At 45.9% G+C, this 71,610-nt stretch overlaps 4 protein-coding genes across 10 annotated transcripts; 2 read left to right on the top strand and 2 right to left on the bottom strand.

Moving 5' to 3' along the window:
• Positions 1-13,997: 13,997 nt before the first annotated feature.
• Positions 13,998-35,010, bottom strand: CFAP57 (cilia and flagella associated protein 57). Of its 4 annotated transcripts, none has more exons than XM_077278112.1 (23): positions 34,872-35,010; positions 31,937-32,117; positions 30,239-30,555; positions 29,793-30,082; positions 29,159-29,318; positions 28,917-29,069; positions 28,444-28,583; positions 26,972-27,137; positions 24,893-25,006; positions 24,610-24,822; positions 23,901-24,074; positions 23,497-23,658; positions 22,787-22,942; positions 22,613-22,706; positions 21,580-21,770; positions 20,329-20,502; positions 19,915-20,073; positions 19,600-19,743; positions 18,485-18,601; positions 18,072-18,206; positions 16,841-16,984; positions 16,449-16,584; positions 13,998-14,245 (listed from the first exon to the last, which is right to left on the bottom strand). In XM_077278112.1, exons 2-23 carry the CDS (start codon positions 32,091-32,093, stop codon positions 14,061-14,063), a joined length of 3,681 nt encoding a protein of 1,226 aa, XP_077134227.1. In that variant the 5' UTR covers positions 32,094-32,117; positions 34,872-35,010; the 3' UTR covers positions 13,998-14,060. The 4 variants fall into 4 exon arrangements, with proteins under 4 accessions (XP_077134227.1, XP_077134228.1, XP_077134229.1 ...); XM_077278113.1 differs by lacking the exon at positions 34,872-35,010 and adding an exon at positions 34,720-34,855; XM_077278114.1 differs by lacking the exon at positions 34,872-35,010 and adding an exon at positions 32,282-32,398.
• Positions 34,935-43,924, top strand: EBNA1BP2 (EBNA1 binding protein 2). 4 transcript variants are annotated; one of them, XM_077278116.1, is made up of 10 exons: positions 34,935-35,064; positions 35,494-35,581; positions 35,825-35,908; positions 37,585-37,748; positions 39,062-39,185; positions 40,130-40,219; positions 40,329-40,404; positions 41,384-41,465; positions 43,071-43,242; positions 43,707-43,924. In XM_077278116.1, exons 2-10 carry the CDS (start codon positions 35,507-35,509, stop codon positions 43,755-43,757), a joined length of 918 nt encoding a protein of 305 aa, XP_077134231.1. In that variant the 5' UTR covers positions 34,935-35,064; positions 35,494-35,506; the 3' UTR covers positions 43,758-43,924. The 4 variants fall into 4 exon arrangements, with proteins under 4 accessions (XP_077134231.1, XP_077134235.1, XP_077134234.1 ...); XM_077278120.1 differs by having other exon boundaries at positions 35,044-35,105; XM_077278119.1 differs by lacking the exon at positions 34,935-35,064 and adding an exon at positions 35,068-35,122.
• Positions 43,925-44,619: 695 nt separating this feature from the next.
• Positions 44,620-47,398, bottom strand: CFAP144 (cilia and flagella associated protein 144). Its single transcript, XM_077278122.1, has 4 exons — positions 47,128-47,398; positions 46,029-46,088; positions 45,551-45,654; positions 44,620-44,939 (listed from the first exon to the last, which is right to left on the bottom strand). Exons 1-4 carry the CDS (start codon positions 47,267-47,269, stop codon positions 44,826-44,828), a joined length of 420 nt encoding a protein of 139 aa, XP_077134237.1. The 5' UTR covers positions 47,270-47,398; the 3' UTR covers positions 44,620-44,825.
• Positions 47,399-50,681: 3,283 nt separating this feature from the next.
• PIF1 (PIF1 5'-to-3' DNA helicase) lies at positions 50,682-63,560 on the top strand. The gene is made up of 13 exons (XM_077278681.1): positions 50,682-50,882; positions 51,757-52,327; positions 53,106-53,235; positions 53,442-53,567; positions 54,455-54,608; positions 54,690-54,804; positions 54,993-55,099; positions 56,232-56,371; positions 56,665-56,771; positions 61,676-61,763; positions 62,141-62,286; positions 62,362-62,553; positions 63,432-63,560. The coding sequence occupies exons 2-13, from the start codon at positions 51,761-51,763 to the stop codon at positions 63,468-63,470; spliced, it is 1,911 nt and encodes a 636-aa protein (XP_077134796.1). The 5' UTR covers positions 50,682-50,882; positions 51,757-51,760; the 3' UTR covers positions 63,471-63,560.
• The last annotated feature ends 8,050 nt before the right edge of the window (positions 63,561-71,610 follow it).

Below are 71,610 nucleotides of genomic sequence, written 5' to 3'. Positions count from 1 at the left end.
TGCTCTCTGTGCTTCAAAGAGAACCCTGAGACTATCCCAGAGCAGGGGCATTTATACGGAGACTTGGTCACACACAGGTGGATTCTATTTATCATCATTAGGCATTTAGGACAACACTGGATCATTCAGAGATCCACAATGAACTTCTGGAGTGAGTTTGCTGCACTGAAAGTAAAGGGGCCGAATAATATTGCACACCCCACTTTTCAGTTTTTGATTTTGCACAAAAATTTAAAATAACCAATAACTTTCGTTCAACTTCACAATTGTGTTCCACTTGTTGTTGATTCTTCACCAAAAATGTATATTTGGTATCTTTATGTTTGAAGCATGATATGTGGGAAAAGGTTGAAAAGTTCCAGGGGGCCGAATACTTTCGCAAGGCACTGTACTGCACCTGCCCAGTGGTGTATACTGCGGGGGGGAAAACCCCACCATCGCCATCAGCAGAATTACAGTGTATAGCCGCAGTCTACAATGTACTGAACGTCCGGCATTCCTCGCTCAGGGCGCAGCTCGCTGTTTGCGTGGATCGGGTTTGGTTTGCAGATAAGATCAGAACCTCAGTCCCCAGGTACAATGGACTCAGTGATAAACAGAGGTGCGCAGTGAGCGGCCCTGGTCAGGACTTAGGACTGCTCCTTGTTCCTATCTGGAATGACTGTAAGAAGGATCCAGTGACGCATTTTCCCCGGGATTTACAGCTTTCCCTGTGCAGAACAATAATACCGATACTAGAAGAATGCCGTAAACCATTACATTCTCCACTTTCCTGATTGGCAGGAATTAATATGACTATTCAGTTAGATTTTCTTATTTCCTCCGTCGATTTTCAACAAGTTGTCCCAGAAACAGGTATAATATGTAGAATTTGTGGCATGGCCGTCTTTCTTTATGGCCTTTTGGACCTCTTTATGCACTGGGTCCCAGTTGTAACTGCCCCCTCCATCTATTGTCCTAGCAGTCCATTCCCTTATATTACAGGTGTGTGCCCACATGCTCATCGTCTGCGGGGGCCCATATGTTATAATTACCCATTAGTCGTTGCCTGCCTCAGGAAGGGCCCTATGTGGGTTAAACCTCTGCTGACATGTGCAGCGCAGAACTTCATACCCACCTCACCATCCACACTGCTCCTGGGACATGTGCGGGGGGGACAGTGAGCCCCTTTCTTCTCCCCGCCGTCTTGATCTTGTCCCCGTCTTACAGGATTCTCCGCTTTTGTTTATTATTCACAGGTGGAAATTCTATCTCTTCCTCCTCGGCAGAGTCCTGGACGGGGATTGGCTGCGGCTGCAGTGACGGGAAGGGCAGGAACATTCCAGGTGAGGAGTCTGCTCCACCTGCTGCTCTGGGCACCGGCCAAGGCCTTTATGCATTATACATTTTTACTCTTCTTTCACTTGGACTTGTTTTTACTCCTTCTAAACATCCTGGATAGAACTCGTCTCATTCTATTTAATACACTTTGTGTTTCAATTCTTCATCATGTTCAAGATCTCTGGTTATCGTTTACATCTAGAGGCAGAAAACATTCCCAGAACTCAAACATAAGCGATTATTAGGGCTCGTCACACTTGCGAATAAATCGGACTAATGTAATCTGATAAAAAATGGGATTGCATTCGGACCAATGTTATTCTATGATTGTGTACTCAGACTGAAAAAAATACAAAATGCAGCATGCAAAATTCGGGTCACTCGCACCCATGCATGCCTGTGAAACATCGCACTGCTGCACTCGGATGTCACCTGAATGCAGTGCACTGTTTTATCGCATAGCACTTGGACGTTTTATACGGCAGTGTGACGCCGGCCTGACAATTACACTTAGCGCTCTAGTTTTGTGCAGTTTTTTTGTCTATGGACCTAAACAAGAATGTTTCTACCACCGACCAAAAGCAAAATCTTAACACAGAGTGAGGATCTGCAGCACAAAGAATATAGAGAAGTTGTGGAACTTTCTATGAAAGCTGAACCCTATTTACATGAAACCAGAAAGTCTTCAGCACAGAGCAGCCAGGATATGTGAGGACTCGGTATAAGTCACAGGTCCCATCCTGTGGTCTGGGCATGCTGAAAGTTGTAGTGGTTGGCCTCTGCTATGGCACACAAGGACAGAAGAGAGAACAGACATAGTATTACACTATACAGGGTGATAATCAAGGTGCTGAACCATTATGGAATGTAAAAGAGCAGAACTGATAGATAAAGCACCTCCTGGATAATGGGGTAAAGCCGGGGTCACATGGCTGTCAATTCTATCATTGGAGAGAACCTCGCTGATTATGCACTGTATGGGGCACACTATGACAGGCACTGTATGGGGCACACTATGACTGGCACTGTATGGGGCACACTATGGCTGGCACTGTATGGGGCACATTATGACAGGCACTGTATGGGGCACACTATGGCTGGCACTGTATGGGGCACACTATGACTAGCACTGTATGGGGCACACTATGACTGGCACTGTATGGGGCACACTATGACAGGCACTGTATGGGGCACACTATGGCTGGCACTGTATGGGGCACACTATGACAGGCACTGTATGGGGCACACTATGACAGGCACTGTATGGGGCACACTATGGCTGGCACTGTATGGGGCACACTATGACAGGCACTGTATGGGGCACACTATGACAGGCACTGTATGGGGCACACTATGACAGGCACTGTATGGGGCACACTATGACAGGCACTGTATGGGGCACACTATGACTGGCACTGTATGGGGCACACTATGACTGGCACTGTATGGGGCACACTATGACAGGCACTGTATGGGGCACACTATGACTGGCACTGTATGGGGCACACTATGACAGGCACTGTATGGGGCACACTATGACAGGCACTGTATGGGGCACACTATGGCTGGCACTGTATGGGGCACACTATGACAGGCACTGTATGGGGCACACTATGACAGGCACTGTATGGGGCACACTATGACAGGCACTGTATGGGGCACACTATGACTGGCACTGTATGGGGCACACTATGACAGGCACTGTATGGGGCACACTATGGCTGGCACTGTATGGGGCACATTATGACAGGCACTGTATGGGGCACACTATGGCTGGCACTGTATGGGGCACACTATGACTGGCACTGTATGGGGCACACTATGACTAGCACTGTATGGGGCACACTATGACTGGCACTGTATGGGGCACACTATGACAGGCACTGTATGGGGCACACTATGGCTGGCACTGTATGGGGCACACTATGACTGGCACTGTATGGGGCACACTATGACAGGCACTGTATGGGGCACACTATGACTGGCACTGTATGGGGCACACTATGACTGGCACTGTATGGGGCACACTATGACAGGCACTGTATGGGGCACACTATGACAGGCACTGTATGGGGCACACTATGACAGGCACTGTATGGGGCACACTATGACTGGCACTGTATGGGGCACACTATGACTGGCACTGTATGGGGCACACTATGACAGGCACTGTATGGGGCACACTATGACTGGCATTGTATGGGGCACACTATGACAGGCACTGTATGGGGCACACTATGACTGGCACTGTATGGGGCACACTATGGCTGGCACTGTATGGGGGCACACTATGACAGGCACTGTATGGGGGCACACTATGACAGGCACTGTATGTGGGCACACTATGACAGGCACTGTATGGGGCACACTGTGACAGGCACTGTATGGGGCACACTATGACTGGCAATGTGTGGGGCACACTATGACTGGCACTGTATGGGGCACACTATGACTGGCAATGTATGGGGCACACTATGACAGGCACTGTATGGGGCACACTATGGCTGGCACTGTATGGGGCACACTATGACAGGCACTGTATGGGGCACACTATGACAGGCACTGTATGGGGCACACTATGGCTGGCACTGTATGGGGCACACTATGACAGGCACTGTATGGGGCACACTATGACAGGCACTGTATGGGGCACACTATGACAGGCACTGTATGGGGCACACTATGACAGGCACTGTATGGGGCACACTATGACTGGCACTGTATGGGGCACACTATGACTGGCACTGTATGGGGCACACTATGACAGGCACTGTATGGGGCACACTATGACTGGCACTGTATGGGGCACACTATGACAGGCACTGTATGGGGCACACTATGACAGGCACTGTATGGGGCACACTATGGCTGGCACTGTATGGGGCACACTATGACAGGCACTGTGTGGGGCACACTATGACAGGCACTGTGTGCAGCACACAATGACAGGTACTGTATGGGGCACACTATGACAGGCACTGTATGGGGCACACTATGACAGGTACTGTATGGGACACACTATGACAGGCACTGTGTGGGGCACACTATGACTGGCACTGTATGGGGCACACTATGGGTTACACTTTGTGCAGGACACACTATAGCTGGCACTGAGTAGGAGCACATTATGAGTTTGTATGAAGGCACACAATGGCACTGTTTGGGGGCACACAGCGAATTGCACAGTATGTGGAAGAACTAGAGTTGGGACTCTATGGCTGATACTGTATGGGGTCACATTCACTGCATGGAGGTTGCACTGTATGAGGACACACTAGGGCTGGTAGTGTATGAGGGCACACGGTGACTGTCGGTATACTATGGATTGCATAGAATACAGACACTGTAAGTCCATCACTGTATGGGGGTCACATTCTAAGTTGCACTTTATGGGGGGTACACTAGGATTGGCACTATGTATGGCACATAGGTGCACCATGTAATAGGCTCCCCATCTCAGTATAAAGCACAAGGGGCTGATAATTCTTAAGTGACGTTTTCTCTACCGGGGACTCCTGGCACCTGCTCTACAAGCCGGGCATTGTTCATGGTGCCACAATATCACATTGTCCGCCGGCATCGCTGTACACATACAGTGCATTGTCTATTACAGTCTCACATTTGCCTAAATAACAGGCAACGATGAAATCATCACGAGCCGCCTCTGCGACCTGTGAACATCCAAGAGACCCTGGCTTTACAGGGAATGTCTCTCCATTGCTTATTTTACAATTTGTGCTCAGTTTTTAGTTAAAGCAATCCGTGTGATCTAGAGACAAGTAACATGCTGCTGTTGACGGATCCATAATTCTCACAGTCTGCTTCTTATTATGACTGATGAGGTGGAACTCGGCATTATCATGAGCTAATACTGTGCTATGGATCCAAAAGAGAATAAGGAAGGTGCAAAATATGTGAAAATAATGTAAATTTATTAAGCACACATATATAAATACACGTAAAACATTGCGTAACAAAATCAGTACATAAATGTACCTACGTATACGCGCTATTAGGACCATTCCCTGGGGTTACAACATGGCTGCAGGTAATATGAGTACTCCACATGGTAGGCGATATTGTTAGTGTACATGACCATTGTATGGGTACCATATAGATCCTGCTGTGTCTGGCTATTATTTTAGTTATAACCTTATCAACACCATTTTATTTACTATGGTATGGTGTATAAGGTATGCTGGTATTTGATCAAGATTATCATTCCACGGGCACCATAGCTATACCATTTGATTACTAATGTGGCTATCAATCTCACTATTACTTTCCCATTATTACTCTATGGTATATGGCATACTCAGGATTTTAGTTCCAACTGTGGTATTTGAGATAGCAACTGTCTCCTACTTAGTGATATTGCTATATTTGGACATATGATACAGCCCTATGTGGGCACTAGGTCCAGATGCTATCCAATACATGGTAGCCATTGTGATGTATACTCTTGGGGAATTGTGTTCCTTTTTGGTTTTCTGTGTATATACAGCCTGTCTCATACTCCCCCTATTTTTAGGGTATTGTTATGTATACGTAGGTCCATTTATGTACTGATTTTGTTACGCAATGTTTTACGTGTATTTATATATGTGTGCTTAATAAATTTACATTATTTTCACATATTTTGCACCTTCCTTATTCTCTTTTGGATCCATATCGATAGTGGAAGGGATCACCAAGGTGACCATATGTTAGGCTGTTTCGCCGTAGTTGCTAATACTGTGCTATGTCTGCTCTCACCCCTATATGTCAGGCACAGGAGAGTCCGACCCCAGGAGGAGAACGCTTTTAATAGCGTTTTTTTCCGACAGATGTTAGTATAATGAAATTGAAAATAAGTATTTTTTTGTTTTAATGCAGCGTGATTTTTATGGTGTTTTTAAAGTTATTCTCATGTTCTTATTCTCATAGTGACACTAAATAAAAAAATACCGAAAACAGAAATATAAATGACATTAAAAATTCACATTGCATTTAAAATACGCTGGAGTCTCTACATGGGTTTTCTTATGCAAACACCAGAAAAACATATTGCAAAGGGCCTTGAGCTGCAATGATGCATGCAGCTTTTGCTGGAGTTTCTTCTGTAATTACAGGTTTTTTTTCTTACATTATCTTGTACACTGTATTCCCATCTAGAGCTGCATTCACAGTTCTGCTCTTTTGCATCATATCCTAGAGCTGCATTCACAGTTCTGCTCTTTTGCATCATATCCTAGAGCTGCATTCACCGTTCTGCTCTTTTGTATCGTATCCTAGAGCTGCATTCACAGTTCTGCCCTTTGTATCATATCTGTTGTGAATTTGCTTTTTGCTCCCTCTAGTGGTTACTAGTTTTTTGACTCTGGTTTTTCTGTCATTCCTTTTATCCGCACCTGGGTCGTTAGTTAGGGGTGTTGCTATATAAGCTCCCTGGACCTTCAGTTCAATGCCTGGCAACGTAGTTATCAGAGCTAGTCTGCTGTGCTCTTGTCTACTGATCCTGGTTCCAGTTATATCAGCTAAGTCTGCCTTTTGCTTTTTGCTATTTGTTTTGGTTTTGTATTTTTGTCCAGCTTGTTCCAAATCTACATCCTGCCCTTTGCTGGAAGCTCTAGGGGGCTGGTGTTCTCCCCCCGGACCGTTAGACGGTTCGGGGGTTCTTGAATTTCCAGTGTGGATTTTGATAGGGTTTTTGTTGACCATATAAGTTACCTTTCTTTATTCTGCTATCAGTAAGCGGGCCTCTCTGTGCTAAACCTGGTTCATTTCTGTGTTTGTCATTTCCTCTTACCTCACCGTCATTATTTGTGGGGGGCTTCTATCCAGCTTTGGGGTCCCCTTCTCTGGAGGCAAGAAAGGTCTTTGTTTTCCTCTACTAGGGGTAGCTAGATTCTCCGGCTGGCGCGTGTCATCTAGAATCAACGTAGGAATGATCCCCGGCTACTTCTAGTGTTGGCGTTAGGAGTAGATATATGGTCAACCCAGTTACCACTGCCCTATGAGCTGGATTTTTGTATTCTGCAGACTTCCACGTTCCTCTGAGACCCTCGCCATTGGGGTCATAACAGTTTGCCAGGCCCGTATTAAATGTTTAATGCATTGCAGAAGAGGGATTATAAGAAAGAAGATTCTGAGTTTTTTTTTTTTTCTTCTTCCCCTTTACCTCAGAGTGGCTATGCTTGCTGCAGACATGAATGTCCAGACCTTGATTACAAGTGTGGACCAGCTGGCTACTCGTGTGCAGGGCATACAAGACTATGTTATCAGTAATCCTAGGTCAGAACCTAAAATACCGATTCCTGAACTGTTTTCCGGAGACAGGTTTAGGTTTAGGAATTTCGTGAATAATTGTAAATTGTTTTTGTCCCTGAGACCCTGTTCATCTGGAGATTCTGCTCAGCAAGTAAAAATTGTTATTTCGTTCTTACGGGGTGACCCTCAGGATTGGGCTTTTTCGCTGGCACCAGGAGATCCGGCATTGGCTGATCTTGATGCATTTTTTCTGGCGCTCGGTTTACTTTATGAGGAACCCAATCTTGAGATTCAGGCAGAAAAGGCCTTGCTGGCTATGTCTCAGGGGCAGGACGAGGCTGAAGTGTATTGCCAAAAATTTCGGAAATGGTCCGTGCTGACACATTGGAACGAGTGTGCACTGGCCGCTAATTTTAGAAATGGCCTTTCTGAAGCCATTAAGAATGTTATGGTGGGTTTTCCCATTCCCACAGGTCTGAATGATACTATGGCACTGGCTATTCAAATTGACCGGCGGTTGCGGGAGCGCAAAACCGCAAATTCCCTCATGGTGTTGTCTGAACAGACACCTAATTCGGTGCAATGTGATAGAAAAACCGCAAATTCCCTCATGGTGTTGTCTGAACAGACACCTAATTCGGTGCAATGTGATAGAAAAACCGCAAATTCCCTCATGGTGTTGTCTGAACAGACACCTGATTTAATGCAATGTGATAGAATCCTGACTAGAAATGAGCGGAAAATTCATAGACGCCGGAATGGCTTGTGCTACTACTGTGGTGATTCTACACATGTTATCTCAGCATGCTCTAAACGTATAGCTAAGGTTGTTAGTCCTGTCACCGTTGGTAATTTGCAACCTAAATTTATTCTGTCTGTAACTTTGATTTGCTCACTGTCATCTTATCCTGTCATGGCGTTTGTAGATTCGGGTGCTGCCCTGAGTCTCATGGATCTCTCATTTGCTAAGCGCTGTGGTTTTACTCTTGAACCATTAGAAAATCCTATCCCTCTTAGGGGTATTGATGCTACACCATTGGCAGCAAATAAACCGCAGTATTGGACACAGGTTACCATGTGCATGACTCCTGAACACCGCGAGGTGATACGTTTCCTGGTTTTACATAAAATGCATGATTTGGTTGTTTTAGGGCTGCCATGGTTACAGACCCATAATCCAGTCCTGGACTGGAAGGCTATGTCAGTCTCAAGTCGGGGCTGTCGTGGTATTCATGGGGATTCCCTGCCTGTGTCTATTGCTTCTTCTACGCCTTCGGAAGTTCCGGAGTATTTGTCTGATTATCAGGATGTCTTCAGTGAGTCTGAGTCCAGTGCACTGCCTCCTCATAGGGACTGTGACTGTGCTATAGATTTGATCCCAGGCAGTAAATTTCCTAAGGGAAGACTGTTTAATCTGTCGGTACCTGAACATACCGCTATGCGTTCATATATCAAGGAGTCTCTGGAGAAAGGACATATTCGTCCGTCTTCTTCCCCTCTTGGTGCGGGATTCTTTTTTGTGGCAAAAAAGGACGGATCTTTGAGACCTTGTATTGATTATCGGCTTTTAAATAAGATCACTGTCAAATTTCAGTATCCTTTACCGCTGTTGTCTGACTTGTTTGCCCGGATTAAGGGTGCCAAGTGGTTCACCAAGATAGACCTTCGTGGTGCGTACAACCTTGTGCGCATTAAGCAAGGTGATGAATGGAAAACCGCATTCAATACGCCCGAAGGTCATTTTGAGTACTTGGTGATGCCTTTTGGGCTCTCCAATGCGCCTTCAGTTTTTCAGTCCTTTATGCATGACATTTTCCGGAAGTATCTGGATAAATTTTTGATTGTTTATCTGGATGATATTTTGGTTTTTTCTGATAATTGGGATTCGCATGTGGAGCAGGTCAGGTTGGTCTTTAAAATTTTGCGTGAAAATTCTTTGTTTGTCAAGGGCTCAAAGTGTCTCTTTGGTGTACAGAAGGTTCCCTTTTTGGGGTTCATTTTTTCCCCTTCTGCTGTGGAGATGGACCCAGTCAAGGTTCGGGCTATTCTTGATTGGACTCAGCCCTCGTCAGTTAAGAGTCTTCAGAAGTTCTTGGGCTTCGCTAACTTCTACCGTCGTTTTATCGCTAATTTTTCTAGCATTGTGAAACCTTTGACGGATATGACCAAGAAGGGCTCCGATGTAGCTAACTGGGCTCCTGCTGCCGTGGAGGCTTTCCAGGAGTTGAAACGCCGGTTTACTTCGGCGCCTGTTTTGTGCCAGCCTGACGTCTCTCTTCCCTTTCAGGTTGAGGTGGATGCTTCGGAGATTGGGGCAGGGGCCGTTTTGTCGCAGAGAGGCCCTGGTTGCTCTGTTATGAAGCCTTGTGCCTTTTTCTCTAGGAAGTTTTCGCCTGCCGAGCGAAATTATGATGTGGGCAATCGGGAGTTGTTGGCCATGAAATGGGCATTTGAGGAGTGGCGTCATTGGCTCGAGGGTGCTAAGCATCGTGTGGTGGTCTTGACTGATCACAAAAATCTGATGTATCTCGAGTCTGCTAAACGCCTTAATCCGAGACAGGCCCGCTGGTCATTGTTTTTCTCCCGCTTTGATTTTGTTGTCTCGTATTTACCAGGTTCAAAGAATGTGAAGGCCGATGCTCTTTCTAGGAGCTTTGTGCCTGATGCTCCTGGAGTCGCTGATCCTGTTGGTATTCTTAAAGATGGAGTTATCTTGTCAGCTATTTCTCCGGATCTGCGACGTGTGTTGCAGAGATTTCAGGCTGATAGGCCTGAGTCTTGTCCACCTGACAGACTGTTTGTCCCGGATAAGTGGACCAGCAGAGTCATTTCCGAGGTTCATTCCTCGGTGTTGGCAGGTCACCCGGGAATTTTTGGCACCAGAGATCTGGTGGCCAGGTCCTTTTGGTGGCCTTCCTTGTCAAGGGATGTGCGGTCATTTGTGCAGTCCTGTGGGACTTGTGCTCGAGCTAAGCCTTGCTGTTCTCGTGCCAGCGGTTTGCTCTTGCCCTTGCCTGTCCCGAAGAGACCTTGGACACATATCTCCATGGATTTCATTTCTGATCTTCCGCTATCTCAGGGCATGTCCGTTATCTGGGTGATATGTGATCGCTTCTCCAAGATGGTCCATTTGGTTCCTTTGCCTAAGCTGCCTTCCTCTTCCGATCTGGTTCCTGTGTTTTTCCAGAACGTGGTTCGTTTGCACGGCATCCCTGAGAATATTGTGTCAGACAGAGGATCCCAGTTCGTTTCCAGGTTCTGGCGATCCTTTTGTAGTAGGATGGGCATTGATTTGTCGTTTTCGTCTGCTTTCCATCCTCAGACTAATGGACAGACGGAGCGAACCAATCAGACTTTGGAGGCTTATTTGAGGTGTTTTGTCTCTGCTGATCAGGACGATTGGGTGACATTCTTGCCGTTGGCTGAGTTTGCCCTTAATAATCGGGCTAGTTCCGCCACCTTGGTTTCGCCTTTTTTCTGCAACTCTGGTTTCCATCCTCGCTTTTCTTCGGGTCATGTGGAGCCTTCTGACTGTCCTGGGGTGGATTCTGTGGTGGATAGGTTGCAGCAGATCTGGAATCATGTGGTGGACAACTTGAAGTTGTCACAGGAGAAGGCTCAGCGCTTTGCCAACCGCCGCCGCGGTGTGGGTCCCCGACTACGCGTTGGGGATTTGGTATGGCTTTCTTCCCGCTTTGTTCCTATGAAGGTCTCCTCTCCCAAATTTAAACCTCGTTTTATTGGGCCTTACAAGATATTGGAAATCCTTAATCCTGTATCTTTTCGTCTGGATCTTCCTGTGTCGTTTGCTATTCACAATGTATTTCATAGGTCCTTGTTGCGGCGGTACATTGTGCCTGTAGTTCCTTCTGCTGAGCCTCCTGCTCCGGTGTTGGTTGAGGGCGAGTTGGAGTACGTGGTGGAGAAGATCTTGGATTCTCGCCTCTCCAGGCGGAGGCTTCAGTACCTGGTCAAGTGGAAGGGCTATGGTCAGGAGGATAATTCCTGGGTGGTCGCCTCTGATGTTCATGCGGCCGATTTAGTTCGTGCCTTTCATGCCGCTCATCCTGATCGCCCTGGTGGTCGTGGTGAGGGTTCGGTGACCCCTCACTAAGGGGGGGGTACTGTTGTGAATTTGCTTTTTGCTCCCTCTAGTGGTTACTAGTTTTTTGACTCTGGTTTTTCTGTCATTCCTTTTATCCGCACCTGGGTCGTTAGTTAGGGGTGTTGCTATATAAGCTCCCTGGACCTTCAGTTCAATGCCTGGCAACGTAGTTATCAGAGCTAGTCTGCTGTGCTCTTGTCTACTGATCCTGGTTCCAGTTATATCAGCTAAGTCTGCCTTTTGCTTTTTGCTATTTGTTTTGGTTTTGTATTTTTGTCCAGCTTGTTCCAAATCTACATCCTGACCTTTGCTGGAAGCTCTAGGGGGCTGGTGTTCTCCCCCCGGACCGTTAGACGGTTCGGGGGTTCTTGAATTTCCAGTGTGGATTTTGATAGGGTTTTTGTTGACCATATAAGTTACCTTTCTTTATTCTGCTATCAGTAAGCGGGCCTCTCTGTGCTAAACCTGGTTCATTTCTGTGTTTGTCATTTCCTCTTACCTCACCGTCATTATTTGTGGGGGGCTTCTATCCAGCTTTGGGGTCCCCTTCTCTGGAGGCAAGAAAGGTCTTTGTTTTCCTCTACTAGGGGTAGCTAGATTCTCCGGCTGGCGCGTGTCATCTAGAATCAACGTAGGAATGATCCCCGGCTACTTCTAGTGTTGGCGTTAGGAGTAGATATATGGTCAACCCAGTTACCACTGCCCTATGAGCTGGATTTTTGTATTCTGCAGACTTCCACGTTCCTCTGAGACCCTCGCCATTGGGGTCATAACACATATCCTAGAGCTGCATTCACTGTTCTGCCCTTTTGTATCATATCCTAGAGCTGCATTCACAGTTCTGCCCTTTTGTATCGTATCCTAGAGCTGCATTCACAGTTCTGCTCTTTTGCATCATATCCTAGAGCTGCATTCACCGTTCTGCTCTTTTGTATCGTATCCTAGAGCTGCATTCACAGTTCTGCCCTTTGTATCATATCCTAGAGCTGCATTCACCGTTCTGCTCTTTTGCATCATATCCTAGAGCTGCATTCACAGTTCTGCTCTTTTGTATCATATCCTAGAGCTGCATTCACTGTTCTGCCCTTTTGTATCATATCCTAGAGCTGCATTCACAGTTCTGCCCTTTTGTATCGTATCCTAGAGCTGCATTCACAGTTCTGCTCTTTTGCATCATATCCTAGAGCTGCATTCACAGTTCTGCCCTTTTGTATCGTATCCTAGAGCTGCATTCACAGTTCTGCTCTTTTGCATCATATCCTAGAGCTGCATTCACAGTTCTGCTCTTTTGCATCATATCTTAGAGCTGCATTCACGGTTCTGCCCTTTTGTATCATATCCTAGAGCTGCATTCACTGTTCTGCCCTTTTGTATCATATCCTAGAGCTGCATTCACAGTTCTGCTCTTTTGCATCATATCTTAGAGCTGCATTCACGGTTCTGCCCTTTTGTATCATATCCTAGAGCTGCATTCACAGTTCTGCCCTTTTGTATCGTATCCTAGAGCTGCATTCACAGTTCTGCTCTTTTGTATCATATCATATCCTAGAGCTGCATTCACAGTTCTGCTCTTTTATATCATACATACAGCTTTTCTGCAGTTTTTTTGAGCCAGAACCAGCAGGGGATTTAGGAGCAATAGGAAATATTGTATAATGGACTGATTGATACTTCTTCCTGCTGAAATCCACTTCTAGCTTTGGCTAAAAAAAACTGCACCAAAAACTGCCTGTGTGATTCCAGCCTGAAAACAGCTCCCGAGGCTCCTTCTAATGATTAATGAAGGGTAAAACCTTACATACCATCTCTGGGTGAGGGACTGAGAGAATCGTACTCTCAGGAAAAAATCTCACGGCTACAAAGTAACAGTGCGACATTTCCTGTAAATGATAGATGAGGCTGATGTGATCAGAGCACTTAAAAGAGCAATGTCCAGGAAAAGTCCTGCGCTAAAACAACGCCGCCACTCGTCACTTTATAACTACATCGCTTGTAAAGAAAGGCTTCAGGGCATGATGGGAATTGTAGTGTTACAATAGTTGGACAGTCACAAGATGGGAAACAATATTATAGCCATAGAAGTAACAGTGAACCTAAGAAAGCGGTGGCATAAGACGTTGTGTCAATGTGTGAACTTTTTAATCATGTGATCCTGAATGATATAAATGGCGACATCTCAATATATAAATATATAGCGTGTTGTATATCAGCTGTGTAACGTCTCTATGCTGACGGTTATGACGATGGCGGGGTCTAGGATGTCCAGCTACACCTCAGTGAGGAAACCAATTCCATATCCGTCATGTGGAGAAAGAAAGATTGTATCAGACACATGAATGCTGGGAGGATGACTGTTTATTGGGTTATAATAACAGCTGCCGTGCGATCAGGTGGTGAGTGACGGTAACCTCCCCACCGAGGACGGTCTGATCCCCGCCGTCACATCCTGTGATTGAAGCACGTCGTGTAAGCGTTTGATCTCCAGTTTCTGAAGTTCAATGATCCTTGCTGTTTCCTGCTCGATATTTAGCCGCAGCACCCCTGAGGCATGCGGATCGCTGATAGAAGACCCTGTTATAGAGAACACAGCGAATCTAATGTCCGCATATCATATCAGACAACACAGCAGATAGCTTGCTTTACTTCATCCTATCGTACTCCAGTCACATTCAGAGCTGCAATCACAGTTCTGTCACTACAGCATGTCCTGCACTGTATTCACAACCTGAAGACTAACACTGCCATCACATTCAAAGCTGCATTTACAGTTCTACAGGACCCCCTGAGGAAGCGGTAATAATCACACGCGATACGCGCGTTGGGGTTAGAGGGCCAGGATCCGGACGGGACCACTGCACTTATGGGTACCCCTTTATTTAACCATGAACTTTGTATGAACTACACAGAAACATATAGCGATTCCACTAACACTAATCTGATTGCAGCATTGTGCTAGGTCACTATGCACCTTGGATATAAGCACTCATATGGTAGCAATTTATATGCTGTCCATTTGTAAAAATCTCTAAGTTTCTGTAGTATTCACATCTATCTTGTTTTGTGAATCTGGGTCACTGATTGTATCTAGGGATGTAGTCACAATGCTACTGTAAACCATCTACTATATACTACTTAATAATATTATGCATATTTTATGTGAAAATTAATGACAGAATTTTTAATAAATAATTTGATTGTTGAATGTATTGGCTACTTTTTGACTCTTGTTTCTCCTGTTTCTAAGTATTGCTGTTTGAGTTGCCATTGAAATGTATATGGTATAATTTATAGCTGATATTTATATGTTTGTCTGTATAAATTAGTCCGAGATCAGACCGCAATGCACAGACAGGCCACGGATCTCCAAAGCCAAGCAAGACAGATTCATAGAAATATATGAAGTGGTCATGCTCAGGCCAGAAGACTCGTGACCAGTCTGTGCATTACGGTCTGATCTCTGAATATGCCCCTACACTGTGCTCTGCTGCACTGCTTTACACTCTGCTAAACTATACTTTGCTACTTTACACTGATCTCTGCTGCACTATGTTGCACTCTGCTGCACTATGTTGCACTCCTTTGTGTTATACTGTCCTTTGCTGCACTACATCGAACATTGCAGTACCAAACTGTGTACTTTGCTATGCTACACTGTGTTGTACTCTGCCGTACTACACTGGACTCTGCCGTACTATACTGGACTCTGCCGTACTATGCTGCACTCTGCCGTACTATGCTGCACTCTGCCGTACTATGCTGCACTCTGCCGTACTATGCTGCACTCTGCCGTACTATACTGCACTCTGCCGTACTATACTGGACTCTGCCGTACTATGTGGAACTCCGCCATACTATGCTGCACTCTGCCGTACTATGCTGCACTCTGCCGTACTGTACTGCACTCTGCCGTACTATACTGGACTCTGTCGTACTGTACTGCACTCTGCCGTACTATACTGGACTCTGCCGTACTATACTGCTCTCTGTTGTACTATACTGGACTCTGACGTACTATACTGCTCTCTGTTGTACTATACTGGACTCTGACGTACTATGCTGCACTCTGCCGTACTATGCTGCACTCTGCCGTACTATACTGGACTCTATGGTACTATACTGCACTCTGCCGTACTACACTGCACTCTGCCGTACTACACTGCACTCTGCCGTACTATACTGCACTCTGCCGTACTATACTGCACTCTGCCGTCCTATACTGGTCTCTGCCGTACTATGCTGCACTCTGCCGTACTATACTTGACTCTGCCGTACTATGCTGGACTCTGCCGTACTATGCTGCACTTTGCCGTACTATACTGGACTCTGCCGTACTATAGTGGACTCTGCCGTACTATACTGCACTCTGCCGTACTATACTTGACTCTGCCGTACTATACTGGACTCTGCCGTAATATGATGAACTCTACGGTACTACGCTGGACTCTGCCGCACTATACTGGTCTTACATTTCCCACAATGTATCACAATCGGTGACCCTTCTGTGAGTTACTGGGGAGATGGCAGGGATGTGAGGAGTTTTGCACTGTGAACCCTTACAGAAGACTATGAGGTGTATTACAGGCATACGATCGGCACAGGGTTGTGATCACATTTTCTGTGCCTACATCTCTGCCAGTCCATTGTGCCTCCAGCAATGATCTCATGTCCTGTGAGTGGCTGTGTGATGATGGAGCAGCGCTGTGTGATGATGGAGCAGCGCTGTGTGATGATGGAGCAGCGTGTCCACGGCACAGTATAACAGAGCAATGATCACCTTTGGAGTCTGCCAGGCTACTCCTGCGGTTCTTCCTTTCTACCCCAAGCGCCACCTCCAGGTCATGGACCTTTGTACGACTGATCTTCAGCTCTCGACGTAACTCATTAATTTCCTTAATCAGTGTTACATTTTCCTGCACAAGACAAAGCAGAGACGGTGGACTCACTTGCACGCTGCGGTCACATGGACAGTTATAATATGTCACCTCCGCAGCCAGATGTCACAGTGTAGTGGATGGGATTGGAGTAAAAGAGCGATCATAAAATGCTGCAGAAAATCACAAGTCCCTGAGGCCAAAGCAATGCATCATGTGATCACAGCCTCAGGGACAAGGGCAGACAGGGAAATGCATGTACTGCTGGCGGATCTCCATTAGGTTGTGCCTCTACCTGCATCACCCGGACGTTATCAGCACGGTGGATCTCTGTGTCCTTCACCAGCTTCTTCTGTAATGTGCTCAGGCTGCGCTCCAAGTGCTCCCGCTGCCGGGCAAATTCCCGCTGGATGTCCGCATCGATGCCCACAATCTCTGCCTGGAAGGAAGGAGAAGTAAGAAACTTACAAGAAGATTCCCTGCTCTATGGATCAACTGGGACGTCTGATGGGCACCAAGATCAGATAGTCTGGAAAAAGGATGAAAATCACTTTCCCAGCTACTGCCGGTGCCGGGATCAATCCGGAGTCTTGTGTATAATGTAATGATTAACTGGTGTCACCATGCAGAAGTTATATACAGTATACATCCCTGTATACAGGAGATATATACAGACCCTTACAAAGCAGATAAAGACCTCTGTAGGTAATAAATACAGACCCCTGCACAGGAGATACATACAGTATACAGACCCCTGCACAGGAGATACATACAGTATAAAGACCCCTGTACAGGAGATATACACAGTATACAGACCCCTGTACAGGAGATACATACAGTATACAGACCCCTGCACAGGAGATATATACAGTATACAGACCCCTGTACAGGAGATATATACAGTATACAGACCCCTGCACAGGAGATACATACAGTATACAGACCCCTGTACAGGAGATATATACAGTATACAGACCCCTGTACAGGAGATATATACAGTATACAGACCCCTGTACAGGAGATATATACAGTATACAGACCCCTGTACGGGAGATACATACAGTATACAGACCCCTGTACGGGAGATATATACAGTATACAGACCCCTGTACGGGAGATATATACAGTATACAGACCCCTGTACGGGAGATACATACAGTATACAGACCCCTGTACAGGAGATATATACAGTATACAGACCCCTGCACAGGAGATACATACAGTATACAGACCCCTGCACAGGAGATACATACAGTATAAAGACCCCTGTACAGGAGATATACACAGTATACAGACCCCTGTACAGGAGATACATACAGTATACAGACCCCTGCACAGGAGATACATACAGTATACAGACCCCTGTACATGAGATATATACAGTACACAGACCCCTGTAGAGGAGATATACACTGTACAGTACACAGACCCCTGTATAGGAGATATGCATAGTATACAGACCCCTATGTAGGTGATACATACAGTATACAGACCCCTATGTAGGAGATACGTCTATGTGGACTCACTGCGTCACTCTCTTGCACGTATTTTGTATACAGCTCCCGGATATTGTCCTTCAGCTTTTTAGGCTCCTGGATGAATCCGACACAATTGTGCAGATCGGTCTTGAAGCGTTTAACCAAGGCTTCCACGTCACGGACCTGCGGACAGGGCAGAATCCACGTCACATTATAATGAGGGATCTTATATCCACATCTTTAGAGAAGAAAACCCGCCATCATTGTATACACCACTGGTTACTGCTAGTGCTGCGATGTGACAATCTGGAGCCTGAGAGTTAGCAGATATTCTGTACGCAGCTTTGGATGTGAATGGAGTAGAGCACTTGATGTGAGTACGGGGTCTAAATGTAAACGGTAAGATGAGGCTGAGCAGAGGCGCTCCACTTTCGATGCCTCCTCCCCGGGCTCTTCCTCACCTTCTGCCTCTCCTTCTGCATCTCCCGCTCGGTGGCTTTCAGCTTCTGCTTCAGTTCTGTGATGTTCAGATCCAGCTGTGTGTTCTGCTTATGGAAACGCTCCAGTTCTGCCTCCATCTGATGCAGAGACCATCAGAAACAGACGATTATTCTGATATCAAATATTATGGGGAGGAATAAAAAAACCATGACATCTCACTGTCATCCCATAACTGAAGGGGGTGACAGAAGGAGCCCCTTATATGCTTAGATTTCAATATACACCATGGTATCTAAAGGGTTAAACCGAATGGATAACTGAGAATGCAATGCTTCATTTCCCCAGTAGAGGCGCTGCAAGAAATTAAACACTTGTCATGTTTCCCCCAAAATGATAGATAATCACGATGGGGTGCCAGAAGTTTGATTAGCTTATCTTTAACGGACCTTTCTAATAAAACAAGATTGTATAAAAGGTGGGGGATCCCTTTAAAGGACATGGATACCTTCGGGAACATTTTCATATTGTACTTAAATGGATACATTTTTGGCTAAAAGGAATTTGTGCAAATAGGTTTCATGCAGAAATGTAGCACAGTTTGGGTTTTACGTGCTATGTGTATCTCTGCACATTTATGGCTGTGCAATGAGCTGACCGAGAATCCATCAGTGAGCTTGTCCTAATGGGGAGTCTGGAACCTCTTATCTGTCTATTTATGAATTCTGTGCTGATTCATGGTCACATGACAATTGAGCTGATCTTTGAGGTGGTCATATAGTAAGCTGAGAGGAGCTTAGAAAAAAACAAGATAAATGAATTAGAAACTCCCTGTCACAATGAGCTCACTGATGGATTTTCAGTTAACTCATTCTGCAACCAGCAATGTGCAGGGAAACAAGGAGCCTGTAAAAGCCAAGCGACGTAACATTGTTTAATGAAACCGAACTGCAAAAAACGTGTTTTACCCCAAAATACAAGTATTTAAGATAAAAAGGCTGGTTTTAGCCAAACAGAGGAGTGGAAATAATTCCTTCCTATAGATGTCCCCATCCACTCCCCAAAAAGCTGCAGGTGTGAATCCAGCCTAGGAACGAAGCTTCTGATCATGTGAAGGGAGGTGGTCGGGGCGCGTCACCTCCTGGATCTGCTCCTTCATCTCCTTGATGTCGTTTTCTCGGGGCTCGATCTGCTTCTTCAGTTCCTTGATTTTATAATCCAGAACGAACTTGAATTTCTCCAGCTCCTGATTCTTCTTCTTCAGATCGTAGATTCTCTTCTCCTGGAAATCACAGAGACATCGAGATGTGAGCTACAAAATGTTCCTAAAAGGACCTCAATACAACGGCGACTCATTATGACAACCCGTGTGAGCAGTTTCCATTCACTGGCAGTGCGCAGAGTTCTTACCTGTACTGCGCTGGGGAAATCTGCTCATCACCCAGGGCCTCACCTTGTCCTGTATGGTCTCATCCCGCTCCTGGATCTCTCTCTTCAGCCCCTGAATGTCCTTATCCAGAGACTTGATCACTCCCTGCAGCTTCTGCTCCTCTGTCTTCAGTTTCTCAATGTCTGCCGCCCGCTCCTCAATGTCTTTCTGTAGACTGCTGAACTACATGGAAGAGGATTACACCTGTCATTTCCTTGCACGGTTAGATTTCAGATTTAGGAAGCATCTGCACAGATATTTCACCAAATTCAAATCTGCAGCGGAAAAATATGCACAAAATTGTTCATTTCTTTCTGTGGATTTAACTGCGGAAATTCTGCAGGTTTCACCCTTTGCATTGCATCCACCCAAACGATCGTCCTGGCAGCTGCTGCTGGTCCCGGACTTTATGCACAGTATAATATGTCAATGTTTTACCTTTTTTCTCATAATTCCACTCTCCCCCTTCAGTCGCAGGGAATTTTCCCTCTCCTCCCGCAGTCGCCGCTCATATTTTATCTTGATGTCCTGGATCTCTCTGTCTCCATCCTCTTCTATCTGCTTCTTTGTTTCTTCAAATTCTCTCAGCTGCTGACGAGCTTCATCCTGAGTCTGAGAAAAGTGGGAAATGTTTTGTAATTATCCGGCCTGGTGACGTTGGCCGTCATTGTCCTCAGTACCAGACATGGATGGCATTCTCACCAACCCGTCTGCAAATGTCGATCCTGACTTCTAGGACATGTCCAGTCCCGTCACTTAGTCCCTGGCCACTGGGCATCTAAAGCAACTTCTGGTTTATGTGTGAAAATAATAAAAAAGTTCAACAACTTTCGAGAAAGCTATGGGCTATAATTCCTTAATATTTTCAACATTTCTGTTTGCTGTCACTGAATGTTTCTCCCATGAATTGTCTTCTGTTACTGCATTCATCTCTAAAATGACAGGTGCCCTCTACCTGGCTGTTTCATGCAACCCAACTCTTTTATGAAACAGCACAAATTTCGCCCTGGCACTGCGACCCTCCAGTAAAAAAAATATGCAAACTATTACCTATCCACAGGGTAGGTATTAACTTGATTTTTGCTACTAGGACCCCCAGCGATCCTGAAAACAAACTGTGGAGAGCTCCATTTTAATGGGGCAATAGTTCTGTACACACACCAGCGCTCCCTTCATTTCCTCTGATAGCCATTGTGTTCAGCTACGGCTGCCAGTCACATAGACAATGAATGGCGCGGTGGTGTGAGGGTGGGAGCATTGCTCCATTCACATGATATCTTATGATACAACCCCTTTAAACTTGGTGCAAATCCAGACACAGCGCCTGATAATGAGCGGTGCAAGATGTACTGAGGGTCCCTTTGTTTTAGATACTGGAGATGGTTCCAGATGCCAGACCCCATGATTAGACATATAGTTATCATAAGAAAACCCTTAAGCCCCCATACACTGTAGATAACTGAGGGTCTCTATCTCGCCCAACTCTCCGCCTGCTCTGCTGAGCGCTCCTGTGTTCCCTATGATAGGGCCGCTGTCGGACATCTCTGAAGGTGGCTTATCTCCAGAGAGCACAAAGACGGTCAGTCGGAAATCCTTATCCTCCACACTGGTATCAACGGGTCTATCGGCCATAAGACTAATGTGTATGGGTTCCTTCAGACCTGTATGTAGGAGAGTAGGGGTCCTCACCTGCTGAAGCTGAGCCGTCTTCTCGTGGAGTTTAGCCTCGTAGTGTTCGGTCACTTCCTCCAGGGCCTGGGTCTTACTCTCCTCCAGTTCATGCAGCTGCCGCTCATCCTCCTCCTGCATCCGCTGAGATTTTACCTGTAGCTCCTGATACTTCTCATACTCCAGCAGCAACTTCTGGTTATTTGCTGCCTCTACAAAGAAAAGTGAGGCATCCCCAAAGTCAGCCAAAAACGAGAGGACAAATGACTGACGGCGATCAGCTCCAACCTCAGATGATAAGGCTCATTATAGGCTCATTCAGAAGTCAATGATTTCTCTCATACGCAAAAAAACAGTGGAAGGGAATATTGCTGTTTAGATCCCTTACAGATTTATTACTTCTCACATCGGGGGCTTCACTACAATTGTATCCAGTCTAGATCATTCTCTGTGAGCTATAACCTGGACCTATGATGCCAGGCTACACTGGCAGCCATATTGGTTGTCACTAAGCTAAGATAGAAGTAAGAAACAAATTAAACAATTTAAAGAAAGAGAAAATACTTACAAATGTACAGTTACAGACGACCTTCTCATTTTAGAGGGAATTCACAAAAACTACAAAAAGATATGTGATGGCAAAATCTATCTATCTATCTATCTATCTATCTATCTATCTATCTATCTATCTATCTATCTATTATCTATCTATCATCTATCTATTATCCATCTATTATCTATCTATCTATCTATCACTGTATGTATCTATCTATCTATTATATATCTATCTATAATCTATCTATCTATTATATATATATATCTATTATCTATCTATCTATCTATTATATATCTATCTATAATCTATCTATCTATTATCTATCTATCTATTATCTATCTATTATCTATCTATCTATTATCTATCTGTCTATCTATCTACTACCTATCTATTTATTATCGATAATCTATTTCTCTATCTACGTAAAAAAAACAACAATACATATCTGTGTGACTGTTTTTGTCCTCGGATATCGGATGGACATGCACCACCCTGTACCTAGATCCTGCAGCTCTTGGGAATGTCTTTCTATGACATCAGCTAAATCTTCCTGATGTTTCAGGTCTTGTTTCTCGGCTTCAGCCTTCAATACCTGAATGATGGGAATGATGGTGATAACTGAGCTTCCATCAGATGATGAGAATTATTGGGTGCGGGTCACAATTTTCATACCTGGTTTGTTGTTTTCAGAACCTCCATTTCCTGGATGAACTTCTCCGTTAGTTCCTTTAATTTCTCATTGTAGTTCATGTCTTTCAGTCGGAGCTGATACTCGCTCTCCATCTTCAGCTCCTCCACACGTGTCTTCAGCTCCAGCATTACCTGGTTCTATAGCCATTGATGCAAATACAATATATTATATGGCTCCACGTGTAACTGGACATGAAGGGTATATTAATCGTAAAGGACGTATAGTAAAAGTAAGGACATATATATACTCCTATACTCCACCATGGACAATCTCCAGATCACAAAAGTCACGCTTCTTAGACCCCCAGAGTCCAGCTATAGTCTGACGGGAAGCTGACAGCACGTGTTCATTTTTTCCTGCAGCGCCACCACAGGAGAAATTCAGTATTAGGCCACATCACACATTCAGTATTTGGTCAGTATTTTACATCAGTATATATAAGCCAAAATCTGGAGTGGAACAATCAGAGGAAAAGTATAATAGAAATAAGTCATCACTTCTGCATTTATCACCCACTCCTGGTTTTGGCTACAAATACTGATGTGAGATACTGTCCGAATACTGAACGTGTGAACGTGGCCTTATACAGTCTCTGGTGCCCACATCAATGTAAGTCTAACTCCTATCATTCACCTGGCTGTACAGATAGATATAGTGAGCAGATGGATGCGGTGATGACGTGAACCCTCACCTTCTCCTCCAGGTCTGACTTGGTAATCAGGACTTCCTCTGCATATATCAAATCTTTATCCCGCTTCAGACCTCGGCTTTCTTTGTCGGATATTTTCCACACCATGAGACACCCGTCTTCAGATATGGACAGGAGGTTCTGGTCATCGTATGTCACCATCAGCTGGAAGTCAAACAAGACCTTTATGTGGTAAAAGTGCCAGCTTTCAACAATGCAGTGTAGAGGGGTGAAATCCACAAACAAAACCTTACGTCCCTTTCATGCAAGGAAGGCCAAAAGATGAAGCCATGTGCCCAGACAGTGGAGGTATCTGTCAGGAAATCCTCCCTACATATACACTAAGCTAGAATTTTTGCAAGATTTTGACTGACGTGACGTACAATGGACAGAAGTGGACCTCTTACCCTGGTGACTGGACCGGCGTGTGCCTGGTACTCGTTGTATTCCCTATGGAGAGGTAGCGGATATTTCATGGAGCGCACTGTCCCGGTGGATGTGCCAGTGAAAACCATGCGTCCAGAATGAGAGATGGCAACCGCGGTATAGGTCACATCGAAGGAGGAGGCTTCCCGTGACACCTGAGATGGACAGAGACCAGCACAAGATGATGTCTATACCTCTATACATATTAATTCCTTTGCACCAGGTCACCCAGGGGGCACATTTCCTAGTACCCAGAATGTCAGGGCCATGATCACCATCACTCTCTACACCAGGACCTGTGTCCCTGAGGATGGCATTGAGACGCTAAAGCTTCCTGCCTCACTAATAAAGTTGATCCTAAGGATTTGCACTGCTTTGTTCTGGCATCCAGTCTGGACCAGAGTAGTCTTCTCTTCTGTCTCGGCATGTCGGGGGTCTCTGACATCATGACATTGAGTGAAGTCTCATCACTAGACCTCATGCAACATCATGAAGTGCGTCACAAGACGATGTCATAACGTCAAAAGTCCTTCTAAATGCCGCAGGCTCCCATGATGGCAGGCCAAAAATACCAGCTGGAGAAGTGAATATCGCCCTGGTCAGACGGCTCCGGATGTTGGATCAGGGCAGCGTGAATCATTTTGCTCAGTGAGTATCAGTTTTCAGGGCCTATGTCTACTGCATGGTCACCTGTGAGTCACTAATCTCCTTCAGCGTCTGGTCAGATCCAACAGCGAAGATGATTTTGGAGTCAGGGGACAGGGCCACGCTGCTGTAATTGCAGGACTTCAGTACACACTCGGACTCCCTCTTTCCGGTCACCGAGTTCCACTCATAAACTGCTCCATCCAGGCCGCAGGATACCAGCTTACTGTCATCGGCACTCCAGACCACTGAGCGCACCTGTCACATTAATGGCAGCATTCAGTGGACTTATTGGCATTGGTGAGGGCGACATCAGGATCAGACGCACCTTTCCGTTGTGGCCTTTCAGGTTGATCACATTCTCGAAGGTTGTTGTGGAGTAAATATGGATGACGTTGCCATTCACAGCAGCAAAGAGGTGTCCTCCGTGACTAAAGACGCACTGTAACGAGAGGGTAAGGCGAGGCACAGAGGACCATGAATGGAGAATGTGGCTGGGACAGACTATAACGCAATTTAATGTCATCGTTATGACTCTTTACATGAGCGCTGGCACAAATCTGCGCTTCTGCATCACCCTGTGCATGTGTTGTAAGCAGATTTTGCTTGAGAATTTATCTTAGAAATTAAAATAGGAGACAGAATAAGAATACCGCAGATCCGATACCTGCAGCATGTTCATTTTTCACGCGGAGGTAAAGTTTCTATTTTTAATGCCATCCTGACACTTTCTTTCAATCAATCTGTAGATGTGGATAATTTTAGAACCACGAAGACAAATAGACCCCTAAAAATTAACTTTTATTAGACAATTAAAAGTGTACGACTCAAAACAATCTTCTAAAACTAGTGTTCAATCGGGGCAAAAGAGCTAAGGTCTATATAAATAATTCATTGCAATCGATTCGGATGACAAGTTATGGATACCAAGTCTTCAAAAAAGCCTCAATTTTTGGTAAATAAAGTGATACATGTTGAGTAAGGCATCAATTCACACGTAAGGTGCCTATAGGTAATGCTGAGAATCAACGAAACATGCAGGAAAATAGATGCCGGGGCACAGCCCAGACTGGTTACTCCTTCAGAGTCTAACATGGCTCAGTGTGAAGCAGTACACCCTAATCCAGTGTTCCCCAAATCCGGTCCTCAAGAGCCACCAACAGGTCATGTTTTCAGAATTTCCTTAGTATTGCACAGGTGATATTTGCATCACCTGCACAGGCAAGCATTCCATCACCTGTGCAATACTAAGGAAATCCTGAAAACATGACCTGTTGGTGGCTCTTGAGGACCGGACTTGGGGAACACTGCCCTAATCAAATGCGGGTCGCAAATATATATTCCTCATATCACACCTGATACTCAACCCGTTCAGCAAACAAGGCATGCGGCTATACTCACAGTGTTTAGACAATCTGATAGTGTCCCATAATCAAGGGCACGTATCCATCACAGCCATTAATCTGGAGCTAATACTCCATGATACTTATCAGCCGTCAGTAGAAACCATTCCTTCATCCCGACGTGTTTCGCCCTGTAGCTCTCAGGGTTCATCAGGGGACCCATAAAGGATGACAATGTCCTTCATGAGGCCAAAGAAAGATGCTGTGTGTGGCGTCTTACTAACGGGCACCACCATTTCCTCCGAATCGATACATGGCCTTACATGAATGTAGCCTTGTATAGGGCTGGACACGTATATTTGTGAGCAGCTCGTCTTCTGCAGAACCTTATTCTCTTTTTTCCCATTACGGATATACAGTATATACCGTACTTGCTTTTCACCATTGTGTTATTTTTTCACTGTAAGTGCTTTTTAAAAATAGTATAGGGCTTTCAAGACTACTGACGTGGAGCGGGGGCACCATATCGCCAACATTAGGGGGTCTACCTCCGCTGTCAGGTAGGATGATCATTAGGGACTCAATAGCCCTTGTAATTAATCATTTATATGGACCTTGGTTCATTTGTGACTGTGCCCTGATCTGCTCCGATTGGTTACACCTCCTTCAATTGGATTTTTAGAAGATTGTTTTGAGTCGTACACTTTTAATTGTATAATACAAGTTCATTTTTAGGGGTCTATTTGTCTTTGTGGTTCTAATGATATTGAGGCCCTGTCGTTCTATCTATTCTTAGGTTTTCTTTTAGATGTGGATAACCCCATTAAGTGAATGATCAGATGCCGCATACATCTGAATTAGGTCTACAAAAATGCTGACGATTCACAAACAAGTGCATTCATATGTTCGGAAACGTATTGTAACCCTTAAAAATAATACGGTGGTGACGTATTTGTCACTTTTGCAAAAATAATTGCTGCAATATAATACAAATATTTCTGTAAGAAAAGAAACATAATAGCTAACGCCTAACTATGCGCCACCATGTACAGAATAGGCTTCACCTCTTTACATCCGCGGACGGTGAATTCTTTGAACATCCGGATGTCGTCAATCAGCAAATTCATTAGTCGTAACTTATCAGAAAATCCCACCAGCACATACAGTCCAGACGGGTGCAGCGAGATACTGTACGCCTCCTCCTGGAACTCCTTGTACAGATCCAGAGAGCTGAGAATCAACCGGACAGAATCATTGCAGGAAGAAATTCACCTAAATCCTCCATAACATATCAACCTCAACCAGGGCCCATGTTATGTGTGCACCGAGCGCTGATACATCAACTGAGCCCAGTAACTACAGGAGCTGCCCCTGTATACTGCCCAGTGCTTGTGCTCCAGTCTCCAAACCTGTCTCCACCATTATACATTTTATATCTTAGAATAATTGTACATAAATTATCGCTGAATAAAGTACAGATGCCGAGTTACATCCTGTATTATACTCCAGAGCTGCACTCACTCTTCTGCTGGTGCAGTCACTATGCACACACATTACATTACTGATCCTGAGTTACATCCTGTATTATACTCCAGAGCTGCACTCACTCTTCTGCTGGTGCAGTCACTGTGTACATACATTACAATAATGATCCTGAGTTACATCCTGTATTATACTCCAGAGCTGCACTCACTATTCTGCTGGTGCAGTCACTGTGTACATACATTACATTACTGATCCTGAGTTACATCCTGTATTATACCCCAGAGCTGCACTCACTATTCTGCTGGTGCAGTCACTGTGTACATACATTACATTACTGATCCTGAGTTACATCCTGTATTATACTCCAGAGCTGCACTCACTATTCTGTGGGTGCAGTCATTGTGTACATACATTACATTACTGATCCTGTATAGATCCTGTATTATACCCCAGAGCTGCACTCACTATTCTGCTGGTGCAGTCACTGTGTACATACCTTACATTACTGATCCTGAGTTACACCCTGTATTATACCCCAGAGCTGCACTCACTATTCTGCTGGTGCAGTCACTGTGTACATACATTACATTACTGATCCTGTACTGATCCTGAGTTACATCCTGTATTATACTCCAGAGCTGCACTCACTATTCTGCTGGTGCAGTCACTGTGTACATACATTACATTACTGATCCTGAGTTACATCCTGTATTATACCCCAGAGCTGCACTCACTATTCTGCTGGTGCAGTCACTGTGTACATACATTACATTACTGATCCTCAGTTACATCCTGTATTATACTCCAGAGCTGCACTCACTATTCTGCTGGTGCAGTCACTGTGAATAAACCTCTGAGATATAATAGAGGCTGTAACCCAACCACAATACAACATAAATAACTTGACCACAAAGTGACACAACTGTTTATGTAGATTGATACAAAATTCCATAAGTTGATAGGTAATGAGAAAAGAGATAGAGCAGATTTATGTTCTATAGGGGGTATGCAGAATCCATGCAGGGGGATATACTGTAGACAGTGACAGTACTTGCTCTCGTAGTTCCAGATGCGAACAGAGTGGTCCAGTGAGCAGGTGGCGATCAGAGGTTTGCGGATACAAACACTCAGGCCCGTGATGGCGGAGGAATGCCACGGCTCAGTCAGGTATTCGAAGTGAACGTCATCACCCTGCAAGACAAGTGAATATCAAGAGGGTGATTCATGGAGCGGGAAAATGGACAGAAAATAATTTCATTATCGGACTGTTGACTGATGAATATTATATAATATATCCATCAATATCTTCATCCTTCTTGACTTGATTGCTGGCAGCATCGATTGGATATTGATGTCGATGCTGATCGTTTCCCATCACAACATTGTGCATGTCAGGAATTCTTCATGACCGGATTTCATTTTATGCAAATAGGCGCGACACACCGTCAAAATCAGCGACAATCTTCATCTTTACAGAAGAGGACCACTATGAGGACTTATATGTATGGCACAGCCGCTCCTTACCTTAGTGATGTCCGCCGAGGATAGCCCGATGCTGCAGAGCTGGCTTCTATCAGTGCTGACGATGACCGTCTCCTCGGACGGGCTCAGACACATGCACAGAATCTCCTGCTGCTCAGAAAGACCCGGGTCATTGTTATTCTTATCCTGCGGGATCTGCCGGAGAAAGATAATATCGTAAAATGTACAATATATGTCACTCCGGCCGCCATAATGGTCACCAGACACAGCCACGTCAGGCTCACCCTAATGTTTCGTCCTCTCTTATAAAATTCTCGATCTTCCGCTTTCTCAAACATGCAGACAGTGCCGGGGCCGCCGGAGCACAGGAATCCCTTAGAATAGGGCAAAATGGAATAGATGTGCAATGGGGATGACGTGCTGCTGCCAAACGCAGAAAGGGCGCTGCAGAAGAACGGAAAGGCGGATCAATAATCAGTTATCGGAAAATTCCTTTAATCTCTCATCAATGGAAAACAGATTATAGAACATAATAACATAGAAAATAATATAAAACTATTGTGCTCAAGAAATACAGAGCCTGAAGCCAAATGTCATAGTACATACCCACCAAGGGCTGGCATCAGAGAGCGGCCACATACGTGTGGATCATTCCACTGAACTTTTTGGCCCCAATCATCAAATAGTTTTCAACAGAATTCTGGAGTAATACTGTTTGAAATGTCGCAAAACTTCTGCGCACCTCAAAGTTGTGCCAACATTTTACAACTCTGGAGTTTTTACGCCAGTTCAGTAAACTTTTTGAAAAGTGTATAAAGTCGTGTGACCAAATGCAGCTGAGAATCCCATTATAATTTATGCTACAAAAGTGGCATAAATTACAATAAAAATGTACAACAATGGGACTGTTAATCTTACCGCCCGTCATCAGAGGACGCTCGCCGTTTTTCGAGATGCTGCAGTTGCATGTTGGCTCTCCCCCCAATGTTCTGCTCCCAGCGCAGCTCTCCAGACTCCCACACACAGAGTTTCCCGGTATCCGTTCCACAGATGACTCGGTCTTCGGACAGCCACGCGTGGCTCAGGAAGTTATGAGCATCCACTTTCTGAAAGTTTTGTTTCAAATTCCCATCTACATAGCGGAAGATTTTGAAGACCCCGTGTCCCGTGACGCAAATCTGGGAATTGTCATGGGGGTTGAAGCTCACCTACAATATTAGGAGAAAAAATCAGCTTTCCAGCTCCATTAAAGGTCCTGGGAACCTAATAAATAACCTCATACAATGTGAACATAATAAACTGGAGCGTCAGGCTGCAGTGGAAATGGACACATACTGAGCCAATCAGACAACTGGAGAATTTACCTGGTAAATGGGGCTATTCTGATTGTCCGCCCTCACGGTCGCCATCACTTTTTGTTTCTCCCACATCCATAGGATAATCTGCCACTCGGGAGAACCTGACAGAGCCACCAGGTACTTGGAGTCTGGCGAGAATGCCATGTTGACAAACTCGTGTGCGGTAAAGTCTGTGGCGCTCAGGACTTTGCGCTTCTTAAATGGCATGGATGCCAAATCATAGATGGTGATGGTAGCCTTGTCGGGGGTCTTCTCGGACATCGCGAGGTAGCGGCGGTTGGGGCTGATCGCTAACGCTTGCATACCCTGACTCTTCTCTGAGCCTGAAGACGAGAAGACAAGAATGTGATACATACACTTCTAAGGGAAAATGAACTGAAAGGGTAAGTCCATAAGCCACAATAGGGTGAAGGGGTCCCGAACCATTCTCTGATGGGTGCTGGGCACCAACCCTAGTAGCCCAGGGAGGGTGAACTAGCGCCAGGGTCACGCTGTTTGCTCTCATCTGTGCAGTAGGAGGGAGGGTGAAAAAGTATTGGATACTTCTAATGTACATGTCCCTCGTGGATACATTTTTTATTTTACAGTAAATATCTAATATCTTTATTTAAACTGATGAAATAATATTATATTTCTATGTGATAATACAATATAATCCGTGTCTCTATGACAGCAGTGTGAGTCCCAGTGACCTGATGAAAGATGGAAGTCCCCTTCAATGGCACCTTAGTCTCTCTTGACTTCTGCGATCAAAGGGTAAAATGAATGGGATGAGAGGTTGATTGGACAGACAACCCCCGCTGCAGGGTAACATGGACGCCTGCGCAGGATGGAGAATAAATCTCAGTAAAGGCTGCTGTAACTGATTAAAGGGTTGTCCTTAGGATAGGTTATTAATATAAGATTGGTGGGGGTCCGACTCCTGGGATCAGGGGTCTGACAACTGGGACCTGGAGCAGCACAGTTACATAAACTGCGTACTGGCCGTTCCCAGGTACTGCATGTCAGCTCCATTCACTTCAATGGAAGCTAAACACCATGACCGAAGAGCAGTTACTGCACCGTGTATATAACCGTGGTGCTCCAGCTCTGCACGCTGTGTACTTCTGATGGGGGAGATCGTGGGGCTGCCAGATGACAATGGGTAAGGTAACATTCCCCAAGTCCTGGACATCCCTTTTAAAAGATTAAAAAATCCACCTGTGTTTAGATGTTGTGTATACTTGTTATGGTGACCCCTACTATTCTGCGGATTTCCCCTTAGAATCCCCACCTAATGCAGCATCCCTTTCATGTTTGGAGGAGTCTCCCTTTAAGGTCTCGCTCAGTCTGGCGTATAGGCGGTGTATATGTGATGTTCCATCGGACCGCGCTCGCTCTGATCTTATACTATAGAGCAGTGAAGACTAGAGTTTATTGTATCATGTCGGGTCAGCAGCATGGACGAATCGGACGGCACGCACCCATACAAGCCTATACCCATATAGTGCAAAACATCGGAATCTCGGACATCGAAGTGCAGCACGATTACTGCGGACACCAGCAATGGAGGAGATGGAGAAATGACTTTCTCCGTCTCCTCCGCACCTCTGATAGGATTTTCTCATGTGACAGAATCAGATCACACCCCACACCGCACCGGCTGCTATACGCTGATAGGGCCTAACCCCGGCGCAGACGACGCTGTGCCCTCAAGGCCCCGACCTGGAATAAACTTCTGCCATTTCTGATCCACATTGTACTTTATACAGTTGTTTCCAGACGGGAAGATCACGTTTTGTTCATCGAAGTAACAGATGTTATTGGCGACTTTTGACCGGAGACCAAAGATATAATGAGACTGAGCCACGATTACAGACATGATGGAGGAGTGCGGAGGGTGAATCTGCAGATGAAAAACGGGAAGAAGATTATTATTATTATAGTCAGATTCCTCTAATCCCAGTATTATGTACGGTCAGTGTGATGTCAGATGTTATATGGCGGCGGCACCCCGACTAGGGATGGGGCAGGTGCAGAATCCAGTGATTATAGGAACTCGGAACTCACCAGATGCAGCCGCACTGCGGATACTGAGGATTGTGAGCACTCACTGGATCATTCACTAGTGGACGGATGAATCTGTGATCCACAAAACGTCTGGGCTTTATCAATATCCTGGGGCTTAGTTACAGCACGGCAGACACAGGGGTCCTGGGGTAACAGAGACCGGCCGCCCCCTGGTGGATGCCTTAGGCTACACTCACACAAAGCTTCATGGGGACATTTACATTAGACAAGTTGTCACCACTGCAGCAAACGCTCCGTCAGTGCAGAGATTTTGAAGGAGTTTTTCCTTTACTGGAGCAATTTTGAAGAATTTTTTATAGTCTTGAAGTGTTTTTTGCAGCCTCTTGAAAGAACAGCGCCTATTGGGGCAGATTCCATCAGGAACATTCTGATTGGACAGCGCCTATTGAGGCAGATTTCATCAGGAGCATTCTGATTGGACAGCGCCTGGTTGAGGCAGATTCCATCAGGAGTTTTCTGATTGGACAGCGCCTGGTTGGGGCAGATTGCATCAGGAACATTCTGATTGGACAGCGCCTGGTTGGGGCAGATTCCATCAGGAACATTCTGATTGGACAGTGCCTGGTTGAGGCAGATTTCATCAGGAGCATTCTGATTGGACAGCGCCTGGTTGAGGCAGATTGCATCAGGAGTTTTCTGATTGGACAGCGCCTGGTTGAGGCAGATTGCATCAGGAACATTCTGATTGGACAGTGCCTGGTTGAGGCAGATTCCATCAGGAGTTTTCTGATTGGACAGCGCCTGGTTGGGGCAGATTCCATCAGGAACATTCTGATTGGACAGTGCCTGGTTGAGGCAGATTCCATCAGGAGCATTCTGATTGGACAGTACCTGGTTGGGGCAGATTCCATCAGGAACATTCTGATTGGACAGCACCTGGTTGGGGCAGATTCCATCAGGAGTTATCTGATTGGACAGCGCCTGGTTAGGGCAGATTCCATCGGGAGCTTTCTGATTGGACAGCGCCTGGTTGGGGCAGATTGCATCAGGAACATTCTGATTGGACAGCGCCTGGTTGGGGCAGATTCCATCAGGAGTTTTCTGATTGGACAGCGCCTGGTTGAGGCAGATTCCATCAGGAGTTTTCTGATTGGACAGCGCCTGGTTGGGGCAGATTCCATCAGGAACATTCTGATTGGACAGTGCCTGGTTGAGGCAGATTCCATCAGGAGCATTCTGATTGGACAGCGCCTGGTTGGGGCAGATTCCATCAGGAACATTCTGATTGGACAGCACCTGGTTGGGGCAGATTCCATCAGGAACATTCTGATTGGACAGTGCCTGGTTGAGGCAGATTCCATCAGGAGCATTCTGATTGGACAGCGCCTGGTTGGGGCAGATTCCATCAGGAACATTCTGATTGGACAGTGCCTGGTTGAGGCAGATTCCATCAGGAGCATTCTGATTGGACAGCGCCTGGTTGAGGCAGATTCCATCAGGAGTATTCTGATTGGAAAGCGCCTGGTTGGGGCAGATTCCATCAGGAGTTTTCTGACTGGACAGTGCCTGGTTGAGGCAGGTTCCATCAGGAGCATTCTGATTGGACAGCGCCTGGTTGGGGCAGAATCCATCAGGAGCATTCTGATTGGACAGCGCCTGGTTGAGGCAGATTCCATCAGGAGTATTCTAATTGGACAGCGCCTGGTTGGGGCAGGTTCCATCAGGAGTATTCTAATTGGACAGCGCCTGGTTGGGGCAGGTTCCATCGGGAATTTTCTGATTGGACAGCGCCTGGTTGGGGCAGATTCCATCAGGAGCATTCTGATTGGACAGCGCCTGGTTGGGGCAGATTCCATCAGGAGCATTCTGATTGGACAGCGCCTGGTTGGAGCAGATTCCATTAGGATCTGGTACATAGAAGTAACATGTATTCTCTTTTTTTCCACCAAGAGTTTTTCAAAACCACTTTAGGTATAAAAAAACGCTAAAAAACTCTTATAAACAGTAAAGTGGACTGATCAGACATGAACGGGAAGGGTTTTCCCAACACTTCTGAACTGATCTTTAAGGCGTTTTCTTTTTTTAAAAGCTTCTAAAAAACCCCTCAGTGTGAACACAACCTCGGGCTACGGTCACATGGAGCTTCCTGAGGTTTGTTTATTAAGAGAATCTTCTCCACAATTATCTGCCAGAAACCACTTTAAAAACACTTCGTTCCCTCTTGCCCTTCACAAGAGTTTCTTTTATTTGGCTCCTAATGGAGAACGCTCCAAACCAAGTGACGTCCAAGCAGAAAGCTGCAAAAAAAAAACACTTTAGGAAGAAAAAACTTCCCAAACTGCTTCAGAAATAGACAAACTTCCTCCGAAATGAGGGATTTCTGGAGCGGTTTCTGTCATCTATAACCTCTGTGTGAACATAGCCCTAGATGCCGCGGCCACTACTGCACACAGCCAGACCCGGGCGGCCCCACACACCTGCACACAGCTAGACCCGGGCGGCTCCACACACCTGCACACAGCTAGACCCGGGCGGCCCCACACACCTGCACATAGCGATACATAGATTTAACCCCTCCATACAGAGGTCTAACCTCATCACACACAGCAGGACGGCGCACTGCACTCACCCGGCTCCGCTCACTGTGTACCACCAATCACCATAGCGACAGGACGCTCCGCCGCATAGAACGCTGGGCGGCCGCGGAGGATGACGGGAAATGTAGTTCCGGCTGAGCGTCTCCTGTCGTTCCAGTCGCAGAAATGATGACGTCAGCGGATGTGAGCTGCTAGAACACTTCCGGGAGTCCCCACGTGTGGACGGTGGGTGCAGTGTGCGGGTTCTGCTTCTGAGGAAGGGGGAGGTCGAGGTTTTATTTGGGTGCCGGTGGGGGGCGAGTCCGGGGGGCTCAGGCGCTGCGGTATTCCCGGAGTCATTCACTCTGTGACTTGTGTCTTGGTTGCTCAGTCGCGGACGCTGAGTTTCCCTCCTAGTCGGATTTTGTTGCAGTTGTGCATCAGCGCATTCTTGTAGCCTGATGGTGGTTGTAGTTCCTGGACTGGTAGCACATTGTTAGTGGTTGGTGCAGCATTTCTGGGGTTAGTGCCATATTCAGGATCATCATCATGTTGGGGGGAGCAGGAATATCTCACTGGGGGGGTCACTTAATTTCTCACTGTAACGTCTCAGATTTCCATCGCTGTAGATCTCGTCGCCAACAGTTTGACCGAACCCTTTGTGATTGTCCATAGGAGACGAGCCGCCATGTTGGAGCACGATGAGGACAGCGCCTCGGATCCCGACTCTGACCTGGACCCTTCAGAACTGACAGATAAAGAGGTGCTGTGATGGGGGGTTATACATTGTGTTCCCTACTGGGAGACCGGCGAGAGCTTCTCCTATTTTTCATTCTCGGGATCACTGAAAAAGGGCACAAGCGGGTGAGGGGCCACAGACCAGAGCCCCAGTGATCATGAGATGTAGGGAATAACTTTTGAATACTAAAATCTTGATCAACCAGATCTTAGATAATCTAATATCTGTTATTACATATTTGGTAACTTTCCTCTATTCCTCTTGTAGCTGCAAGAAGCCTTCATTCAGGGGAAGCTGAAACCTGGACTAAATCTAGTACTGGATGCAAAGAAAAAGCCGCCTAATGATGTGGTGAGTGCAGGTACAAATCCATCCAGAGCTAAAGGTGTCTGCACTAAAGATTTACTGTAATTACCTGTATAGAACTAAAGCTAAAATAGACATCTGCTCTATAAAGTCAAAATCAATGTAACTCATTGCATATCACATAATGCAAATTCTAAGTTACATCCTGTATTATACTCCAGAGCTGCACTCACTATTCTGCTGGTGCAGTCACTGTGTACATACATTAATGATCCCGAGTTACATCCAGTATTATACTCCAGAGCTGCGCTCACTATTCTGCTGGTGCAGTCACTGTGTACATACATTACATTACTGATCCTGAGTTACATCCTGTATTATACTCCAGAGCTGCGCTCACTATTCTGCTGGTGCAGTCACTGTGTACATACATTACATTACTGATCCTGAGTTACATCCTGTATTATACTCCAGAGCTGCACTCACTATTCTGCTGGTGCAGTCACTGTGTACATACATTACATTAATGATCCTGAGTTACATCCTGTATTATACTCCAGAGCTGCACTCACTATTCTGCTGGTGCAGTCACTGAGTACATACATTACATTACTGATCCTGAGTTACATCCTGTATTATACCCCAGAGCTGCACTCACTATTCTGCTGGTGCAGTCACTGTGTACATACATTACATTACTGATCCTGAGTTACATCCTGTATTATACTCCAGAGCTGCACCCACTATTCTGCTGGTGCAGTCACTGTGTACATACATTACATTACTGATCCTGAGTTACCTCCTGTATTATACCCCAGAGCTGCACTCACTATCCTGCTGGTGCAGTCACTGTGTACATACATTACATTACTGATCATGAGTTACATCCTGTATTATACTCCAGAACTGCACTCACTATTCTGCTGGTGCAGTCACTGTGTACATACATTACATTACTGATCCTGAGTTACATCCTGTATTGTACTCCAGAGCTGCACTCACTATTCTGCTGGTGCTGTCACTGTGTACATACATTACATTACTGATCATGAGTTACATCCTGTATTATACTCCAGAACTGCACTCACTATTCTGCTGGTGCAGTCACTGTGTACATACATTACATTACTGATCCTGAGTTACCTCCTGTATTATACCCCAGAGCTGCACTCACTATCCTGCTGGTGCAGTCACTGTGTACATACATTACATTACTGATCATGAGTTACATCCTGTATTATACCCCAGAGCTGCACTCACTATTCTGCTGGTGCAGTCACTGTGTACATACATTACATTACTGATCCTGAGTTACATCCTGTATTGTACTCCAGAGCTGCACTCACTATTCTGTTAGTTATTGTGAAGTTTCTGTGATTTGTCAGCAGATGCGCACTAGCAGTCTGGCTAAGCTCTTGTAGTGCAGGTGACTGTACAGTGTCTGGTGCACAGACAACATTTCCCCAATGTCTTTGTTCAGCCTCTGCACACAGCACACGCTGTCAAATCAGGAGATGCTCTGAAGCTTGCAGAGTTATCACTGCTGATCTGGAGTATAACAAACACAAGCTGTAACTTTTGAAACTTGACAACATTTTTGTGTTAGTAAAACTTCTATGTAAAAGACCAGAATCTACTGTTAGCTTCACTGAAGTTTTCAGAGGTTGGGGCAAATGTTAATTCTGAGACCGTCTGTGCAATAATTTCTATTTTTGATTCAGAATGGCCTGAAGCAAAGTCTGAAGGATCTGAAGAAAAACCTGTCCTGGGTGGAGCGTCTGGATGTAACTACGGCCCCCGTTCCAGACCCAACACTGCAGAGCAGAGATGAGACACAAGACACTGATGTGGACGCAGAGGACGATTTCAAAAGAGAGATGAGCTTGTAAGTAATCTCTGCAGGCGGTGACGGGGACTAAGGCCGGAGTCGCACTACAGCGAGATACGGCCGAGTCTCGCAGGTTAAAACCAAGCTCTGGCACCGGCACTCCGGAGAGGAGCGTGCGGCCGCACAGCAATACATGGAGCTGCACAGCAATACATGGAGCTGCACGCTCCGCTCTGGAGTTTCGATGCCAGAGCTTGGTTTTAACCTGCGAGACTCAGCCGTATCTCGCTGTGTGTGATCCCGGCCTAATACAGAGTTTAACTCAGGATCAGTACAGGATCAGTAATGTAATGTATGTACACAGTGACTGCACCAGCAGAATAGTGAGTGCAGCTCTGGAGTATAATACAGGATGTAACTCAGGATCAGTAATGTATGTACACAGTGACTCCACGAGCAGAATAGTGAGTGCAGCTCTGGGGTATAATGCAGGATGTAACTCAGGATCAGTGCAGGATCAGTAATGTATGTACACAGTGACTGCACCAGCAGAATAGTGAGTGCAGCTCTGGAGCATAATACAGGATGTAACCCAGGATCAGTAATGTAATGTATGTACACAGTGACTGCACCAGCAGAATAGTGAGTACTGCTCTGGAGTATAATACAGGATATAACTCAGGATCAGTAATGTATGCACACAGTGACTGCACCAGCAGAATAGTGAGTACTGCTCTGGAGTATAATACAGGATATAACTCAGGATCAGTAATGTATGCACACAGTGACTGCACCAGCAGAATAGTGAGTGCAGCTCTGGAGTATAATACAGGATGTAACTCAGGATCAGTAATGTATGTACACAGTGACTCCACGAGCAGAATAGTGAGTGCAGCTCTGGGGTATAATGCAGGATGTAACTCAGGATCAGTGCAGGATCAGTAATGTATGTACACAGTGACTGCACCAGCAGAATAGTGAGTGCAGCTCTGGAGCATAATACAGGATGTAACCCAGGATCAGTAATGTAATGTATGTACACAGTGACTGCACCAGCAGAATAGTGAGTACTGCTCTGGAGTATAATACAGGATATAACTCAGGATCAGTAATGTATGCACACAGTGACTGCACCAGCAGAATAGTGAGTGCAGCTCTGGAGTATAATACAGGATGTAACTCAGGATCAGTAATGTATGTACACAGTGACTCCACGAGCAGAATAGTGAGTGCAGCTCTGGGGTATAATGCAGGATGTAACTCAGGATCAGTGCAGGATCAGTAATGTATGTACACAGTGACTGCACCAGCAGAATAGTGAGTGCAGCTTCTGTTGTGATTTTTGTATAATTTCTGTCCTTTGTCCTCAGTTACCGCCAGGCTCAGGCTGCAGTTCTCTTCGCTTTGCCTCGTCTCCAACAGCTGAAAGTGTCTACAAAACGTCCTGAAGATTATTTTGCGGAGATGGCCAAAACTGACCAGCACATGCAGAAGGTTAGTGGATCCCCTTCAACAGTGTGAGCAGATTTGGAAGTTTTGTAGAGTTTTTCTTTTGCTTTCTGTCTATAAATCGGAATCAGAGTATAATGGAAGCTTCCACAACAGTCCTTTACATTTTGTGTTGATTCTTGATAGTTTTCAATATTTCTGCTTGCTGTAAGTGAATGGCAAATTAGTAATTTACTTCCTGAGGATGAGAATCTGCCACATGATGGGCACACAGGTATTTGGCTCATTGTTGTGCAGGCATCGGAGCCCTCCCTTTATAACAAGCGGTGACCTGGCTGATACTTTGGAAGTAAATCACTGACTGCAATTGGAGCTCTAGAAAACCGTAAGGTTTACAATTATATTTACTGAGATTTATTTGCGCAAAAGAGAAAATCTCTGGAAATAACGTGGTGGTGAGGATGTTGTAATGTCCTATGTTCATGACAAGGAGTAAATGATGTTTACATTTAAAGAAGATAAATTTAATTTTTACTATGAGGCTAAGAACTAACAGGCAGTTGGGTATGGAGTAACTATCTGTGCCCACCGCCGATTTCAGCTGTCATAGAGCACTCCTTCAGCAAATGTCACATTGACAGAGCAGCGGCTTCTCATCTGCTCTGTTGACATTGTGTGACTGCCAATGTCATGCTGACGGGCAGCAGGGTGCCGGCTGTCAATTAGCGTGGTGCCGGCAGGAGCGGTGGGTAGAAAAAAAAGAATATAATAGTCCTGGACAACCCTCTTAAGATCTTGTGCCTTCGTGACACAACGCCCCCTTTTATTCTGGAAATCGGTAGTGGCCGAGATGAAACTTTAACCTGTAGAAATCTCATGCTTTCTTACAGGAACAAGAGACCTGATTGCTGAACAGATTAATTCATTCTATTGCTCCCTGTTATCAGCCACTTCAGATTTGATTTTATTTTTTGGGGGGGGTTTTCTAGGTCAGGAAGAAACTTCAATCCAAACAGATCTCAATCGAGAAGTCTGAAAAAGCCAAACAGCTGCGAGCACTGAGGAAGTATGGGAAGAAGGTGAGCGTGTGCGCCGGGTGTCTTGCGGTGACTGAGGCTTTGTGGTCCGTGCGCACTCGTCTGACAGTCTGCTGCTCATACTCGTCTTGTTTGTTGATATCATCTGTAGGTGCAAGTTGAAGTCTTACAAAAGAGACAGAAGGAGAAATCCAACATGATGCATCAGATCAAAAAGTATCAGAAAGGTAAAGATCAGTGCGGACACCGTGTGCAGGAAGAGTCTGATGCGGGTCCTGGTGCTGGGACCTCAATGTGGCCCCGTATCACACAGCAGGGCATTCGCACAACTGGCTATCAACTTCTATGGTTCTTTCAAACATTTTTGAAACCTGTTTAGTAGTGGAGAGAGTCACAAGTGCTCAGCTACTCTGAGGCCTATTACTGGGCTTTGCTCAGTGACATTCATAGACTTCTGAGGGCTCCATTGACAACCCAAGTAACGCCTGTCTTGTGAGCAAAGGCAATATAGAATAAAATTGGGGAGAGCATGCTCTGATTTTGAAGCTTCCACTGATGTAAATGGAGAGAACCGTGTTAGCACCATCACCTCTTCATTCTTAATGGTGCAAGACTGAGTCTCTGTAGATATGGCAAAAATGTCTGAGATGGAAACGCTACTTTTTCATTGTTGACCTATCCCTTAGGATAGGTCATCAATGTCTGATCGGTCAGGGTCTGACACCCAGCACCCCGTCCGATCAGCTGTCCTCTGTGTCTGCGGCCACAACTGCTCGATTGTGGAGCTGCTCCGTCTTCTGGTAGTGGCTGGGTACAACACATCCACCTCCTATTCAAATTAATAAGCCTCTGCCACTACCAAAAGACGCAGCAGCTCCGCAATCGAGCAGTTGCGGCTGTCGACCTCGTGGACCGCTGATTGGCGGTGATGCTGGGATATGTCAACAATAAAAAAAAAAAAATAGTGGACAACCTCTATGTCTAGTGGTGGCTGTACAAATCTTTAAACGGTGAGCTCCCCCTAGTGGTGGCTGTATAAATCTATAAGCAGTGAGCTCCCCCTAGTGGTGGCTGTATAAATCTGCACAATATTTTTTTTAATTGAATGTATCCAGAATGTCCAAAAAAATAAGGTTATGGACACTACTTGTAATTTGTGTACTTCACTACTGCAGATCCTTGACATTATTTTATTTAATTTTTAAGGTCTTTCTGATAAGCTGGATTTTCTAGAGGGCGATCAGCATCAACAGAAATCTGATGGAGTACAACGGAAGGGTAAAAAAGGGTGAGTGTCCCTAGACCGAACAAAAATATCTGCAGGTTGTAATTAGACATGAGCGAATATGTTCGGCTCACGCCTTATTTGGCAAGCTATAGCGCTTACCGAAGAAGCTGAAGCAGGAACCCGGATACCTGGAGCGCTCCTATAATCAGGTGTCCGGCTGTGTGACAGTCACAACACACAGGCTCTCCATGCATGTACGGTGACTGTCACACAGCCGCGACACATGCAGCTGCGGCACTGGACACCTGATTATCGGAGCGCTCCAAGCATCTGGGTTCCCGCTGCGCTTACCGAAGAAGCTGCTATAGCTTGCCGAATAAGGAGGGAGCCGATCATATTCACTCATCTCTAGTTGTAATAACTCTGCTCCTTGTGGCGCCTCAGTAGTTTACAGCCTTTGCTGTTTCATCTGTTGGTGACTAAACAGATAAGAAAATGAGAAAACGTAAAAGCCACGCCACCATATCATGGTGACCCGATTTGGAGCAGTCCTAACCTCTAGTATTAAAACCTTATCATGTGTCTAATGACGTGTGTGTGTGTGTGTGTGTGTGTGTGTGTGTGTGTGTGTGTGTGAATAAGGGCTAAGAAAGACAGATGCCCCGACTAATGGACACCCAGCAGTGAGCTGGACATTACGTTCAAAAAGCTCAGCACTGCTGGGTGTCTATTAGTTGGTCCTTCTCAGCCCTTATTCATACACGCGTCATTAGACACATGGTAAGGTTTTAATACTAGAGGTAAGGTCCCGAATAGGGTCACGGTGACATGGTATGAGGGCTTTTACGTTTTTTTTTATAAAATATGTTAATCGAGTACCTTTTTAAATTATTTTCATGCTCTGTTGCTATTTATTTGTTGTGGGGTATTTTGTATTTCTCTTGGGTTTTGTCTGTTTAGTGGCCAATGTGCGATAAAAACTGTTGGAGGAAAATAGCACAGTAGGGTTTTATCCGAGATTAAGCAGTCAATGCAAGGTAAAAGCACTCAGCTTAAGACAAGCATTGGAAAGATTCGCTGCTGCAGATCCACAAATCCACGAGGGACCGCCTGTTGAGAATACAATGTAGAAAAATGTGGTCAAATTCTGCTCTGCTGAATCATGTAGTCCAAAGGTATTGTTAAAAAGTGGTCTTTATTCAACGCGTTTCTGAGTTTCAAAGAACTCCTTCATCAAGGAATACCACATAAGAATCTTATGTGGTATTTCCTGATGAAGGAGTTCTTTGAAACTCAGAAACGCGTTGAATAAAGACCACTTTTTAACAATACCTTTGGACTACATGATTCAGCAGCGCAGAATATGACCACGTTCTTCTACATTGTATTCTCTAGTGGCCAATGTGAACATGCACTTACATGCTGCATGCACACCAACCTACATTCCAGTTCATTGCTTTTGCTTTCTATCTGCTGGGTGACTGTAGCTTCCAATTTTCTGGCATTTCTGGTTTTACAGCAGCTATTGAGCCGCAGGTGGCCGATCAATGGGGGTTCTGGTTTAGATATATTTTACCCCTTGTTAGGTACTTGTAGATGCACATAATATATAGGGATTGTCTCTGTGTAACACTAATGGATGATTTTTTTTTCTCTTGCACAAAGACCGAACGCCAAGAGAAAATACAAAGACCAGAAATTTGGATTTGGAGGAAGGAAAAAAGGATCAAAGATGAACACAAAGGAAAGTGTTAATGATGTTTCCGGTTTCCGAGCAAAAGTAGCACATGGACGAGGCGGCAAAAGAGCCGGGAAGAAGGGAGGCAAGAACACAAATGTAAGAGAAGCAACCTACAGTTCATACACAGAGAAGACACCATAGATATATCATACACTATATTATACTCCAGAGCTGCACTCACTATTCTGCTGGTGCAGTCACTGTGTACATAGTATTACTGATCCTGAGATACATCCTGTATTATACTCCAGAGCAGCACTCACTATTCTGCTGGTGCAGTCACTGTGTACATACATTACATTACTGATCCTGAGTTACATCCTGTATTATTCCCCAGAGCTGCACTCACTATTCTGCTGGTGCAGTCACTGTGTACATACATTACTGATCCTGTACTAATCCTGAGTTGCATCCTGTATTATATTTCACAGTGGCTGGGGGGCTTTTATTACCCCACATTATGTATAATGGTCACCTATGGTGTAACCCTTTATATGCTGCAGTGCTTCACAATAATAAATGTGATTATTCTTTTTTTTTTATTGTCTCTTTTTATGCAGAAGAGACCGGGTAAGAAAGTTCGGCAGAAGATGAAGAATAAGGGACGATGAGACTGATGTGCTGATTTCGGACATTGTCATCCTGCCGATCTCCTTTTGATGGAGCTGTATATTCTCAGACTTTTTCGTGGCTGTGGATAAAGCGCCCGGCTGCTCCTGTTATGCCATTTTTATAGATTAAGTTTTATGATTCTATTAAATACGACAGGTGGAATCTACACCTGCTTTAGTACTTTACTGTAAATTCGGCTGGAACACTGAGGGCCCCAAATGACTGAGGGCCAACACTGGAGCTGGTCTACATATCGCTGGTACTGGTGAGGAGGGCTGGGTGCTTTATGAGCAAGCTTAAGATGATGCTGTTCTTCCTCCATTCTTTATACTGCAGGTTTTTCCCCATTTTCCTATTTAAAGAGAGATTCTGTTCTCAGTAAGTGGAGAATTGTTAGGATAAGAATCGCTGGAAGTCCGATCAGTTTAGGGACTTCCATGGATCCTGAAAATGAAGATGGGGGGGTCTTTAAGTGAACGCTACAGGCTCCAGATCTCTCCACAGCCGGGCGGCCTGAAGAGAAAGGCTGAAGTGGTTGCTAGTAATGATGTATCCCAGCAATATGTTTAATCTATGTAAGAATGGAGTAGCCCTCGAAGACCTAAACCGGCCACACAAGATTGTTTGTTTGGTTCTCCCTCGTACCAGATCGACCCTGGTTTTCTGTACATCCCTCTCTTTTTAATCTTAAAGGGGCTTTCCCAAGATGTAAACTTCAGACTATTGGATAAGGCATATTAAACTGATCACTGGCGTCTGGCTCAGAGACCACCAGTGATTCCCAGAACGGGGTTCTGCAGACTGTTATTTACTACTAGCGTATAGACTGATACTTCACAGGAACAGGAGGAAACACAACTCTGAGGATTTATATTCATGGCTTTATCCGATGCAAGTGGTCATAGGCTGAGACTTATAGTTCCTCTATATCATACCCTCACACACAGGATATGGACAGCAGAAGTATTTACAGTTTGTATATCAGACTCTGCTCATTACTGGTGAGAAACGTCTGGAGTGAAAGTGAATGTGTCTGTATTCCCAGACACTGCGGTCTGGCACGACCTTCACTGCAGATTGACGCTCTGTTCTTTAAGTTTCCACGCCGTCTCCATGTACGCTGTGATCTCCGTCTTCTGGCGATGATAATGCAGCCGCCTGTCTGTCCAGTCAATGCCGATCTGTAGGGGAAGAAAGAGGTAAATGTCTGACTTTCAGTCCTGGCAGTAACTGAGCTGATACGTGTAACACCCCAGGTAACTGGCTGTTACAATGGTGTTGCCTTCTTTTTGGGGAGGGTGATGCCATGCTTGGAAGCGAGGAAGGATCCCTTTAACTGATAACCAGTACATGCAACACTGTTCTGAGAGCAGGCCAGAAGGGGGAGCTCTGAACCTGGTTTCGGGGGAGCTTCCCTAGATACATATTCTGGCTTGGAGGAGGAGTTAGTCAGTTCAGTCTGTCAGAGAGACAGGAGAGAGGAAGCAGAGAGTCTGAGAGAGGAAAGCTGGGGCCATGCAGACCCGTAGTGCTGCAGCTCCTGGAAGGAGCCATACCATCCTTGCTGCAGTGCCATCACTCCCCAGAGGACCTCTTTAAGCAGCGTCGGTCACCTCTGACCGAACACCACAGGTGGCGTCACGAACATTCTCATTTCTAATAACCCCTTTAAAGACCTGTCCTTTAATTTGGACGCCACGGACCGGGTCACTGCCACCGTGACCACCCCTTTAATGACGACCGGACCCGGTACCGAGTAACCCCTAGGCCCTGTCGAGTGTTCCATACGCACCAGAGGTTGAGTTATCCAGCCGATCTCTTGGCTCGTGGTTTGTGGCTCCGTATACTTTTTGGTTGGTTCCAAAGCTGCGTGGTGGATTATATTCAGGAAGTTTTCTGTCCATATGTTAAAAGAAAAAAAGTCAATGTATTAAAAATATTCATTCTCTGATGGCTGTCAGTGAATAGAAACATTGCCTATCCTAATGCAATTCTTCCCGTAACCGGTGGCTACAGTACAGTCACACATCACCACTATATTTACACGTTGTAATCTCACAATTCCCTAAATTACATTTTCAGGGTAAAATCAATAGCAACGTCCATCCTGAGCCTCCTGCCCCCGGTACAATGAAGATGTGACGTGCCTAATAACTGCAAGGTCGGTGTCCCCTGACCAGGGACAAACCTGCTCCTTTACGCATGGAGCCCAATCTGTAAAGAAACTGGTGACTTCTGCATTCCAGGAAACCAGCAGCTGTAATACTCACCGTCGGCGGTCTCGTTCTGGTTCTCGTGCCACGCCATTGGCTTCCCTGTCACTGCATGCACTATAAAAAAACAGTGGGGTCAGAATGGTGTCAGAGAGATGTTTTTATGGACATTTGCTTCACATTTATCAAAATGGTGAAATCTACATCCTGATCATGAGACCAGAGGTGCCGAGGTCCATGCTGGGGAGGAGGCTGCGCAGAATAGGCCATAAATCTCTCAGACAGGCGCTTCCTGCTCAGATGTCTGATCTCCATATTGGTGACTGTAACTAGCCGGGGACACGTGCGGCGACCTCAGGAGATGGACTAGAGGGTCTCCACACTTCAGATCAATGTGTGCGCCACAGAGGTGAGACCCCGTCTATGGGGCATACCATCAACGTCCAAGGCGGAATCCCCTGTAACTCCTGATGTGTGACAGACTATTAGATCTATGGAGCGAGTGCATAAGGACAAATGCCGCCTGTGTTACACTGACCGCACCGGCCTCTCAGCAGCAACTGGAGGCTGGTCTCTGTTATCACCAGTTAAAGGGACTCTGTCAGTACAGAATGACTGTTCAAAGCAGGTACTGGTGCTTGAGGCATCATGGCGGGGCCAATCATTTACCTGCACCCTCCCAGGGTCCCTTTAAGTGGCCAATCACTTACGTGCACCTACCCAGGGTCCCTTTAAGTGGCTAATCATTCATCTACACCTTCCCAGGGTCCCTTTAAGTGGCCAATCATTTACCTGCACCTTCCCAGGGTCCCTTTAAGTGGCCAATCATTCACCTGCACCTTCCCAGGGTCCCTGTAAGTGGCACCCACCGCACCATACGATCATGGGGGCTGATCTGTTGCTCTAACAGCCGAGACCTTGGATCTCCTAGGAGCCTGTGACTTTTACTACATCACTAAGGCATTGTGGGTGCGAGTCTCCTTGTGACTAAAATAATGAGAAGTATTACAAAGTATTATTGAATATTCAAAACAATAAAAACAACATTTTACTTAATCCCCTTTTCCCAATACAGGAAAAAAGCCTATCGGGTATTGCTGCATCCTGGGCCCAGTTCAGACCCTGCGGCAGAGCCGCGCACAGCCGGATACGTTACTCCTATGATGCGGGTTGATGCTGTACTCGGTGACCAGTCTCTGGCTGCGGTTCTCCTTGCGGATCGTCTCCCGGTGGATGGCGTTGAGTGACACCTCGTCCCGCGGAGCTTTCTCACGCTGTCCCGTCGCTGTCGCCGCCATATCACAGGTTACTTGTTGTGGTTTTGCGTCCTGTTTCCAAGGAAACAGTTAAGACCCCCTGATAGGCTGTCCTTTGCGGCGCCTGAGTGGATGTGGCCCGTTACCACAGCAACTAAGGACCCCGCGGTCTGACCGCAGCTGTGCCTGAGCTGGTGGATACTGGAGGCGAGAAGGGTCAGACTCGGGAGCGGTTTCTATGGCGACTGTATGACCATATATGGTTGTGCGGGGAGCGGCTCCCTGCACTGTTGGAGCCATAATAACCGCTCATTATATTACTCATCAATGATTTCTTCTTATTTAACATAATAAAGCGTTTTAATTTGAGTTTGTTTTTATATCTTAAATAATGTATTCAACATTTTTTTTGTATTTTTCAGGCACGTGACGTACATGAGCCTGAGCACTGGTATAATAGTGCAGTCTTCCAGCACACTGTGTATGAGCGTCTGTCAGGGACTAATGGGTGTACTAACATGGCCGACCGGGCGCCATTACTGCACTTTGATGATTTATTAGCCCAAATAAACATGGCAGCGACCTCACAGCCGATAAGTGCAGCGCTCGCTCCTCAGATTAATGAGATAAAAAAAAAATCATTATCTGCAGCAATTATCGCAGGGTGTGCACAGGGCTGTACATGGACCGGGCAGCGTGGGAGCGACCTGTGCCCCCATCATCAGTCCGTGGTGCTGGGTCTGCAGTTGGCATCACATTGCAAATAACAGAAGAAGCCGCGGCGCTCACCTGTAAGGCTACTTTCACACTAGCGTCGGGAACAACCCGCCGCTGTGCGTCGGGCCGCCGTTCCCAACGCTAGCGTGGTCTCCGCCGCACAACGGGGGCAGCGGATGCACTTTTCCCACGCATCCGCTGCCCCATTGTGAGGTGCGGGGAAGTGCGGGGAGGTGGGGGCGGAGTTCCGGCCGCGCATGCGCGGTCGGAAAAAGCGGACCGTCAGGAGCAAAAAACGTTACATGTAACGTTTTTTTCTCCCGACGGTCCGCTACCACACGCCCAAGCGTCGCAAAACGGACGCACCGTTTGGCAATGCGTCGCAAATGCGTCGCGAATGTTAGTCTATGACGAAAAAACGTATCCAGCAAGAACTTTTGCTGGATGCGTATTTTCGGCAAAACGACGCATTTGCGACGTATTGCAGTTAACGCTAGTGTGAAAGTAGCCTTAGTCTGCAGAATTTGTAGAATTTATTCCGTGGTCTTCAAAACACATACGTTCCGCATGTCGGCAGTAGCCCCGCTGTTTGAGAAAGGCTGGTGCTCGGGACGATCTGCGGAATATTTGTCCTTTGGAGACCATGGAATAAATTTTACAAATTCTGCAAACTTACAAGTCAGTGCCGGACTTATGTGACTTGCTGGTTGGCCAGTAACGGAGCACAGAACAACTTGTATATACAGATCCCAAACCTGAGATGGACACCCCCAGAGTATAACATCCCCACTACCACCACACAGTATAATGGCCCCGCTACCACCACACAGTATAATGGCCCCACTACCACCACACAGTATAATGGCCCCACTACCACACAGTATAATGGCCCCACTACCACCACACAGTATAATGTTCTCAATGCCACCACACAGTACAACATCCCCACTACCACCACACAGTATAATGTCCTCAATATCACCACACAGTATAACATCCCCACTACCACCACACAGTATAACGTCCCCACTACCACCACTCAGTATAATGGCCCCACTACCACCACACAGTATAACGTCCCCACTACCACCACACAGTATAATGGCCCCACTACCACACAGTATAATGGCCCCACTACCACCACACAGTATAACGTCCCCACTACCACCACACAGTATAACATCCCCACTACCACCACAGTATAATATCCCCACTACCACCACACAGTATAACGTGCCCACTATCACCACACAGTATAATGTCCTCAATACCACCACACAGTATAATGTCCCCACTACCCCCACACAGTATAATGTCCTCACTACCACCACACAGTATAATGTCCCCACTACCACCACACAGTATAATGTCCCCCACAGATCCCCAACACAATATATTGTCTTCCACACGGTATAACGCCCCCACTGCCCCCACACAGTATAACGTCCTAAATACCACCACACAGTATAATGGCCCCAATAGATCCCCAACACAGTATAATGCCCTCATTGCCCCCCACACAGTATAATGGCCCCCACAGATCCCCCTAAAAAATATAATGGCCCCCACACAGTATAATGCCCTCAAAGATCCCACACACAGTATAATTCCTCCACACAGTAAAATGGCCCCCACAGATCCCCCCACACAGTATAATAGCTCGCACAGATCCACCCACACAGTATAATGTTCACCAAATATGTCACTACACAGTATAATGACCTCAACAGATACCCACACAGTATAGTGACCTCCACAAATCCCCACACACAGTGTAATGACCCCCACACAGATCTCCCTAGACCGTATAATGGCCCTCCACAAATCCCCCCACACAGTATGATGCTCCCACAGCTCCCCTCCACATAATATGATGACCCCAGTGTCCCCTACACATTATAATGTCCCAACGGCTCCCCCCACATAGTATGATAAGCCCTGTCACACACCCAGTATGAGGTCCCTTCCCACAGTATGATGTCCCTTTACACCAGTGGAAATTAAAAAAAAAATCCTAGCCCAAAAGATGCAGATATAATTAAATGCAGGTAGACAGCCCCGAACCTGGCAGTGAGACTCGGGTGAATTCATGGAGGGGCAGGAGGATGAGGATACAGTCCGTCATCGCTCATTTAATGGCTCGGGATCGGTCGGTGTCACGCACCATCAGGCGCCTTCACATGTCCGTTTTTAAACAATTTGGGAGTCTGCAATCACAGTTACTACAGACGGGTCTTCCCAATATCTGACACTACTACTGTGCTGTGAATTAGGAGCCTGAGCTCCGACCACTTTTCGGACACCCAGTGTATAAGGCGGTGACGGCGTAAAATTGGCAACATTTGTTACACTTTACACTGTAATTCTGTCAAGAACTGCCCGGTCCCATGAGTGTGACAGACATTCCCGTTATCAGACTGAGCAGGGCCCATTGGGGTTCTCTTCGGGCTGATCCCACATTGGAAAGAGTTGGATGACCCCCACCCCCCTCAATTAACTTTCAACATTCATGATCTTTTTATTTTATAGACATTGACAGTCTCAAAGGATTGTCTGCAGCGTTTTCTACAAGAATCTGCTCAGCACCACGAGGATTTGTGCTTTTTTCTTTGCCAGCATGTCACATTAAACACAACCATGACTTTCCCTAAACAAAGATGGACGCCGCGACTTCCGAGGAGTGAGCACGTGACCAAAACATCCAGGGCCTTAACGGACCGATAGCGTTGACGTCACTGGAACGCGATTGGTTGATTCTTTAAATGTCTAATTTCTGATTGGTTGAATTTCTGAGCCGGCGAATTTGAACTTTATATCGCGTTTGATGCAGGATCCGGGGAATCAGAGCCGGGGAGAGAAAGAAACGAGGCGGCAGCGGGCGGCAGAGCCGGGGACAGGGCGAGACCCGCGGGCTGATCGGAGTGTGGAAGAAGCTAAGGTAACGCCGCAGCGAGCAGATCTGTGCATGTAGTGACTGGTGGGGTGTTGTATCTGTCAGTGCTGGGATGTGACGCTCACTGGGCCACAGATCTGATATGAGCCATGTACATTCATAGTAAAATTCCTTTAATCCGGCACTTACAGGGATTAATTTGGTAATTGATTAATTTGTCTTTATTTTTGGTGGTATTTCTGGGTTATTAAAGGGGTATTCCACTGTTATGGGTGACCCACTGCTGAGGGTCTCATCACTGGGACTCCAATGGTTCCTGAAATCGGGGCTCTGCAGTGTCCCACCTGAATTGAGTGATGGTTGAGTATGTATATTCACCACCGTCCCCCCTCATTCGTTGTCTTTTGGACATCTGGAAATGGCCGGTGGTCTCCTCAATCCCAGGATCCATAGGGGGCCCAATGGTGGGACCCCCCAAAACTAGGCCACAACTTACTGTTATTATAAAGACCCTTTAATAAGACAGAAATTCCACAACAAATGAAGCAAATAATGATGGTAACTTATCTACTTTTCCATCTCTGGTAGAAACTGCTGTAAAGCCCTCAGAGCACAACTCTGTGATTGATGTGGATGCTGACAGAGGAATAATCCTGCGTTACTGGGATTTGCCCCCTATTAGCTGGTGTTGGTGGTGGGGGTCTCCTTTTGATCATGGTGCCCACCTGTATCTCACTGGACAATTTATCTATTTTACTCACTTATATAGCGCCATCATATTCCGCATCGCTGTCCCCATTGGGGCTCACAATCTAGATTCCCTATCAGTATGTCTTTGGAGGGTGGGAGGAAACCCCCGAGGCCACGGGGAGAACATACAAGCTCCTTGCTGAGTGACAACCCTTGACTCCTCTTTCAGGAAGATGAATCTGGCCGACCACCTGTCCCCGGAGATCCAGAGCAGCGTCGCCATCGAATATCTGAATGCATCTGGACAGACACTGAAACGTAAAGTCATCCGTAACGCCTTCACCTCGCTGGGGCGTAATGAATTTCGGGAGCTGGTGCTGAAGGTCAGTGATGGGAAGTTACCCCAAAACTTTATCCTGAAGCAGATCCAGATCTTCACCCGCTTCATTCAAGATGGGAAGAGCTCCATCGTGCTCCAACCGGATAATGTCCAGCTGCTGATCTCCAACTGCCCCTCCGACAAACTGAAGCACTTTATGAAAACCTTAATGATTAAGCACGAGGTGGGGAGGAGTGAGAAGCCGGTGAATGAGCGCATGCGTCTGCTGTCAGGGCTGCCACGTGTGTTCGAGACCATCAGTCCTGTACAGAAGAAGGACTTGGAGCAAGCCAATGAAATGCGAGCAAAACTCCACAGTCAGACGCCCTTGAAGGGGAAGGGGCTCAGTAACCGTGGAACCAACGCTGCAAACCGATGTCCGCAGAAACGTCCAAGGACGGCATCATCCGAGAACAGTCTGGTAGGTTGCAAGACAGGGCGGCATTCCTTTACCGATCCTGAGTTACATCGTGTATTATACTCCAGAGCTGCACTCACTATTCTGCTGGTGCAGTCACTGTGTACATACATTACTGATCCTGAGTTACATCCTGTACTATACCCCAGAGCTGCACTCACTATTCTGCTGGTGCAGTCACTGTGTACATACATTACATTACTGATCCTGAGTTACATCCTGTATTATACTCCAGAGCTGCACTCACTATTCTGCTGGTGCAGTCACTGTGTACATACATTACATTACTGATCCTGAGTTACATCCTGTATTATACTCCAGAGCTGCACTCACTATTCTGCTGGTGCAATCACTGTGTACATACATTACATTACTGATCCTGAGTTACATCCTGTATTATACTCCAGAGCTGCACTCACTATTCTGCTGGTGCAGTCACTGTGTACATACATTACATTACTGATCCCGAGTTACATCCTGTATTATACTCCGGAGCTGCACTCACTATTCTGCTGGTGCAGTCACTCTGTGCATACATTACATTACTGATCCTGAGTTTAAAATGTTACTTTTCAGCTTCTTCCATTTATCCATAAACACAAAAGACACTGGACTCCAAGTACATTTATTTATTGTCTGATGAGTAGAATTCCAGAACTGCAGTGCATAGTGTCACCTATATCTGTTTCATGTCTCGGACCTCAGGAAAGGTCAGAATTGGCTGTGAGTACCGCTATCGATCTATGTTGTATTTTACATAACTTCAGTATTTGATTTGTAGATTTCTGAGCTCCGTCCCAGTAAGAAGCCGACTCTGACCATGCCCCGCCAGCTGCATCTCTCCACTGAGCAGTCCATGGTTCTCAGCACCGTCCTCAGCGGGAAGAATGTGTTCTTCACAGGAAGCGCAGGTCGGTGCAGACGACTTCTAATATATTTCTTTTCTATAAATCAATAATCACCATTTACTTTTATATATAAATATTGTTTTTATTTTGTATAATTTTTCTAGTTCTCTTGATACGTCCTGCAGTGTGAAGAATGGAGACTTTTATTATATCTTGATCTGTGAACGTCTGATCCCTTCTTTATATATTACCTTTCTCCTTATTTCCAGGCACAGGAAAGTCTTATCTGCTGAAGAGGATTATCGGGGCTCTGCCCCCTAAAAGCACTTATGCCACAGCAAGTACCGGGGTTGCAGCCTGTCATATTGGCGGCACCACATTACATGCCTTTGCAGGTGAGAAGTAACCTAATAACTGGTGCATCAATCCATTAGAGTTTAAAAAAAAAAAAAAAAAAATTATATATATATATATATATATATATATATATATATATATATATATATATATATATATATATATATATATATATATATATATATATATATATATATATATATATAATCTCACACACACCCATATATCTGCGATGGTCTATGGGGGGAGCTATCCTGGTGCATCACTGAAAGGTCTTAATGGCATCCTTTGTGCAAAAAGAAAAAGAGCATGAACCGCACATCCCAAAATCATACGTTGATCTAAAGCCGCTAGGCAAAAATTTAAATACTGAACATGAGGTTTTCAGTTTAACATTCTGATCAGACTGTATGAAGCCCACTGCCCCTTCACGGCAAACCTCGTAGTGGGTCCTAACGCCCTAACGGAGCGGAGCCGTGCGGCGACCACCGCCGCAGCGGCCATGCACCAGCAGGGCGGACGGCCTGTTGTCCCACAGCACCCATGCTGCGAGACTGAGCCCCCAAGACTCCAGACCGCGCCGCCCCACCAGCACAAAGCCACAGCAACAATGGCCGCCACACAGCACCAGCACCAAAATGAAAGGAGCATTTAAACTCACCTTCCTCCAGCTCTTCAGTGAGAGCCAAGATGGGCTAGACCCCATGTCTTCATGGCATCTACAATGGCCTGCATCAGCTATAGACACATGATAAGATTGGCTCCACCTGCAGCCACCACTAGGGGGAGCGCTTTGCATACATCTAAATGTGTACATTTTGGCTCCCCCTAGTGGAGCCTTTTATATTACTGTTTTGGCAATGATGAATGATGGTAGTTGTCTGTTCTATGGTCAGATCTTTCCTATCTTTTATCTTGGTTTTAGGGATCGGTTCTGGGAAGGCTCCACTGGAGCAGTGTGTAGACTTGGCCAAGAGGCCGGGGGTCCGTCAGCACTGGATAAGCTGCCGGCAGCTGATCATAGATGAGATCTCCATGGTGGAAGGGGAGTTCTTTGATAAGCTGGAGGCTGTCGCCAGGTATGGTGGCTGCTCTGGTGGGCAGATTCTGTGTGGGTGGTGTCGAGGCTGAATACTAAGCCGTATCGTTGTCCCTCGCAGGGCGGTCCGCGGGCGAGATGAGCCTTTCGGCGGGATCCAGCTCATCGTTTGTGGAGACTTTCTGCAACTTCCACCAGTGACTCGGGCCTCAAATCAGACCAAGTTCTGCTTCCAGGTAGGAATCTTCATTACCATCAATTGGCAGGTTCCAAAGTTGCATCACCCCTCAAAATGTTGCCCCTGACGGGAGCTGAAGTGATGCATTGGGGTCCAGTGTCTTTTGTGTTTACGGACAAATGGAAGAAGCTGAAAAGTAACATTTTGTGCCTCTCTGCTAATAACCAGCATCTCGCTGCTCCACAGACCAAAAGCTGGAGGAGATGCATCAACCTGACCATGGAGCTGACGGAAGTGCGGAGACAGACGGACAAGAAGTTCATCGCTCTGCTGCAGTCGATTCGTCTGGGCAGGTGAGGGGGAACGGGTCGCTGGGTGCATTGTCGGGGCAGGTGACTGCAAACGGGTCCCTGTGTGCATTGTGGGGGTAGGTGAGAGGGAAAGGGTCGCTGGGTGCATTGTCGGGGCAGGTGACGGCATATGGGTCCCTATGTGTATTGTAGGGGAAGGTGAGGGCGGATGGGTCCCTGTGTGCATTGTAGGGGAAGGTGAGGGCGGATGGGTCCCTGTGTGCATTGTAGGGGAAGGTGAGGGCGGATGGGTCCCTGTGTGCATTGTAGGGGAAGGTGAGGGCGGATGGGTCCCTGTGTGCATTGTAGGGGAAGGTGAGAGCGGATGGGTCCCTGTGTGCATTGTAGGGAGAAGTGAGTGGATGGGTCCCTGTGTGCATTGTAGGGAGAAGTGAGAGCGGATGGGTCCCTGTGTGCATTGTAGGGGAAGGAGAGGGCCCATGGGTCCCTGTGTGCATTGTAGGGGAATATGAGGGCGGATGGGTCCCTGTGTGCATTGTAGGGAGAAGTGAGAGCAGGTGGGTCACTGTGCGCATTGTGGGGGCAGGTGAGGATGGACGGGTTACTGTGTGCATTGTTGGAGTAGGTGAAGGTGGATGGGTTGGTGTGCATGGTGGCGGCTGGTGCATTTTGCAGGGCTAAGACTCAGTTTGCTCTGACAACTTTTCGCTTTTGTGGCATGCTGGGATTTGTAGTTGCAGAATATTGTGATGATGTAGAACCTTTAGAGCCAGACAGACCTATTATTAATCACGATTTTCCAGGTAGCTGTCTCCAAGTGCGCTCCACACCCATAGGCTGCTCCGTCATGTCAGTGGCAGCAGCGTTTTACTAGTCCGTTTATAAACCCTCATGCTGCCTCACTATGTTGACTTCCATATTAACTGCCCTAAGCGAAGTCCGTATTGTGGCCTGTATTGATAGGGACTGAAAAAGATTAAGAATTTTGTAAAAACAGCGCCACCCTCATCAACAGGTTGTGTATGATATTGCCATTCGTTGCAATAGAGCTCAACTGCAGTACCTAACTCAACCAGTAGATGAAGGTGGCGCTGTTTCTAGAAGAAAGTGGTCTTATTTTGCTAATTCTGTACAATCCCTTTATATCATTGGGCACCGAATATTTTGCCATCAGATGCACTGAAGAGGTGACGAGGCAGCTGTTACTGACGGGGAACCACAAAATTGAAAGGGACGGGATCCTGGCGACGCGGCTCTGCACCCACAAGGACGATGTTGACCTGACGAACGAGCGCAGATTACAGCAACTACCTGGTATGGATGGGACCCTGATACAGCTGACGGGGGCGCACATGCTGATCAGCCCTTTGTGGGCCCCTATAATGGCTGCTGCTTGATAGTGGAGTAACACATGACTGCAGGGTCTGACTACACAGTGTGTTAGTAGTCTGTTACCATGGTTACCTTCACAGTTAGTGTGCAGCCAAAGTAAAAAAAAAAAAAATTGAACTAAGTCTGCATCGCCTTTTAAGGAACGGGCTATGCTGAGCAGCCCTCCCATCCCCCCTCTGATTGCAGTGATACATGGCGCTCTGTTCTGTCTGCAGGGGAGACGCACAAGTACGACGCCCTGGACAGTGACCCGATGCTGGCGAAGACTGTGAACGCGCAGTGTCCGGTCGGGGAGCAGATCCTGCTGAAGAAAGGGGCGCAGGTGAGCGGACGGTGAGGGCCCCTTCCTGTGCTGGAGCCTTGTCCTTGTGCAGATGCTAAAATCTCTGTTGTCCGTGTTGTGCAGGGCCGGACTGGGACTAAAATTCAGCCCTGGCATTTGAAGTTACACAGGCCCACTTGTCACATGGTGACTGTATAATACCTTTGTACACTTGTAGGCAGGGCCGGTTTTAGGCAAAGTGGGGCCCTAGGCAAAGTTTAAAATGGGGCCCCAAATGCTAACATATTGCACATCACACAGAAGCCTTTCTGTTGTATTTACGTGCGCTGAGTTCAGGCCGCTAAACGAGTTTGATCGACAATACTGAAGTTGTTCAACGCTTGTTTCCCGGCCTCTTTCCACCAGCTGAGGAATAATGATGAGACAGAACGATCACTAATAGATCACTAACAGATCACCATACAGTATCATGTTTTCAGCAGCACATCTACAGTTTACACTGGCAATGTGCTGCTGACAACAAGGCTTTTAGTTCCAGCAAAAACAATCCGAATATGCAGCATTTTACTTGTTTAGTAAAATACACCCCATAGTCCTCCATATATTATAATGTGCTCCATAGTCCTCCATATAGTATAATACACTCCCTATAGTCCTCCATATATTAAAATACACTGCTCAGTCCTCCACATAGTATAATACACTCCTCATAGTCCTCCATATAGCATAATACAATCCTCATAGTCCTCCATATAGCATAATACAATCCTCATAGTGCTCCATATAGTATAATGCACCGCCACAGTCATCCATGTAGTACAATTCACTTCCCATAGTATAATGCACCCCATAGTTCTTCATATAGTATAACGTATTCCCCATAGTCCTCGATACAGTATAATGCAGCCCACATATAGTATAATGCAGCCACCCCAGAGTATAATGCAGCCACCCCAGAGTATAATGCAGCCACCCCAGAGTATAATGCAGCCACCCCACAGAGTATAATGCAGCCACCCCAGAGTATGTAACCCCCATAGAATATAATACAGCCCACCTCCCCATAATATATAATGTAGCCCCCCATAGAATATAATGCAGCCCCCCATAGTATATAACGCAGCCTCCCCCATAGAATATAATATACCCCCACAATAGTATATAACACAGCCACATAGTACATAACATGGCCTCCCCCATAGAATATAATATACTCCCCATAGTATATAGCAAAGCCCGCATATTATATAGCACAAACCGCATAGTATACAGCACAGCCTGCATACTATAGCACAGCTCGCGTAGTAGATCACACAGCAGTATTCAGCACAGACCACACAGTAGTATTCAGCACAGACCACACAGTAGTATACAGCACAGACCACACAGTAGTATACAGCACAGACCACACAGTAGTATACAGCACAGCCCACGTAGAAGTATACAGCACAGTCCACACAGTAGTATACAGCACAGCCCACAGAGTAATATATACAGCACAGCCCACAAAGTAATATATACAGCACAGCCCACAAAGTAATATATACAGCACAGCCCACAGAGAACTATATACAGCACAGCCCACAGAGAACTATATAAAGCACAGCCCAGAGTACTATATAAAGCACAGCCCAGAGAGTACTATATAAAGCACAGCCCAGAGAGTACTATATACAGCACAGCCCAGAGAGTACTATATACAGCACAGCCCAGAGAGTACTATATACAGCACAGCCCAGAGTGTACTATATACAGCACAGCCCACAGAGTACTATATACAGCACAGCCCACAGAGTACTATATACAGCACAGCCCACAGAGTACTATATACAGCACAGCCCACAGAGTACTATATACAGCACAGCCCACAGAGCACTATATACAGCACAGCCCACAGAGTACTATATACAGCACAGCCCACAGAGTACTATATACAGCACAGCCCACAGAGTACTATATACAGCACAGCCCACAGAGTACTATATACAGCACAGCCCACAGAGAACTATATACAGCACACAGTAGTATACAGCACAGAGCACAGCCCACAGAGAACTATATACAGCCCACAGTAGTATACAGCACAGAGCACAGCCCACAGAGAACTATATACAGCACAGAGCACAGCCCACAGAGAACTATATACAGCCCACGGTAGCATACAGCACAGAGCACAGCCCACAGAGAACTATATACAGCCCACAGTAGTATACAGCACAGAGCACAGCCCACAGAGTACTATATACAGCCCACAGTAGTATACAGCACAGAGCACAGCCCATAGAGTACTATATACAGCCCACAGTAGTATACAGCACAGAGCACAGCCCAGAGAACTATATATAGCACACAGTAGTATACAGCACAGAGCACAGCCCACAGAGTACTATATATAGCACAGAGCACACAGTAGTATACAGCACAGAGCACAGCCCACAGAGAGCTATATACAGCCCACAGTAGTATACAGCACAGAGCACAGCCCACAGAGAGCTATATACAGCCCACAGCAGTATACAGCACAGAGCACAGCCCACAGAGTACTATATACAGCCCACAGTAGTATACAGCACAGAGCACAGCCCACAGAGTACTATATACAGCCCACAGTAGTATACAGCACAGAGCACAGCCCACAGAGTACTATATACAGCCCACAGTAGTATACAGCACAGAGCACAGCCCAGAGAACTATATATAGCACACAGTAGTATACAGCACAGAGCACAGCCCACAGAGTACTATATATAGCACAGAGCACACAGCAGTATACAGCACAGAGCACAGCCCACAGAGTACTATATATAGCACAGAGCACACAGCAGTATACAGCACAGAGCACAGCCCACAGAGAGCTATATACAGCCCACAGTAGTATACAGCACAGAGCACAGCCCACAGAGAGCTATATACAGCCCACAGTAGTATACAGCACAGAGCACAGCCCAGAGAACTATATATAGCACACAGTAGTATACAGCACAGAGCACAGCCCACAGAGTACTATATACAGCCCACAGCAGTATACAGCACAGAGCACAGCCCACAGAGTACTATATACAGCCCACAGCAGTATACAGCACAGAGCACAGCCCACAGAGTACTATATACAGCCCACAGCAGTATACAGCACAGAGCACAGCCCACAGAGTACTATATACAGCCCACAGCAGTATACAGCACAGAGCACAGCCCACAGAGAACTATATACAGCCCACAGTAGTATACAGCACAGAGCACAGCCCAGAGAACTATATATAGCACACAGTAGTATACAGCACAGAGCACAGCCCACAGAGTACTATATACAGCCCACAGTAGTATACAGCACAGAGCACAGCCCACAGAGAACTATATACAGCCCACAGTAGTATACAGCACAGAGCACAGCCCACAGAGAGCTATATACAGCCCACAGCAGTATACAGCACAGAGCACAGCCCAGAGAACTATATACAGCCCACAGCAGTATACAGCACAGAGCACAGCCCAGAGAACTATATACAGCCCACAGCAGTATACAGCACAGAGCACAGCCCACAGAGAACTATATACAGCCCACAGTAGTATACAGCACAGAGCACAGCCCACAGAGAGCTATATACAGCCCACAGCAGTATACAGCACAGAGCACAGCCCAGAGAACTATATACAGCCCACAGCAGTATACAGCACAGAGCACAGCCCAGAGAACTATATACAGCCCACAGCAGTATACAGCACAGAGCACAGCCCACAGAGAGCTATATACAGCCCACAGTAGTATACAGCACAGAGCACAGCCCAGAGAGAACTATATACAGCCCACAGTGGTATACAGCACAGAGCACAGCCCAGAGAACTATATACAGCCCACAGCAGTATACAGCACAGAGCACAGCCCACAGAGAACTATATACAGCCCACAGCAGTATACAGCACAGAGCACAGCCCACAGAGAACTATATACAGCCCACAGCAGTATACAGCACAGAGCACAGCCCACAGAGAACTATATACAGCCCACATCTCTTCTCTTCCTCCCCTCACCTCCTCCGAGAATGGCCCCACAGTCCAGAAAAAAAAAAACTCTCCTCACCTCTCCTCGTGCCCAGCGTTGCTTCCTGGTTCCTGCTCCTGTCTCAGCAGCTGCAGTCTGCCCGGGACACAGCGGGTGCGCGATGATATGACATCATCGCGCACCCGCAGTGTGAGAGGCAGAGCGGGGAATGATGGGAGAGGACAGACGCTCTCCTCCATCATTGCATTCAACTGTACCGGCGTCTATACGCCGGTATAGTTGAATGCGACGGCGGGGGCGGCGGATTGAGCGGCCCACCACTGGCACCGGCCCTTCTGGCATTTGCCAGAAGTGCCCTATGGCCAGTCCGGCCCTGGTGTTGTGGGAGATCAGACTGTAAGCGGGGACGAGCCGAGCTTTACTCTAGGGTCTTCCTTAAGGGTCTCCTGCGGCGCTGAGGACGGCAGATATGTGCACGATTGTCAGGGTTCTGCCGACACAACTCCCCATGTGAAAGAAACGGACGCTGGAGATCCCTTTAAAATTTCCATATTCCCGCTATATTCTTCTTGTAATGATGTTGTCTTCTACTCCACTAAGCTCCAGAGCAGCATTCACAATTCTGCTGACTACCATTTGGAATCTGTGATGGCCTGTCAGTTTGGCGAACCTCCCATAATGCACCACGTGATCTGAATGGGTCAGTGTTTTCCATTATCAATCCCCCCCGACCCATACTGTGACTAATCATTCCCACCATGCAATGCAGAGGCTCGCGCTCTTTAGATGCTGAACCAGCAGAGGGGAGAGCAGTAGAATGTCCAATATCTGTGGGCCGACAGGAAATCGGCAAAACTGACCGCAGATCTGCTTGTGACTGGAGTATAAGGCCTCATCAATGTTGTCTGAAGACTTCGCTCCGTTTATTCTCCTCTGATTGCAGGTGATGCTGGCCAAAAATCTTGACGTCGCCCGCGGTTTAGTGAACGGAGCGCGAGGAGTCGTCGTTGGGTTTGAAGGGACAGAAAGACGTAAGTGATAAAGCAAATGCTGAGAATCCACAAGATAATAGTGACACCTGCCCCCAGTCCTAAAACGCAGGCTGTACTCCCTTCCCTTCCATTACTGAGATAGAAGATTACAGTTGGTGCTTTTAGGATTCTATGGAGGGAGGAGCGAGAGGCCGACAGACATTCCACTGCAAGTTCTAAAGCGTCAGTTAAACTTTGAATGACTGGATACAATGTATCTATTCTGGTCGGCGAACACGTCCTATCCATACTGGAGGCCTCGTCACTAAACTGTCTGTTACCCCACTGCAGCCCCTAAATCCTGACTTTTGTGTTCAGTCTTCTTTGATTTTCTCATCTTTTGCTCACAAATTGGAACCTCTTGTTCCTCTCTTCAGCTTTTCCCAAAGTGCGTTTCCTCTGCGGGGTCACGGAGGTGATGAAGCCGGAGCGCTGGGTTATTAAGGCTCACGGCGGGGTCTTCCTGAGCCGACAGCAGTTACCTCTGAAGCTGGCGTGGGCCATTTCCATACACAAGAGTCAGGTACGTCGCCCTCCACCCGAGGAATGTCCGGTGTGCTGCTATGTGGCCAATGTCTGATTCGGGTTGTTTCTGCAGGGGATGACGCTGGACTGTGTGGAGATCTCGCTGTCCCGTGTGTTTGAGAGCGGCCAGGCGTATGTAGCGCTCTCCAGAGCTCGCAGCTTAGAGGGGCTACGGATCATGGATTTTGATCCCAAAGCCGTAACTGCAAATCCTTACGTTCTCCAATTCTACGCCAGACTGAGGAAGGAGCGAGCGCTGTACCAGGTGAGGGGTGGAAGGACAAGGCGGGGGTATGATCGGGATAGGCTTGCATTATAGTAGTTATATTCTTGTACATAGGAGCAGTATTATAGTAGTTATATTCTTGTACATAGCAGCAGTATTATAGCAGTTATATTCTTGTACATAGGAGCAGTATTATAGTAGTTATATTCTTGTACATAGGGGCAGTATTATAGTAGCTATATTCTTGTACATAGTTGCAGTATTATAGTAGATATATTCTTGTACATAGGGGCAGTATTATAGTAGATATATTCTTGTACATAGGGGCAGTATTATAGTAGTTATATTCCTGAACACAGGAGCAGCATTATAGTAGTTATATTCTTGTATATAGGGGCAGTATTATAGTAGTTATATTCTTGTACATAGGAGCAGTATTATAGTAGTTATATTCTTGTACATAGGAGCAGTATTATAGTAATTATATTCTTGTACATAGGAGCAGTATTATAGTAGATATATTCCTGTACATAGGAGCAGTATTATAGTAGTTATATTCTTGTACATAGGAGCAGTATTATAGTAGTTATATTCTTGTACATAGGGGGTAGTATTATAGTAGTTATATTCTTGTACATAGGAGGCAGTATTATAGTAGTTATATTCTTGTACATAGGGGCAGTATTATAGTAGTTATATTCTTGTACATAGGTGCAGTATTATATTAGTTATATTCTTGTACATAGGGGCAGTATTATAGTAGTTATATTCTTGTACATACGGGGCAGTGTTATAGTAGCTATGTTATTGCACATAGGGGGCAGTACTATATTGTAGTTGTTGGTACTGGCCTTATTAATAAGGTATACATGTGTTTAATCTAAAAATTATGGTTCTCCGTTTTCCCCCTCTTGCAGACATGTGTGGATCCTTACCTGGTGGACAAGGAGAATTGATGTTTGTTTTATTTTACCGATTTTCTCTGTAAATATTAGTGTACAGAAAGGAATTGCTATTTTTTATATTAAAACTTATTTTTGTACATTTGTAATTTTGAGTTCTTGGATTTTGGTCATCATGAAGCCCTATAGAGGGATGCGTTCTCTGGACGCACGCACACACTAAAAATCTAGAAAAACAATCTGCAGAAAAAAAATTTGCACACTTGAGTTGCAGATTCTGGTGTGGATTTCCTTCATTGCTGCCTGTATAATCTGCTTTGTGTTATGTTAGTGAGACTCACGCTGTTGACAACAATGGCAGCGTATGCGCACTGAGCCATCGATCACAGATCACTGTGGTCTGCTTGTGTCCACAGGATATTAAAATGCCGCCCAGCAGCAAACATGGTGGTGGGTAACGCTGCACATCACAATGTTAGTAGATCCTAAGTCTATGTGCACACGTTGCAGATCCGCAGCGTTTCTTCCGTGCGGAATTGCACCAAATCCACAAAGGGTAGCTCAAGCAATGTTAATCAATCGGAATCCAGAATTGGTGTGCACATGCTGCAGACAATTCTGCACTGATTCGCAGGGTTTTATTTTCTGCAGCATGTCAATTCTTTTTGCGGATCTGCAGCGTTTCTGCACCCATTGACTTGCATTGAGTCAGTCAAATCCGCAGCTAAACTGCAGGTGTAAAAAGGTCTGCGGAATTGCGTGCCAAAAAATGATGCGGAAAGGAAGGAGAGAGTGTGTGGGCAGAGAATATGTGCGGGTCTGTGTGTGTCTTTCTGTGTGTGTGGCCAGGCATCGTCTGATGGGACTACTACTCCCATCCGGCTATGTCTGCTGTCACATATAACAGTGACAGCATGAGCCGATGATAGGACAGTAGTCCCATCATCGGGTGACTGTGTTCAATTGTGAAACAACAAAAAAAAACAACATTCATACTCACCAAACGCCTAATCCCCGATGCCCTCGATCTCCTGCAATAAAAATAAAATAATAAACCAACATATACTCTCTGTCTGCCGTAGTCCATTTGCCGAGTGTCCCACGACGATCTCGCGTGTAGAACAGTCACATCGGGAGTTGTAACTGCTATACCGGCCTCCGGTGACACACTGACAGGAGGTGATCAATTTTATGTCAATATTTTTTTTTTTGTGGTTCCCCTGTAAACTGGCCAGTAACGGCTAAGCAAACATCTGTTAGCTGATATGAATAGCCTGGGTACTTTTTTGGCTATTGGCTCCTTCCCAGAATATTAACATCAGCCGTCGGCTTTCTCTCTGTTAGTTATGAAAATTCCACGAGAGCCCACACAATTTTTGATTACATTTAAAAAAAAAATAAATAAACCTTGCGTTTCACGCAAATTTTGTGTGTGTGTCCTTTATTTAACTATTTATGTACTATTGTATTAATGAGAGTATCTGGTTGACACATACATATATATTTATTTATGCTCAAAAAAATAAAGGTAACACTTAAACAATAGAATATAACCAAGTAAATCAAACTTCTGTGAAATCACACTGTCCACTTAGGAAGCAACACTGATTGATAATCAATTTCACATGCTGTTGTGCAAATGGAATAGACAACAGATGGAAATTATTGGCAATTATCAAGACACCCTCAATAAAGGAGTGGTTCTGCAGGTGGGGACCACAGACCACATCTCAGTACCAATGCTTTCTGGCTGATGTTTTGGTCACTTTTGAATGTTGGTTGTGCTTTCACACTCGTGGTAGCATGAGACGGACTCTACAACCCACACAAGTGGCTCAGGTAGTGCAGCTCATCCAGGATGGCACATCAATGCGAGCTGTGGCAAGAAGGTTTGCTGTGTCTGTCAGCGTAAAGTCCAGAGGCTGGAGGCGCTACCAGGAGACAGGTCAGTACACCAGGAGACATGGATGGGGCTGTAGGAGGGCAACAACCCAGCAGCAGGACCGCTACCTCAGCTTTTGTGCAAGGAGGAACAGGAGGAGCACTGCCAGAGCCCTGCAAAATGACCTCCAGCAGGCCACAAATGTGCATATGTCTGCAGAAACGGTTAGAAACCGACTCCATGAGGATGGTCTGAGGGCCCGACGTCCACAGATGGGGGTTGTGCTCACAGCCCAACACCGTGCAGGACGCTTGGCATTTGCCACAGAACACCAGGATTGGCAAATTCGCCACTGGCGCCCTGTGCTCCTCACAGATGAAAGCAGGTTCACACTGAGCACATGTGACAGACGTGACAGAGTCTGGAGATGCCGTGAAGAGCGATCTGCTGCCTGCAACATCCTTCAGCATGACCGGTTTGGCAGTGGGTCAGTAATGGTGTGGGGTGGCATTTCTGTGGAGGGCCGCACAGCCCTCCATGTGCTCGCCAGAGGTAGCCTGACTGCCATTAGGTACCGAGATGAGATCCTCAGACCCCTTGTGAGACCATATGCTGGTGCAGTTGGCCCTGGGTTCCTCCTAATGCAGGACAATGCCTGACCTCATGTGGCTGGAGTGTGTCAGCAGTTCCTGCAAGATGAAGGCATTGAAGCTATGGACTGGCCCACCCGTTCCCCAGATCTGAATCCTATTGAACACATCTGGGACATCATGTCTTGCACCATCCACCAACGTCACGTTGCACCACAGACTGTCCAGGAGTTGGCGGATGCTTTAGTCCAGGTCTGGAAGGAGATCCCTCAGGAGACCATCCGCCGCCTCATCAGGAGCATGCCCAGGCGTTGTAGGGAGGTCACACACAATACTGAGCATCTTTTCCTTGTCATGAGGCATTTCCACTGAAGTTGGATCAGCCTGTAATTTGATTTTCCACTTTGATTTTGAGTATCATTCCAAAACCAGACCTCCATTCATTTTGATTTACATTGATAATTGTTATGCTTTATTGTTCTGAATAGTGATGAGCGAGTGACCTCTGAGTATTTGTTATTGTTCAGAGATTTACTTTTAATCGCGGCAGCTGAATGATTTACAGCTACTAGACAGTATGATTACATGTGGGGATTCCCTAGCAACCAGGCAATCCCCACATGTACTCAGGCTGGCTAGTAGCTGTAAATCATTCAGCTGCCGGGATGAAAACTAAATCTCCGAGTGGTCACAAATACTCGGAGGGCACCTGAGCATGCTCCGGAAAACCCGAGCAACGAGTACCCTCGCTCATCACTAGTTCTGAACACATTCCACTATGCAATGAACAAAAATTTCCAACTGAAATATTTAATTCATAGATCTCTAGGATGTGGGATTTTAGTGTCCCCTTTATTTTTTTGAGCAGTGTTCATACACATACATATACACATACAAATACATACACATACATATACACACAAATACGCATACATATATACACATATATACCAATATACATACACATATACACACATACGCATACATATACACATACATATGCATACACATGTACACACACATATACATAAACATACATATACTTACATACATATATACACATACAAATATATACACATACATACACAAAAACTCATACATATACATACGCATACATATACACATACACATATACACACATATACATAAACATACATATACTTACATACACATACATATATACACACACATACACACATACATACACACATACACATACATAAATATACATACACATACATATACTTACATACACATACATACACATGCATATACATATACAGTGCCTACAAGTAGTATTCAACCCCCTGCAGATTTAGCAGGTTTACACATTTGGAATTAACTTGGCATTGTGACATTTGGACTGTAGATCAGCCTGGAAGTGTGAAATGCACTGCAGCAAAAAAGAATGTTATTTCTTTGTTTATTTTTTTTTTAAATTGGGAAAAGTTTTTTCAGAGGGTCATTTATTATTCAACCCCTCAACCCACCAGAATTCTGTTTGGTTCCCCTAAAGTATTAAGAAGTAGTTCAGGCACAAAGAACAATGAGCTTCACATGTTTGGATTAATTATCTCTTTTTCCAGCCTTTTCTGACTATTTAAGACCCTCCCCAAACTTGTGAACAGCACTCAAACATGGTCAACATGGGAAAGACAAAGGAGCATTCCAAGGCCATCAGAGACAAGATCGTGGAGGGTCACAAGGCTGGCAAGGGGTACAAAACCCTTTCCAAGGAGTTGGGCCTACCTGTCTCCGCTGTTGGGAGCATCATCCGGAAGTGGAAGGCTTATGGAACTACTGTTAGCCTTCCACGGCCTGGACAGCCTTTGAAAGTTTCCTCCCGTGCCAAGGCCAGGCTTGTCCGAAGAGTCAAGGCTAACCCAAGGACAACAAGGAAGGAGCCCCGGGAAGATCTCATGGCAGTGGAGACATTGGTTTCAGTCAATACCATAAGAAACGTACTCCACCGCAATGGTCTCCGTTCCAGACGAGCCCGTAAGGTACCTTTACTTTCAAAGCGTCATGTCAAGGCTCGTCTACAGTTTGCTCATGATCACTTGGAGGACTCTGAGACTGACTGGTTCAAGGTTCTCTGGTCTGATGAGACCAAGATCGAGATCTTTGGTGCCAACCACACACGTGACGTTTGGAGACTGGATGGCACTGCATACGACCCCAAGAATACCATCCCTACAGTAAAGCATGGTGGTGGCAGCATCATGCTGTGGGGCTGTTTCTCAGCCAAGGGGCCTGGCCATCTGGTCCGCATCCATGGGAAGATGGATAGCACGGCCTACCTGGAGATTTTGACCAAGAACCTCTGCTCCTCCATCAAGGATCTTAAGATGGGTCGTCATTTCATCTTCCAACAAGACAATGACCCAAAGCACACAGCCAAGAAAACCAAGGCCTGGTTCAAGAGGCAAAAAATCAAGGTGTTGCAGTGGCCTAGTCAGTCTCCTGACCTTAACCCAATTGAAAACATGTGGAAGGAGCTCAAGATTAAAGTCCACATGAGACACCCAAAGAACCTAGATAACTTGGAGAAGATCTGCATGGAGGAGTGGGCCAAGATAACTCCAGAGACCTGTGCCGGCCTGATCAGGTCTTATAAAAGACGATTATTAGCTGTAATTGCACACAAAGGTTATTCCACAAAATATTAAACCTAGGGGTTGAATAATAATTGACCCACACTTTCATGTTTAAAATTTATAAAAATTTAACTGAGCAACAAAACTTTTTGGTTTGTAAGATTTATGCATCTGTTAATAAATCCTGCTCTTGTTTGAAGTTTGAAGGCTCTAACTTATTTGCATCTTATTAAACCTGCTAAATCTGCAGGGGGTTGAATACTACTTGTAAGCACTGTACATACACATACACCTACATATACATATATATACATACACGTTTACATACGCAAACATACGTACACATATACATACACATACATACACATGCATATACAGTACGTATATATACAAACACATAGGTACACATACACCTACAAAAACATACACATATACATACAAGTACATACACATACATACACTCATACACACATAGATACACATATTCACACATGCATAAACATGCATAAGCATACATATACAAACTTATACATACACTTACATACACATACATATATAGACATACACATACACGCACCTAAACATACATGTACATATACATATACATTTATACACATACATACACATGTACATACATATTCATACATACATGTGTATGTATGTGTATATGTACATATATGTGTATATATGTGTATGTGTGTATATGTATGTATGGATATGTGTATGTAAACATGTTTGTATGTGTATGTATATGTGTATATTTGTGTATTTAAATGTATGTGTATGTATGTATGTTTGTGTATGTATGTGTATGTATGTATATGTATGTATGTGCATGTATATGTATGTGTGTTTATATATTTGTGTATGTACATGTATGTGCATATATATGTATGTGTGTACAATTATGTGTGCATGTATGTGTATGTAGATTCAAGATTCAAAGAAGCTTGATTGGCAGGACCAAATACACATCAGTTTTGCCAAAGCAAGTGTATAAAGGCAATAGGGATAGGGACTGTGGGGATGTTGGGTAGGAGCTGTAGGGGAGGTGGATGGGGGCAGATCCATTGTGGGGGCTATAGCCCATGGCATAGGGGAGGTGGATGGGGGCAGATCCAGGGTGGGGGCTATAGTCCATGGCATAGGGAAGGTGGATGGGGGCAGATCCATTGTGGGGGCTATAGTCCATGGCGTCATAGTTGTCTTTCTCGCAGAGATGTGAGAGTCTCCTGAAGTGAGTGTCCCTCACTGCTGAGTATTTGGAGCAGTGTAGCAAGAAGTGGGTTTCGTCCTCTATGGCCTCCTGATCACAGTGTTGGCACAGTCTTTCCTCCCTGGGCTTGTAGTTCTGCCTGTGTCGGCCACATTCGATGGCCAGACTGTGGGCACTGAGTCTATATCGGCTCAGGATCTTGCGATCTCTGGGGTCCGGGAGTTTCTCCAGATATGGGGCCAGTCTGTAGTCTCTCTGTAGGCTCCGGTACATGATCAGTTTCTGTGAGTTGTTGATATCATTCTTCCAGTCACTGACATACCTCTCCTGGCCTTCTTCTGCCATCTTCCTGATTCCGGCTTTTGTCAGGTTGTTGTGATTGGTGTTCTGGTCCGGTTGGGTTTGGCTGGGCTGTTCCGAGGGTTCTGGTTTTTCTGTTTCACCTACATGTATCAGGGCTTTATGGTGATGGGAGCTTGGATTGCTCCTATGCAGGTGAGCCCGGAATGACAGCACCCTCTTTAGAATTGTTAGGTGTAGAGGGAATCTGCCCAGCTCGGCCCGACAAGCACTGTTGGGGGTGCTCCGGTGGACCTAGAGAAGGTGCTTGCAGAATTCCAGGTGGAATATTTCTGTTGGACTGGAATCCCACCTTGACCAGTCTGGGTAGGTGTGGGGACCCCAGACTTCGCTGCCATACAGGAGGATTGGGGCGATGATGGAGTCAAAGATTTTTAGCCAGACCCTCACTGGTGGCTTCAGATGGTAGAGTTTCTTTTGGATGGCATAGAAGGTTTTGCAGGCCTTGTCTTTCAGGGTCTCTATGGCTTGTTTGAAGCTCCCTGACCGGTGAATCTCTAGGCCCAGGTAGGTATATTTGTCCGTTCCTGTGAGGTCGCAGTTGTTGAGGACAAAAGATGGGTGCTGGTCTGATCTTCTCTTTGTCCTGGAGGCCTTTCTCGGTTGGTGACAGCAGCAGCAGGTCATCTGCATACAGCAAGAATTTCACCTGCGTGTCGTGGAGGGTGAGACCAGGTGCTGAGGAGGATTCCAGGACGGTAGCCAGCTCGTTGATGTAAATGTTGAAGAGTGTTGGACTTAGGCTGCAGCCTTGTCTGACCCCGCGGTTCTGCTGGAAGTAAGCAGTTCTTCTGCCGTTCACACTCACCCTGCAGCAGTTCTCGGTGTAGGAGCTTTTGATGACATCATAGGTCTTTCCTCCTATTCCACTCTCCAGCAGTTTCAGGAATAAGCCCGGGTGCCACACTGAATCAAAGGCCTTTTTAAAGTCCACAAAGCAGGCGTATATCTTCCCATTCTTTGTATTGTAGACGTGTCTCTGAATGAGGCTGTGCAGAGTGTAGATGTGGTCAGTGGTTCGGCATGAACCCTGCTTGGCTCTTGCTGAGGACGTTGTGCTCGGTGAGGAAGGCGAGGATCCTCTTGTTCAGGATACCGTTGAACAGTTTTCCCAGGTATATGTATGTATGAATTTGTATATGTATGTGCATGTACATGTACATGTATGTATATGTGTGTATGTATATTTGCATGTATGTGTATGTGTATCTATGTATGTGCATATATTTATGTATGTATATGTATGTTTGTGTAAGTATATGTGTGTATATGTATGTGTATGTGTGTATGTATATTTACGAATATGTGTATTTATATGTATGTGTGTGTTTATGCATGTGTGTATATATATGTGTATGTACGTGTATATATATATATATGTTTGTGTATGTGGATATATGTGTGTGTATGTATATGTGTATAAATGTGTGTATGTGTATGTATATGTGTATGTATGTGTATGAATTTGTATATGTGTATGTATGTGTAGGTGTATGTAGGTGTATGTACATGTTTATGTATGTATGTGTCTATGTATATGTATGTATAT

The sequence above is a fragment of the Ranitomeya variabilis genome, chromosome 8 (genome assembly GCF_051348905.1).
Source record: "Ranitomeya variabilis isolate aRanVar5 chromosome 8, aRanVar5.hap1, whole genome shotgun sequence".
Taxonomy (NCBI): Eukaryota; Metazoa; Chordata; class Amphibia; order Anura; family Dendrobatidae; genus Ranitomeya; species Ranitomeya variabilis.
This window is presented reverse-complemented; position numbering and strand designations above follow the sequence as displayed.

Coding starts and splice junctions, on each gene's coding strand:
- CFAP57 (XM_077278112.1), bottom strand. CDS start 32,093: ATGTCTGTAATCGTGGCTCAGTCTCATTATATCTTTGGTCTCCGGTCA. Junction 28,584..28,916: donor CCTCGGCGGACATCACTAAG/GTAAGGAGCGGC, acceptor CTTGTCTTGCAG/GGTGATGACGTTCACTTCGA. Junction 18,602..19,599: donor TGAAGGAGCAGATCCAGGAG/GTGACGCGCCCC, acceptor TCTCTGCATCAG/ATGGAGGCAGAACTGGAGCG.
- EBNA1BP2 (XM_077278116.1), top strand. CDS start 35,507: ATGTTGGAGCACGATGAGGACAGCGCCTCGGATCCCGACTCTGACCTG. Junction 35,582..35,824: donor CAGAACTGACAGATAAAGAG/GTGCTGTGATGG, acceptor TTCCTCTTGTAG/CTGCAAGAAGCCTTCATTCA. Junction 43,243..43,706: donor AGGGAGGCAAGAACACAAAT/GTAAGAGAAGCA, acceptor CTTTTTATGCAG/AAGAGACCGGGTAAGAAAGT.
- CFAP144 (XM_077278122.1), bottom strand. CDS start 47,269: ATGGCGGCGACAGCGACGGGACAGCGTGAGAAAGCTCCGCGGGACGAG. Junction 46,089..47,127: donor CATCAACCCGCATCATAGGA/GTAACGTATCCG, acceptor GTTTTTTTATAG/TGCATGCAGTGACAGGGAAG. Junction 45,655..46,028: donor CCAGAACGAGACCGCCGACG/GTGAGTATTACA, acceptor ACATATGGACAG/AAAACTTCCTGAATATAATC.
- PIF1 (XM_077278681.1), top strand. CDS start 51,761: ATGAATCTGGCCGACCACCTGTCCCCGGAGATCCAGAGCAGCGTCGCC. Junction 54,805..54,992: donor AGACCAAGTTCTGCTTCCAG/GTAGGAATCTTC, acceptor GCTGCTCCACAG/ACCAAAAGCTGGAGGAGATG. Junction 55,100..56,231: donor CAGTCGATTCGTCTGGGCAG/GTGAGGGGGAAC, acceptor TTTTGCCATCAG/ATGCACTGAAGAGGTGACGA.